Source organism: Rhinichthys klamathensis, unplaced genomic scaffold, assembly GCF_029890125.1.
Source record: "Rhinichthys klamathensis goyatoka isolate OS25496 unplaced genomic scaffold, OSU_Roscu_1.1 h1tg000160l_1, whole genome shotgun sequence".
Lineage (NCBI taxonomy): Eukaryota > Metazoa > Chordata > Actinopteri > Cypriniformes > Leuciscidae > Rhinichthys > Rhinichthys klamathensis.
The window spans coordinates 62,755-132,441 of NW_026606694.1; the positions used below are offsets into that span (position 1 = coordinate 62,755).

Consider the following 69,687-nt stretch of genomic DNA (forward strand, 5'->3'; position numbering starts at 1 on the left):
ACTAAGGATTCTTTTTTTCTAATTAGACATAAGCCTAACCTTTGACAATAAACATAGATGTTTAAACATGTTAAGCTTAGCAGAAAAGGGATGATAACAGTCTCATAGAACTGGGGGACTATTTCAAAATGCTTAAAAAGAACAGCCCTGATTTCAAAATCACAATACAGAAGCCATGCAGGACCACTGACAAGCCCAGGTATCTCCTGGAGCACATTACCAACAGTAAATGTGGATACAGTGGTTACTAAATATTTAAAGGGTGCAGAGACGAAGCAGTAAATGACAAAGATGGCAAACAGCGGCATTAATGTCATTGAGTGCAATGTGACTAATAGGCTCCATGTAATGAAAGTGTCATTGCAAATCAGAACTTGTCCATGGTTATCATTTATAAATATTTGATGTCCCTGCTATAAGAAGCTGTCATATCCAGCAGCTCTTAAAGTGAAAGAAATGCTAATGATTATAAGAGTTGAGGGACTCAAGTATAGGGCCAGTGATTGTAAAGAGAGCAACAACCACAATTCAGAATTGAATTATTGACAACCTTGCAAATGCTCTCTAACCTAAATTCAAATGACATCTATAGGACCAGGTAGGTTTATGCTATCTGTTAGATCTTAGATGAACAGGCAACATAAAAGGTTTGATGGGACCAAGAAATAATAAACTACAAGCAAATTGCTTTCCATTTTTATAAAGTTATATTGTCTAAACTAACTTTCTTTTATGTAAAATTGTTCGGTTACCAATGAAACAAACATAAGCAATGCTACAATAAGGTGAGCATATTTATTTATTAAATTTTGAATTGTTTAAAATTGTCATTTGTAAATGAAAATAGCTTGTTATGGGATAGCTATATTGATCACAAAAGTGCTTTTATAATTGGAGATACATTTCGCATTTCAAAAAGTTAAGGAAAAAAACTTAAGACTAACAGAAATTATTCAGTATCTTATTGACAACATATTAAATTCTAATAATTCAGTGCTTGCCAAACACAAGTTACTTCCTTTTTTTACTTTTAACAAAAAAATGATTTCTTATATTGTTTGTCAACTCTGTTACTGTCAATTCTGTTACGCTACTTTGGTAACAGAGTTTGACGGTAACAGAATTGAGCCTTTTAAACTTTTTAGCCAAAAACTCCACCTGTAAATGCTAAGAGCATAAGGCACTAATGACATCGTGATTAAAAGACTTTTAAACAACCCACTGTGTGATCAGTGATAAATTCTGTTTTCATTTTGATATTGTGGTAACAATTTTGACGTTTAACAAAATAACTCTGGGTGTAAGAACTTTTTAGATTAAAATATTTTCTCAGAGAGAGCACACAGTGCTTCAGATCTTATCAGTGAGGGAAAGTGACATTTCCTGTATCTTACATTCCTGTATCCTGTATTAGTATTTTCCTAATTGTACAACATTACATTTAAATGTTACATGTAGAATTAGGGAAATACTGACTAGCCTACTTCGGACAACAAGAAATCATGATTTTCAGCTATAATTCTTTTACAGAAAATATTATATTTTTATGGCCTGTAACATCTTGTGATATATGACAATGCGTAACAAATTATTAAAATAATTAAAAAAATAAAATCATTTGAAAAAAGCAGGAAAAAATTATGACTTTGGACACCAAATGAAGCCTACCTGCAATTAGCCTATAGAATCACCCACATAATGCCCTACATAATGCCCTGTTAGCCTATCTCTCGCCCAGTATTGATATAGGCATGTTTTTGATAGTTTAACATAAACACAAAAGTTTTCTGTTTCAATTTCTTCATAATCTGATTCAAAGTGTTCATAATTAGGTAAAAGGCCGTTCTTTCAGCGTCTTTACCTGATGATGTTCCATACGTCCATTTGATAACCGTCTATTTATGCTATTTATTCAGGATATCTAGGCAACATCTTTACTTACAACCTACTGTATTTGAGACAGAATGGGGTATTACTAACAACATTTTCAGGTTTTGATCAGTCCATGGTTAATATTTGTAAACCAGACCGGATGCAGACCTGTTCAATTCAATTCAACCCACTGTATGATGATGTCATCACGAGGCGCCAATCCGCTGACGTAATGTTTCAGGAAGTGAATCTCAGGCGATTCCGCTCTGCAGGAAAGCATGAGCGATGTTATGATTTATGATTTTTAAATCAACCGTCCCAAAGGCTACCAGACATGGAGAACTGGAGCCTTATTTCACTGTGCGTGTTGCTCGGTTTAACGACAAGATGGGCGGTGTCTTTTCACTCATACTCAGGTTGGTTTTCAATGAACCACCGTTTTGTTTTAGGATTGACACGTCAAAGTCAGTGGTAGCAGGTGGTCGGAACAGCTCATTCATCTGTAAATGAGCAAGAAAATCAGCTCATCTAAAATAAAAATCTAGTGGGATAAACTTTATTCGTGAAGTAAATGTTATATATGATGCTTATTATACCGAATTTACGTTTTAATTAATAAACCATGCTATTCTGCATTTAAATGAATGGAATAGGTGCAGGGAAACCGCCAATGTTCGGGGACTATGAAGCACAGAGACACTGGCAAGAAGTGACTTACAATCTGCCTGTTCATGAATGGTTAGTCTTTCATTCCTCCTCCATGGCCAAGTGCACCAACATTGGTGAAGCTCTCTCTCTCTTTGTGTATTTTTTTGTAAAGGTTGAATGTTAGATTATTTAATTTATAAGGCCAGTGCCTTACATAAATGTGTTGAGTGGATTCTGAGAGAAACCTAATAGTTTTTTTTTCTTTTCCAAACAAGGTACTTCAATACTACAAATAATGATTTGAACTACTGGGGACTTGATTACCCTCCTTTGACAGCCTATCACAGTCTGATGTGTGCATATGTGTAAGTGTTGTTTTACATGGTACATCATCCATATTTTTTTAACTTACCAGTTCAGTTGAACATGGCTTGATGGTGGTTATTTTGATTTTTCTGTGTGTATTTTTGATAGAGCAAAGCTGCTCAATCCTGAATGGGTGGAGTTGCATGCATCTAGAGGCTATGAAAGCCACACTCATAAGTTGTTCATGAGAGCCACAGGTAGGTATTCATGACATCAGACATTTATTTCAAATATGTTAAATGGCAGCGTAATTTCTATGTCTTAACTGAATTGAATTTAGAGCATAAAACATAAACAATATTTAAATATAATATTTAGAATTAATACAGTGCTGCTCAAAAGTTTACACACGCCTTGCAGAATCTGTGAAAATGTGAATAATTTTAACAAAATAAGAGGGATCATACAAAATGCATGTTATTTTTTATTTAGTACTGTCCTGAATAAGATATTTTACATAAAAGATGGTTACATATAGTCCACAAGATGACAAAAAAGCTGAATTTATAAAAATGACTCCGTTTAAAAGTTTATGTACCCTTGATTCTTAATACTGTGTGTCGTAACCTGGATGATCAATGACTGTTTTTTTGTTTTGTGATGGTTGTTCTTGAGTCCCTTGTTTGTCCTGAGCAGTTAAACTGCCCAATCAATATCACGAAAATTCTTCAGTTTTCCAGCATCTTTTGCATATTTTTTCCAGCAGTGACTGTATGATTTTGAGATCAATCTTTTCACACTGAGGACAATTGAGGGACTTAAACACAACTATTAAAAAAAGGTTTGAACATTCACTGATGCTCCAGAAGGAAACACGATGCATTAAAAACTTTGCATTAAAAGCCGGGGTAAAATCTTTTTGAATTTGACGATCAAGGTAAATTAAACTTAATTTGTCTTCCGGCCAGGAAACATGTAAGTATCTTCTGTTGTTTCCGAAAGGCAGTACCAATTGAACTTTTTTTATATTTAAACAAAATTAAATGTAAAAAAATTGGACATCTTCAGCCTGTTCGAAAGTTTTCACCCCCGAAAAGATAGTCCCTCCTGCAACCACACTAAACCCCATTTTCAATATGTCTATACACTTTGTAACCTTGAGTCACAAAAGCTCTTCGATTCCTTCAACACCACAATAATAATAATAACAATGCAAACCAAATAGCAATACAAATATTTTTGTCTGTAGCATATTGAAGTGTACCAAAGACTTTGAGTGTAGTGTCACCATTAAAATAGTTGAAGTCAGCAGGTCTCCAAGTGATAGTCATTTATAAATATAATTATGTTTCAAGTTCCATTTTGTGTAATAATGCGTTAAATAGGAATTTCCTGATCATAGGCGGAGGGTAAACCAACTCCAGGGTAAGGGGATGCGTTTCCCCAGTAAAAACACATTTAAATAAATTCCTTGAAATAGTTTCAAGTTTTGTGTGACCACACAACACATCCCAGCTTATTTGTTATATAAAGCATCTAGTTCACCACCACTGTTTATTTTAACAGAAAAGCAACAAAAAAAAACTGTATGCAGAATTTGGCATGGCAGAAAATCTGCAAAGAGTGCTCCCTTTATAATCACACAATGCTGTCACTCATCTTAGTTTATTGCAATCTCACAAAGTTCCGTTATAATCAATGAAGCTGACTGCACAATGAATCTCTTATTTACATAATTGTTATAATGAGAGGATTTGTGAGCGTGCAGATCTCAGAATCCACTCACCGCTCAAAACGCAGAAGTTCTTGTTCAGTGCTAACTTAAACACCTTTGATTGGCCATTGCATTCAAGAAATCAACAGATATTGTTGTGATTGGCTAAATTGCTAAAGGCTGCAAAAACACTGTAAATAGAAAATCTTTGGTGTTCTCCATGATGCGCACTGGATCATTTGCCAAATATGTTTTGTCAATACACTATTACGAAAAAAAAAGAAGATCCTAGACCAGCAGTTATGGGCTGCTTTTCCCTCTAAAAGCAATCAGAACCAGCAGCTTGAGTTTGGCAGATGCTAGGAGAACGTTACCTGCCTGACTTCATTGTGCTGACTCTAAAGTTTGATGGAGACGGGATATTGGTATGGGGCTATTGTTCAGGGGTTGGGCTAGGCCCCTTACAGTCATGGGAAATCTTAATGCTTCAGCATACTTAGACATCTACAAGTGGAAGCTGTTACAGCTGCAATTCCATATTATGGGTTGTTTCCACAGTACAGGGCCGCGTTTCTCAAAAGCATCGTAAGCCTAAGTTGAACGTAGAACGATTGCCACCAATGGTCTCTACGACCAACTTAGGCTTATGATGCTTTTGGGAAACGCAGCCCAGTACAGTACGATTCGGGACGGTAAACCCTGATCTGGCTTGCGTTTCGACCGCAAACAGTACAACAATGGAGGACATACAGCAGCTTGTTCTTGCTTCTCGGGATGTGGCTGTTTGTCACAAGAAGAGGACAAGCTTTGTTTGAGCAAAGGCTGCAGGCTGCAAGGAAAAATATTGCCAAAAAAATAGCGCATCTTGTGCTGTCATTCCCCTTGTAGCGTGTGCAAGTGACGATTCTCTGTCAACCAATCAACGTTCTCGTTCTGCAGTGAGTCTAGTTCCACCCTTTAGGTACTGGACTACTATGCTAGGTACCCCAATGGAAGGGTCCCAAAAAAAGGGTACAGTACGGTTCGGTATTTTGGTACCATTCACAACTTCTGTACCATACTGTACTGTACTGTACCGTACCGCTCGGTGGAAAGAACCCATTAATGTCTATTTAAAATGCAATGTCATTACAGTCCATGTTGGTGTAATTGTCAGGTGTCCCAATACTTTTGTCCATGTAATTATTTTAAGAGGGTGGGGTTATTGTCACCTGTAACCTGCATTGCTTTGAATACTCTTGGATGTTATAAAGCATGTTAATGTTTACAGGGCTTTGATCATTCCTTATATGTATGTAGTGTAACCATATGACTCTTTGCAGTCTTCAAAGTCAGTAAATTGTGTAGGATTGATTAAGTAATTCCTCTTGACACAGGAGAAATATTTATACGTTGTATATTAATCTTCTTCATCTCCATTAGTTCTTTTTGCAGATATTTTGATCTACATTCCAGCAGTTTTGGTTTATTGCTTCTACTTTTGTGATGGTTCCTCTAAACAAAAGGTATAGCTAAAGGAATTCCCTTGAATTTGTATATTGTTAAAAAAAAAAAAAATAATTGAGATTACATTATTGCTTTGATCAAACTGTATCTTTTTGTTCTCATAGGTTGCCACAGCTCTCTGCATCCTTCTGTATCCAGGACTTGTACTGATTGACTATGGCCATTTTCAATATCCTTTACCATTTACCCTAATTCTGCTATATCATTTAATATTTATCTAATTTAATTTAATATATTCACAAATACGTTAATAACTTAAGATCCAGCAAAAACAGCATGCGCATTGTCTTTAACTGCATATTCAGATATAACAGTGTGAGCCTGGGTCTGGCTCTATGGGGGATTCTGGGACTTGGTTTGGGCTGGGACCTGTTTGGTTCCTTGGCCTTCACTTTGGCTCTCAATTACAAGCAAATGGAATTGTACCACTCACTGCCTTTCTTCTGCTACCTCATGGGGAAGTGCATCAAACAGGGCTTGACTGGGCGAGGGTGAGTATCTTGGGTTGTTGCATAAATACTGCGGTTTGGTGGTTAAATGTTGATCCCAATTATGTGTTAAAATTGAGTAGACTATTTGTTTTTTAAGCAGACCTCAAAAGATTTCAGAACATACAAAAAGCCTCGGTGTAGTAAAAGTAGGACTGTTAAATGTATTTATTACAGTCAATGCATATGTTCAATAGACACACTCAATAAAAAAAAATTATATGCATGTATGTGTGTGTATATATAATTAATGAAATCAAAAATAGCTCCTATATTAAAAGTAACGTCATTGGTAGTTTTTTTGTAATTGCTGAACCTAAATCTTAGCAAGTATGATTTATTACTTACAAGTGAAAAGTTCCGTTAATGGAAAATTGCTCACCATTAATTAATGAATCTGTTGACATTCCTATAATTACAAGTTTAGCTGTACAATCCAGCCGAAAGTGCCAAAGTGCCTGATTTATGCTAGCTTATAACAAATGCTTAATGTTTGTCATCTGGCACTTTACCACTACAGGTGTAATTTTAAAATTTATTTTCTATTATTACATTTTTAAGTATGCAGGTAACATGCAGTTTTACATTAGTCCTGCAGCCAGTCTCAGTGCAAGTGCTCAATCTGCTCTTTGCTGTCTTGCATTTGTTGATTTAGTAACAATGTACCAAGGGCATTTGGAGGCAAATGCATTGGTGGATTAGTTTGCCTGGGAAGAGACATGTCCAGATGACTCTCTGGCCATGCCTGACCCTCCCTGCTATGTCTGTGCATGCAACTGTATATCTACAGCTGAGAGGTGTTAGCAGTTACAGTATACAGCATATTGAAAAACTGTGATGGTATGTTGTCTCTGCTCAAGTAGTTGAGAAACCTGATTAATGACACGTGAATTATGGAAAAGTTTTTTTTCTGTAATGAAGCTCAACTATTTTATTTTTTTTCTTACAAATATTAAATTAATTAGTATTCTGACAAATATGTATAAAATCATGCACACTCATCAGTGGCCTATAAAAAGTCATTGAAACAGACATTGTCATCCCTGGATGAAACAAAATGGCTTAATATTTTTTATTTCTTTATATATATATATATATATATATATATATATATATATATATATATATTTATAAGTATGGATTTATTTATTTATTTTTTAATGTGTCTTTGTTACATTTTTGAGTTTTTACAGTGCTTTTTGTGTGTACCCAGATTTTTTCTGTTGGCCAAGATCGCATTGACTGTATTGGTGACTTTTGCCCTCTGCTGGATGCCTTTTTTGTCTGACCCCAAACAATCTCTACAAGTTCTTCATCGCCTTTTTCCCGTTGGCCGGGGTCTGTTTGAGGTAATTCCCCTAATGTGTATGCATCATCACAAAGCATCATGGGCAATCTGTCAATTTCACCTAAATAGGTTCCTTTCATTGATTCTATTGAACTCATGCTTGCATAACTAAAATTACCTTGCTAATGGTGACATATATTGAGAAATGTTTACTATTTGCTTACAGTCACAGCAGTATTTATACAACTTGGTATCAGGCTTTGAGCTTTACTTTTGTAAAACTGTGGTAAAATGCATGTAAATCAGTCATATTTACTGCTTAAGGAATGGGTTTTCAACACATCATTACAGCATGATGCTTATTCGGTTGTGTGCTAGCCTGTTATAAAATGTCCAATGCAGGGTCGGCTTGGAAATGCCCTTGAAATCCTTATCCACATGCATACACTTTTCTCTGTATGCATGCATGAATGCATAAATACACTATTGCCAGAATCCTATGTAGATACATACAGTAAACAGTGTTCAATTCTGGTTCTGTGATACTAATGCAAATAGAAGACTGACTTAATGCACATCTTGCCAGTCAGATCTTTCTATATTCATGATTACCCCTGTAAGGGGTATACAGTCAAAGACCCAGAACCAGATATGAAGAATGAAGACCCGGAGTCAGAATTCTAAAAAATTAAAGAAAAGTTTTACTGAAGATAGTTTGCATTTTCATCAGCAGAAGTCAGCTTCAAGACTCACACAGGAGTTCGTAGGCCGCCTCACTTACAGTTACAAAGATCACAGCAGTTATACCATTTCCAAGGTCTAAGCTACGTCATTGCTTACAGGTTGAATGATTCTCATTGGCTAAGAAACATTAAGAGCCTAAACAATTTAACACATGTGAGGAGATAGGGGTGCCTATCGCCATTAGTCAAGATAGTTGTCGTCCACTCATTGGATTTAGGTCTGTGGTGGCCTCGCAGGTTAGAGAAGGGCGCCGGGGTGTCTGGTCCGAACGTCCAGAACCTACATAGAATGTCATACGCACACACACACAAATAACAGACACTAGCAAATAACAGCTCCCATCAAGGCTGAAGAGAGTCTGAGCTCCTTATTATCAGTTAAGTATACCAAAACATACTGCTAAAACATTCACTCGTTTGGGAGAAAAACAGATCACTGGCATTTACTCCCAAGGAAGGAAATATACTGGAAAGAATACATTTTAATACAACAATTCAAGTTTGATAGTAACGCTCAATATAGCTTGACCATATGTCCAGCGAAGAATCATATGTGCCCACGCTGCCTTTAGGACCCTCTAACCTTTCTACTGATCCCAGAGAAAGAGACAAACGGCCTTGTGGGTTACGTGGCCTTCGTGTCCTGCGTGTACTACGTGCAATCTCAAAGTAAGATTGGAATGCACCTAAAAGAAACTGGTTACTTGCATCCATGCATTTAAGAAAATATAATTTCACAAGCACAAGAATATAAAAATTATTATGTGATAATGAATATATTTGATTATTGATTTTTATAAAGGAAGTATATAACCATTCAAAATGATATATGATTATATATGTATTTGAAGAGGCAAGGGATTTTGACCAACCCTTCAGTCCCCCGTTTTAGACCAATGTGGGGTCCAATACCGCCACGTCTGGTCTAACCAGTGAGGTCACTACGGAAGGGAGGAGTGGTGACGCATGCTCCCCTGCCGGGTCACACTTGTCTCTTCACCTCGTCATGGACATGCTGGATACTAAAAATTCCAGTCCCCATTAAGAGGCTCTCCCACCTTCCACTCACAACAGGACATCAATGTCATTCTTCCTCAGTTTATCAGTCAGGTTAAAATTTTTATAAAACACATAACTGATTACGAAACAAGTACATATTTTTTCTTTGGAAGCCAGGCTAAATAAGCAAGCACTATTGCTGTATTCCTACTAGCATGGGCTAGATCCACAGTCACTACTCAGATCCTAAATAAAGACATTGTCTATAATCATGAATACCAGAATATATGCACTAGTTTTTTTTTTTAAATAATATTATGATTTCCAAATCCTTTTATTATAAACAAAGTTGGATGGTTAATCCATTATTTTCACTACCCCTTTTATAGACCCTTTAGGTTTAAAACACAATGGTTGTCTAACTAAAAATAAACAACAAACAATAGAATATTAATAATTAAGGCCCATAATAATCGATGTAAACACTTTAAGTCTTTACTGAAATCATCCTTCAGTTTACGGTCACATAGCATGTACCATTTTAATTGTATAACATCTTATACCCTTTTTTGTTTGTTTCAAAAATAGAAATAAAATAAAACAAATTCACATCATCATTTCAGTCATTATTTTACCACTAAAATATAGGATCGTTCCCCATTCTGCTTAATAAAGCTTTTGTTCATTCCTTATCCTTATATCACTTGAATCCCTGTCAATCATACAATGTCTAACCCTAACCTTTTTCATACCATTTAAACTTAATTTGACTTCCATAAATCCTATCAGAAATTGTATTTTCATTACATACATTTTTTTTTCTACTATATTTCTTCCATCTTGCCCTAAATGCCAGTTCCTTCTGCATCCGAGTCTCTCACCACTGTCAGCCTAGTGACACTTAAAGTTCCCTCGTTAGGGGAATCATGGTATTTTATTAATTCTTCAATACTCTTGTTTTCTTATCATTAACTTCAACTTTATTTTTCATTATAACTACTTCTCACAGTATTTGTCTCAGTTCCACTTATCTTTACAGTTTTACAGAAACCAAAATATTATGTTACTCAGATCCCAGCCAGCCATATAGCTGCTTTCTCTTTTTACCTTTATTAAATTGTAGTCTTCTTAGACATCTAATGTCATACATACATTTAATGGATTGAGAAATAAAACCTTTTCTTTTTAGAAGTTATATTCACTCCTTCTTTGTTCGCCCTCCGGCCTTTCAATAAAAATGAGGGAGCTCACTCTGGATAATTTGGATAGTGACTTAGCCAATGTGTCACTTTGTCTCTCTGCCGTCAAGTCTATATGTATATATCTTTTTTTTTTTTTCCTACGTTTATCCTTATGATCCCACCTAGTTGTCTATTTAAATTTAGACCCTCAGTTGAATTTAGACAAGAGTTTTACCCCAGAATGGACGGCAATCTTCTTTACAATTCCAATTTATATAAAATACTAATCCAGAGAGTAATTCAGTTCAATATCATAAATGACAAAAGCATTCATAATTACCAATAGCAGACAGAGCTGGAAAACCACTTCAATTAAAGCTCGTCCCATGTTCTGCATTGTCTTTTCATCAGATTGACTTAGAATTATCAACTTTTTTAAAGTTGGTCATTTCACTTAACCCATCTGTAATGATAAAACACTAATTCCAGAGGTTAATGACACAATATCCTCAAAATCAGGAAATAATAGTACCCCAAACTAACACATACAAGACATAAAGTGCTGTCACCATCATACGCACTCATACTAGACACACATATGTTAACTGTTCATTTTCAATGTTCATTTTTCTTTAGAATTTAACAAGGTCAGCTGGGTTGTTTTGTTTCATTATCATTATTTTGCTTCAGCTTGCTCTAGCAGGCCGATAATGGAAAGACAGACACAGTTACCATCCCTTCCTCTGCTCAAGCAGTCTCTCTCACTATAAATAAATAATCTTTTTCAACAGCCTTCTAAGGCTGTAACTTAGACAAAATGTAATATTAAATTAATTACAATAACCTTTGACCATTCACCTTTGTTATCCAGACTTTTCTCAAATCTACAAAAGCTGTCTTCATCTTTAGCCACCACCATGTCTAACGACCTTCAGGAGTTAAAACTATGTCATAGACCTATTAGTTCAAAATCAACACTATGATTTTCCTTGCCCATAAGGCAAACCAGTACATAAAAAGTTTTGCTACTGTCTCCACAACAACTAATGGGAATCACTTCATGGCCTCAGCTGGCTCTTGAAAGCCCACTCCTGTTAGCCCTTTATCTATAATCTCCATCAGGGTGTTTTCCCCTGGCATATTTGCAGACGCTTGTCACAATAAAAAAAACAAGCCATACAACTAATGCGGTTTCTTGTGATTGGTATTAGAGGAACACTCACGTTTCGGGGTCAGACTGTCTGTAACTCCTCACAGCTCAGCCGCCCTAACGATAAAGGATGCTGCTGGCCTCACAGTCATCCGCTCCACTCTCATACCTGTCTCACATAACACACCTCCATCTTGAGATGCCAGTGACTTTACGTGATCCACTCTGGCTTAGGTTGCCCCCTGTCTGGCCAATAGAAGGTCTTACCCGTCATTGAGTAGCCACTCGTGCCCACTGGTGACCGCTCTTTCCCATCACAGGCTGTTTGCTTCAACAGAACTCAGCTGTTTTCTAGAGCTTAGGAAAGGCACGTTCAAGAGTCACCAGAGCCATTCGGATTGCCTAATAGTGTTCACATAGGGAGACAGGTCAAAAACAACAGTATTTAATCACTTAAATCCATTAACTATCTTAAAAGCAGCAACCTAGCTACTTGGATTATACTCAGTGAATTTAGATCACAACTGTACATTCAGTGTACATTTCCGTCGGCCCCTCCCCCGTTTCATGGTGGGGACTAAGATCAGACAAAGAAGTTACTGGTCCTAAAATAACCTAATCAAAGATGTCACTACAAATAGCTTATTATCACTTATGACACCGACTCAGGTAACAGCTTTTAGCTGACATTGACTGAGAGAGAGACATTGAATGAGGGAGGGACTGGTACACTGCACTCTGAACGTCTAACTTTATCTACCATCTTTTAACTCTATCCCAGCTTAAGGCATCTTTGCCAGATATTACATACGGTTTCAAATAAACATATTATTTATATTTGTCTTTTGCCCACACATCAGGAAATTTAGGCATTACAAATTTCCACTCAGATTGAGTCTGTTGCACTGGCAGTTTCAGCCACAGCACACATCAGATTTTAGATAAGCGAACTGTTTCATTACAGCCAATAACAAACTTATCTTTTGAAAGCAAAACATCAGCTCTGTTCTTTTCATGGTCAACACTAGCAGGCCTTTTTTTGTTTAATCAAATGCCTTTCAACACATTTTACATTTAGCAACTGTTAATTCAGTAGCCTACTGCGTCTGCTTATTTGTTCTTACATAATGGTAATTATTCTAGTTCTCAATAACATTTCACATTTCTCAATCTCAATTTTAGTTGTCAAGTTCTCAATTACCATAACTTAATATTTGACTTCAGTTTTCTCTTGGAGTTTATCAATCTCCAATTAGGATTCACACTAAGTTTGACGAGGCAAGCACTCTCTGCTTGTGATACTTTTGCAGTTATTGTAAATCATCTGTGAGATTAGTCTCTCTATATCATCTAAAACCTTTTTAAAATGTTTAATTACAACACAATCATCCTTTAAGTTACTTTGATATATTTTGCAACTCACATTTGTTGGAGTCATTAATTTTACATCAACCTGTATTCATCAATTCACAAAAAATTAGTATTATAGATCTTTTCTTCAAAAGGATTCACTTTAAGACTTCAATCTTTTGACCTTGTTTTATCTCTTGTTCTTTCTCAGACGACAACTTTAATATCGTCATTTAAACACTGATCTACTTTCAAACTCACATTATTACCAGAAATGTGTTGTCATTTTATCACATTTTTAAACACCTCCTCGGTGGGAATTTAGAGTTACGTATTAAATGGTCCTGATGACCACCATTAAAACACTCTCTGTCATCTGGTGGGTTCATGTGTCAGCCTCAACGGCTCCAACTTACTGCACGCCCTTGAAGCAGTGTGTCCCATTCAGGAATGCAAACAGAGCTACTGATTAAGCAGTTCTCTGTATTCTTTTACAGTCCACCAGTGGCTGATTTAATCATAATAACCCAATCATAATCTTCATCATTATTATTGGCAGAACATTAATTTTCATAAGCTGCAAAATATTCTAAGTTGTTTTCACAAAGTGCCTGTTTAACTTTAGTCGCTTGTCCAGGGAAATTATCCCAGACCCAGAATTTCTTTCACTTGCTTCTTGTAATCACCGTAAGCAATACGAGGCTAAACATTTTAATTTTTCAGTTTCTTTGTTTGTTTGTAGCCAGTCAAGTTGTTTAAATTTCCAATCAGAATCAAAATCCTGACTACCATTTACTTTCTTCATTTCATTACTCAACTTCATTTCTGCAAATTTATTTAAAGTGAGGGCTTTAGAGCACAGCTGCTTACAGCGTTTGCTTCTCCTGTCTCACTATTTGTTTCAGGACTCTTCAGGTTACTGATTAAGTTATTACATTTTTCTGCCATATCTTAATCATGGTTCATACTCACCTGAAGTTATTGCAGAAATGGAGGCGGCGATCTTTGAACAACACAGCTTGGCTTCTGCGTGATGAAACTGCAAAGTATACTCCAAAATCACAGTTACATATACTGGTCCATGCCAATTTGGGTCACAACTTTTTAAATTTTTCTCTCGGAATTGTTCCTGATGCATCCCTGGCAAACAACCCTATTATTGTTAGTATCCCTAACTGCCTGATTCACTTCACTAAGTTCGGGGATCCCCTATCTGAGATGGAAGAGATTGAGCAGGTTTACGGTGCCACTGGACCTCTAGCCCAGGGACGTGCTCTGCTGGGGTGGTGCTACACCAGTAATGCCCAGCGGGGCCCCCACAGAGCACGCTTCGCTTGCGCTGTCTGCTGCCGTTACCCTTAACGACGCTCTCAGCGACTTCTTATACTGTCAGTAGTATAATTAACTTACTCCTTCACTCGCCTCATCGGAGTGAAGCTTCACTCGCCTCATCGGAGTGAAGCTCTCCCGCTCTCCTTCAAAATCTCCTCCAGTCAGACAGCCCTAACAATTAATAAAAGCTTACTACCTTGTTTGTTGATTTGCCAGGGGTGTCACCGAGAATAATTGCCCGCATCCTCCACCATAACTGTAAGGGGTATACAGTCAAAGACCCAGAACCAGATATGAAGAATGAAGACCCGGAGTCAGAATTATAAAAAATTAAAGAAAAGTTTTACTGAAGATAGTTTGCATTTTCATCAGCAGAAGTCAGCTTCAAGACTCACACAGGAGTTCGTAGGCCGCCTCACTTACAGTTACAAAGATCACAGCAGTTATACCATTTCCAAGGTCTAAGCTACGTCATTGCTTACAGGTTGAATGATTCTCATTGGCTAAGAAACATTAAGAGCCTAAACAATTTAACACATGTGAGGAGATAGGGGTGCCTATCGCCATTAGTCAAGATAGTTGTCGTCCACTCATTGGATTTAGGTCTGTGGTGGCCTCGCAGGTTAGAGAAGGGCGCCGGGGTGTCTGGTCCGAACGTCCAGAACCTACATAGAATGTCATACGCACACACACACAAATAACAGACACTAGCAAATAACAGCTCCCATCAAGGCTGAAGAGAGTCTGAGCTCCTTATTATCAGTTAAGTATACCAAAACATACTGCTAAAACATTCACTCGTTTGGGAGAAAAACAGATCACTGGCATTTACTCCCAAGGAAGGAAATATACTGGAAAGAATACATTTTAATACAACAATTCAAGTTTGATAGTAACGCTCAATATAGCTTGACCATATGTCCAGCGAAGAATCATATGTGCCCACGCTGCCTTTAGGACCCTCTAACCTTTCTACTGATCCCAGAGAAAGAGACAAACGGCCTTGTGGGTTACGTGGCCTTCGTGTCCTGCGTGTACTACGTGCAATCTCAAAGTAAGATTGGAATGCACCTAAAATAAACTGGTTACTTGCATCCATGCATTTAAGAAAATATAATTTCACAAGCACAAGAATATAAAAATTATTATGTGATAATGAATATATTTGATTATTGATTTTTATAAAGGAAGTATATAACCATTCAAAATGATATATGATTATATATGTATTTGAAGAGGCAAGGGATTTTGACCAACCCTTCACCCCAATAAGACCCTTTGTGTCTAGAGCAGGATTTATCTTTTAGATCTGATTAGTAAACAAGGGTCTCACATTGAGTTTATTGGAAAACCAGAGCTGTCTCCTGTTCGTTGTCTAAAGCCAGGTCTGATTCCTTTTTGTAAGTCAATAATGAAACACACGATGTACAAGTACTGCGGCTTGCTTTTGAAATGTACCCAAAAACCCTGTTGTCAAAGTAGCTGTGTTGTGAGAAGTAATTGAAAATTCTACAGGGCTCAGGGCCCAGAATATATCATGCATTTGCCTGACATGAGGCTAACATAATACACAAGGTGTGAGTAATTCTAACCTAGAGCCTTGAGCGTCTTTGACGGAAGAAGCGCTAAGCGAGTCTTGGCTGCTGCTATCATGTACTGTATACATCAGAGGACGGTAAAGCTAGGTGATGTTTAGTCAATAGCTAAATCCGTGCTGTTTGTTCTGTAAGAAATTAAATTAATTTTTTTAATTGACCTAACCTTATGTTGTTCCAAAACTGCATCACTTTCTTTCTTCTGTGAAACATAAAAGAAGATATTTTGTAAAATGTCCATAAAATGAAAGCCATGACAAAATAATTTCCCAACCCTTTCACTTGGGAAATGATTTTGTCCATACAATGAAAGTCAATGGGGTCCAAAACCAAATTGACTTTCATTGTATAAAAATAAAAAAAATAAAAAAAGCCCTTTTCAAAATGTGTCTCATTGGTGGGTCTCATCTTCTGCTGTAGTGTCCACTCGTCTCCACACAGCTGTGAAAGACAGCAGCTGTGTTTTTGAGGACTGAGCAGTATGGAGAGTTTCTCAGAGGCAGGGCTGCAACTTTCATAACATTTACTAATTCTGTTTTTGCACAACTGCTAAAGGCCACCAGTCTTTGAGGAATCACATGTCGGTACCCCAGCAGAAAGGTCAATGGGCACTCGTAACGGATCGGTTTCCTAAAGGGTACAATTTGGTCTTCTGTATGTGGCAAAACCGCAATCTTTGCTGGCTTGGGGATGTTATTAATGTCCATGGTATACATCAGCCCTGTGTCTATAAGTTTACAAATAAGTGCATAGCTTTTTTTTGACATCACGATTACTTGACGGGAAAATTAATGGGAGTGTAATACTTCACCCTTGCCCTTTGTACCAATGCTCCCCAAGAATGCCCACAGGAATTTTTATTGCGCTTTCAGTTGGGAAATGATTACGCTGAGTAATGCCACTTATGTGCTTTCTTTTCAAAAGCCACATGCCATTTAAAGACACTTACCTTATATGTCAGTGCTAATTTTGTAAGCATGATCATAAATTTGTAGTTATTTAAGAAAAGTCTATTGAGCTGCAACAATATAGAAAATGACCAAGAACAAAATTCTACCCTTGAACCACTGATTTTATTACCCGAGTAATTTCATACACTGTCTTTATGAAATCTCAGGACTGTCAAAGAAACGGCTTGCAGGCTTAATAGTGTCGTTATTGTTTAATATAACTAAAATTAAAAACCATTACAAATTATTTTCTGTAATTAAATATTCCAAAGATAAAAAAAAAAAACATTACTAAAACTTAAACAATTTTTTATATATTTAAAAGTATTTTCTACTAAATAATATAAAAGCATATTAATAATACTAAACACTGAGGCCTAATATAGTTTGAGATAGTGCCCATTGTTACTTACAGTAAGTTCATAATATATATATATATATTGTTATTTAGATTTTAGGTGGCATTTTTAAATTTCAAAAGCAGTGCATTCTGTTTCTTTATATTGTCAGTATTGTTGTGTGATTAATATTCCCTTAATTTTAACCCAATAGTTTACCCCAATATTAGTTATTAAAGCATAAAGTTAAATGTGAAGTTTTGTTCAGTCTGGCCTTTAACTTAAATTGAGCTGGCACCCCTGAATTTACACCAGTTTAAACAACTGTTCATAAAGAACTTGAAAACTGACCTAGCAGTCAGTGTATCATTCGTTCTCATTGTGTCATTCTGTCCGGAGCGCATTAGTTTAGTGACTTTGACAGCATGTGTTTGTTGACAGGATAAAGTGGCTAACACATGGTGCAGCTTGAATGTGCTGATAAAGATCAAGACCCTGCTGTCCAGTGAGACTCAGCTGTTCCTCAGGTAATCCTTCACCATCTATTTACCCACAACCCTTTCTCCTTTTCCTTTGTCTCTTTATGTATCCTACTAAAAATCTCTCTCAGGATATTCCCTCTTACCAAGTTTGCGAAACACATCTCATTATAATGGAGGGCACAGAAGGATTATGGGTAGTTAATGATATCGGGGAGATTTTGTGACATTGATATGTGGACACTAATCTGCAGGTGCAAGGGCTTGGTTAAGATTATTTCTTTGACTATTTGCTTCAGAATCTTTAATGAATTGTTTGTCTCTTTGTTCAGTCTATATTTGCAGGCCAGGGCCGGTAATTAATTTTCTCATGGGTCTGTTTTAAAGGGATAGTTCACCCAAAAATGAAAATTCTGTCATCATTTACTCACCCTCAAGTTGTTCCAAACCTGTATGAATTACTTTCTTCCGCTGAACACAAAAGAGGATGTTTTGTAGAATGCCTGTAACTTAACAGTTGATGGGACCCCGTTGACTTCCATTGGTTTATTTTTTCCATACTATGGAAGTCAATGGGGCCCCATCAACTGTTTGGTTACCCATATTCCCCAAAATATATTTTATGTTTAGCAGAAGAAATCAATTTATACAGGTTTGGAACAAATTGTGAGTAAATGATGACATTTTTGGGTGAACTGTCCCTTTAAAACAGACCCATGAGAAAATGAATTACTGGCCCTGCAAATATAGACTGATCAAAGACATTGAATTATGGGGTGTAACTTACGTTAAACTGTAGACAGTCAGCGAAAGGTTCGCTCTATGAACGCAATAATTAATATTTTCAAAAACTGGGTACAATGAGATTACATTATTCTACTTACCCTTCAACCATCGAACATTAAAAAGTGTAAAAGCATTAACAAATGATCACAACAGACCATGAATAATGTCCGCAGCATATATTAAATAGCATACGTTATACGTACGTTGCATTAATCAAAAATGCCACATTGAGTGATTGATATTTCAAAGTTTCGTAATTTTGACGTGCTTTAGAAAGTAAACTGCTAATAGGGATTACAAGTGAAAAAAGGAGACAATTAGCTTACATTTTAAAGCATCCGTGTGAAAACCAAAAACTTGGAAAGAGACGTGAGGATTTGCGGAGAAATTTTGTTGTTATACCATGTAACGTTAAAATACCAAGCGTTACGTTATTCTCTTGAAGGCTGAAAATCGAGCATGAAGGAAATTTGACTGCTCATTCAGTCAAACTGATGGATAAGGGATTATCTGTAGTGCAACCTTATAATTTGAAATTGTAGTCTTTTTGAGCGGAACTTCCCCAAACTGGAAGTGCTACCCATAATCTAAAACGTAGTAAGCTCGTTAGGAAAAAGGTGGATAAGATTTTAGAAAAATATGTTTAAAATCATGTACATTCATGTAAGATGAAGAAACCAGTTTTATTTTACACTGAGCTGGTCTCCTCATGGGGGCAGCCATTTTGAAATGACAGAACCAGCTAAATACTGCACGCTTTTTATTGTACACTTTCATTGGCAAAATAAATGAATCATTACTGACTGTGATTAATGCTTTTCTAGCAGGTGTAAATGTTTGCAAGATGCTACATCCACACCTCTAGGTGTCAGTAAATTTAGCAAAAAAAGACGATTGCTACATCGTCAGCTCCGAGTTCACATTTTACCAAGGGGGTAATCCACCTGCCGGAAACTGAAGCTTCGCTATTGTAGCAGACCATCACCTGCTGTTACCATTCCATTGACTCCCATTCATTTTTGCGTCACTTTGACAGCAAATAACTTTACATCTGAGGCGTCCAAAGACTCCATTTTGTCCATTATTTATTTCTAAAGAAACACGACAATGTATAAAAGGCTCCATTTTTTGGTATCTTACGCTATGGCCCCAAGGAAGCCATTTTTGTAAAAATAGGCTAACGATTGCGTCATAACCACGGGACTCTCTGTCGCACAGTAGAGAAATTACCGTGTAGACAGAAGGAGAAGCTCGTAGGCAATCTTTTACTGTCTATGAGGCCATCGGGTGGACATGGAGGCATAAAGTCAAGGGAGAAGCCCATAGATAGAGAGTCCATAAAAGCAACGGGACAAAATATTTCAACAACAGATTTGTTTCAGATTTCAATTCAGATTAGTCTCGGCACAGCTACTAGAAGGTCAGAACGGTTGCTTACGTCACATCTCCGTCGTCAAGCTCAGTTTGAGCCTGCGCAGTACGCTCAGCCATCAGGAAGTGAGCGCTTCTAATGGGCTTCAACTTTCTCTGTTGAAATCTATGGGGTCGCTGTGTCCATTTCTTTTACTCTCTATGCATTTTACAGGGCTGTGACATTCAAATAGTTTTATAAGCAATTTTATGTTACTTTTAAAAACATGTCATAAGGAAAAAAATGCTTATGTTCAGTGTGAAAATTTATAATTTTTACATGAAAAAAATAATAGGCATGTTCTGTATAGCAATAATAGCCGGTATGAAAATTTTGGAAGAGACCGATAATTCTTTATATTTGAAAGCCGATAACCGATACATTGGCCGGAAAATCTAAATCCAAATTTTTATATATTTTTTTGAGAGCCTGGTTACTAAAGCAAAAGTCTCCATTAAAAGCCATGTCCCAAGCACACCATTATAATTATGTTCTCATTATAATTTTATGTAGCATATATGACGGACGCTGCACATGTTGCACTTAACTGTGTATTCCTTGCACTTAAAAGTGATTCCAATCATATTGACTCATAAACTACTTATATGTCTCAGCTGAAGGAAATAATCCATTATTTATCGGCTTTAATATATCGGACAAATTTTCTTATCGGGCCGATAACGATAACATTAAAAATATTGTGCATCCCTAAAAAATGACGGTCGCATCAGAGACACAAGCGTTCCCTGTAAAGTGTATCTCACCTGTTACATTTGCATCAGTGTGATGGACCAGATTCTTATCCCATAAGGGTCATTCACCTCTAATAGGGTCATTTTCCTCCAAGAGAGTGATGATTGAGGGGTTAAAGTAATTCTGTGAGTGCTCGGCAGGCCATCTCTGAATCTCATGCATTTCCTGCATGCTGGGATCTTTCTTGTTGACTGTGAGGATGTATAAAAAGATCAGGCAGCCGCGTTCTCTAGTTCCATGGGATAGATTACGGGCTTTGGCAACAGGAGCTCTTGATCGTATTTCTCCACTCTGTTTGTGTTTATAGTAAATCTGTCATTAATGCATGGATATATTCAATGAAAAAAAAATTGTACTTATTTTTTTTCTTCTTACAGTTTTGCTCTTACTCTGTTGTTCATCCTGCCTTCATCATTAAAAGTGTTGTCCAAACCCACTCTATGGCACTTCAAACTTGCCTTGGTAAGTGGTGTCATCATTATGTGTTTGACTTTGACAGTTCAACAACTTGTATTTTTGACCACTGACTCTCCCGGTCTACTTATATTATAGGTGAACTCCTCCCTGGCTTTTTTCCTCTTCTCCTTCCAAGTCCATGAGAAGTCCATCCTTCTAGCAGCCTTGTAAGCAGCGGGATATAATTCATACTACTTGATCCAATTGCTGTGTGTGAACAGTACTTTTGCTCAACCCACTGTCATTAATAGACACTAATGTTATGACACAAAGCGAACACACAACACAGTATCTAAAGCTAACAGTATCATGTTTAAAGGTAATGTTTGCCATTTCATAACACACATTTTTTGTGTGTGTTTTGGCCTCAACAAATAGCGTAAGTTACTGTAGGGGCCGGACTACTGTTTTTGTCAGATCAGCAGAAGAAGGGGTGATACAAGGGATACGGAAACGTTTAAAAACAATGACTATTCCAATAATTTTTTTAGTGCTTACTAGAAACTACCTGAGATACACTTTTACACTTTAATGTTGAGCCTACCTGATAAATGCCACCATTTGGTTGGCACATAAAGGACATAAAGAAATGTGTAGATTAATAAAATGGACATCCCAAAATAAAAATACATTTGCAATCATTTAGAAAAAAACGTTGTAATGGGCATAGCCCCCAAAAAAGAAAACAACTGCATTAATATAACGACATCATAATAATTCATACAGCAATTCAATGCTGTCCAATGATGTAGTCAAAATACAGAAATAGAACAATAATGCATATTGGTTATCGGACAACTAATCATAGATATAAAAAGGCAATATCAGTAAAAGGCTATATCGGCCAATTGCTAGAAATGATAAACTTCGCCTTCAGTGAAATTAGTGATTGTTTAGTATAGTGTAGTATTCTGCAGGTTGATTCGTCTATGTCATAAATCTAAAATATTATGATACACATACACAGAAAGAGCCAGCTGCAAGCAACATATTGTGTTATATCTTGCATGTATTAGTCAATCATTAAGGCATGTTTCTGGATTAAGGGTCTCTATTGGGAGTATTAGGAGTTTGCTGACAGAGGAAGTGTAGTGGCTGGATCAGTGGGGAGAGATGATATTGATACCTGGTCCTTGCCCTCTCAACTACATAATTATAGCATCGGTATCATATAAACATATCTGTAATGTAGTAAATATAGTCAAATATGTCTTTTACAGGCCAGTTTGCCTTGTCATCAACGAAATACCTCTGATTGCCATTTGGTTTCTGCTAACGTCAACTTTCAGGTAAGATACCAAGCAATATGTTACTAAATTCAAATCATTGTACTATAAATAAATTAATCCTCAGTTAAGATAGAAACAAAATCCACAAATGACTGTATAGTGAGAGGAAGAGTAGCTGAGAGGGGAGTCCCAGCTGTCCACACTTATTGTTGTGTGCATGGTTTAGTGTAAGGATATCACTGGATTACATGACATAGCCCACATACCATTAAACTAAGACCCCTTTGTGTAAACACAACCCACCATTCTCTGGAATCACACTGCCTGCTTCCACAAAACTGTTTTAATGCTGCATATTTCTGTTTTTTAGCTGAAGACATGATGCTCTTTGTTATGGAAGATAATTAGATTATATTCTATGATAGAGTAATTGTTGCATTAAGGGAAATATCCACAAGAGCATACAGAGACAACACATTGCCACAGTTTTCTATACCGCAAACACACACCATTAATTTGCACACTTTCTACTCATTATGGCGAAATGTTGAGGCATCAAAAATCACAGCTTGTATTGTTTTTTTTCTGCATCATGACCTGTTCTGCTAACACAAAGATTGTTTTATTTTGTCAACACTTTCTCAATGGCAGTATTATTCATGATAAGATCGGTGCACAAGTTATTGTTTTTCAGCCAAATGCCTATGGAAACAGCTAAGAAACTGTGTGTTGTGTGTGTGTGTGTGTGTGTTCAGCGTTAAAGGGGTGGTTCGGTATTTTGGACATCGGGCCTCATTTTCAAACGTGGCCATAATCATGTCTTGTTGCTTTATTCTTGAAATAAACTCTGTTTCTGTAGTGATTCCGAGTGTCAGCGGCAGGTAAATACACTTGCGTGATTGTCATGTGGACCGGCTCTCTCGGTTGCCTAGGTAACTTAATATCACTCCGCCGCTGCTGTAGACTATGCTGATAAATACAGGGAACAAAGTATAACTATTGCAATGCGATGAAAGGGTAGTTTGATTTCTAACATTATTCTCTCAACAGACATTTACATCGATAGTCTGGCGTTATAATTGATGTGCTTTTGGTAAACTGTGGAGTGGGTAAAACTGTTTTAATGGTAGGCTAACCGATACCATTGACTCGCGCTAGCCTAGCACCGGCGAACTATGTAACTAGAAGGACTGGGTGAACATTTTCGAAAACTGACTCCACTGGTAAACAACACACAGGCTAACTTGTAAACAGTGTTGTGTGTAACGCGTTACAGTAACGTAACTACTTTTTCGGGTAAAAAGTAGTGTAACGCGTTACTACTGAAAATTTGGTAAGGAAACGTAGTTCCTTTTTCAATTCTGCACGTTACTTTTCCCATGGACAGATTTGACAGCAACACTGTCTCCTCAGCTGCGCGCTTGCAATAGTCACAAGCTCCATGGTAGGTGACAGAGGCTGTAGCAGAGCAATCAGTTCTGTGAATTACACTGTGCAAACCAAAAGTAATACTACCCACCGGATGAAGAAGGGTTGGCTCTCCACAGAACATAAAATATAAATTTTATTGAATTTTTCGTGTTCGCATTTATAAGGAAAGAAACAATGTTATGGACGTAACAGTTCTTCGGACTTGACCGCTCTGAAAGCGGCACTAAAAGACTGCTTTAAAATTTCCACAGAGACCTCAAACAGGCATTTAAAACACCAAATATTACGGATTGGCATATCAAGTAAAATAAAATTCGATGATTGCTCGAAAATCGTACCTCTACCCCCACATGCTTACCGTAAGACGGCGTTCGCTCAAATCCCGCTCCGATATTAAATTTCTCTGTATAGACCTACGTGTTGTAGCCTAGTCATTAAAGAAAACGATTTAGTTTCATATTTATGTTTAAATAAAATAATTTATTTTTTTAATTTCATCTATGTTGATTAGGCCCTATATGAAAAGTGAAAAGCATGAGTAAGAGCATAAGTTGCGCAATCGGGAGACAAATGGAGTGGGCAGACATGATTTTGACCACTTCTTTAAGTTTGTTTTTGTAGAAAGCCTTTAAAGTGAATTTCGTTTTGTATTAATTGTATCTTCATTTTAATCAATGTTTCATCAACCAATTGTCTTTAATAAATAAGAAGTAAATATAGCAGGCAATATAATCAGGACTTCGGAGCTCCGTGCCGGTGCGTGAACTGAGCTCGTCTCATAAATGAACCGAAACTCAGCGCAAGCTATACTTGCCTCAAAGATCTGAGAAATATATAGAAAGCTTGAAATGTGTACTTTAAAACAAAAGTATTCAAAACGAGAGAAAACAGACTCTCTGCTTATGTAATCCGTATGAAATGTGCATTTCTCTCTGGCGCGTTCACTACTGCGAAGATCGCGAGTCAGTATCTTTAACTTTGCAGCCGACACTGACTGACAAAGAAAACACTTGTTAATTAATAAACAATTGAAATGTCTCCTTGCTATATTTGACATATTCATAAACATTACTTTTGCCGGTTCTTAGTGACATTTTTCATGAACGCTTCCCCGCTCAATAGTTAATATTGTTTTTTGGTGTTCAGTTTATACAGGTTTTTCAAATGTTATTTAATTTTTCAATAAGCAGAGTTCATAGTAGAATTTTATGTAGGCCTACACATTTAGGAACAGATATTGGGTTCTGCCCAAAGTCAAGCAACGAATAACGTAAAAAGTTACTTTCCAAAGGGGGTAACTAAGTAAAGTAACGGATTACTTTTTTAAGAAGTAACGAGCAAACACTACTTTTTAAAAGTAACTTCCCCAACACTGCTTGTAAATGAGGCCCGATGTCCAAAATTCCGAACCACCCCTTTAACGAAGACCTGCTGGAAAATGTGCATGATTCCATAATTAAACCATTTTTATTAAAGCAACACTAAGTAAGATTTTTTACCTTAAAATAATGTTTCCAAAATCGTTTCAGTGGTTCATCAAGTCGTAACAGGGTGAAAGGCACTTATGCCTCCGCTTTGCGGTCCTATATCTGCTATAACCACGCTATGTAAGATTGCCAGATCGGGTCGAGTTTCTGTAGTTCTAATGAGACATAAGAAAACTACAAATTTGACTTGCTTTACGTCAAGCGTTACAATAGTCATTATTTTGTTTTTCTTCGTTTCTGATGTCGCAATACATCATACTTTCATGAAATCATGCAACATACTCTACCTTGTCTGTGGACATTGTTCATTCCAAAGCCGGTGTCGATTTTGCACAATTTCATTAACTTAGATATTATCTTCAAAAAGTATGCAAGTAATTTTAGTAAGGGAAAATTCACTAAAATGAATGAATAAATATGAAATAACTAAATATTTAAAGGATTGTTTTTTTCTTTACATGGAGTGGGCACACATTCAATCTTACCCCCGCTATTTTTGGACACTTTTGTGGAATAAATTAATCTTGGCTGTCTGTGAATAATGCATTTCTACCAGGGGTGTCCAACCCTGTTCCTGGAGGGCTACTGTCCTGTAGAGCAGTGTTTCCCAACCCTGCTCCTGGAGGCACACCAAGAGCAAATTCCAAACAGCATTTTTGTGCCCTTGAAGGGGACGCCATTTGTAGGGGTGTTCCAAACGAAAGTGAACAACTGGGTTCCTTCACGAAGGGCCCTTCCACATGGCTGTTACCGAAGGGAACATGCGATGGTCACTTCAAGGATGTAATGTTATCATTTATGGTCATGTGACCCAGTAAATACTCGCGATTCATTTTAAAGCTAGATGGCGGGAGAGTTCGAGTTAACTTGCATACAGAGCAATTCAAGTTGTTTTGTTTGTGATATATTTTGCACATTTTTGTCATGTTATGTTTAAATAATTTTCATAGGTAAGAAATGTGTTCAGTAATGCTGGGTCCAAAGATGAGAAGACAAGTTTTAAAGTTGAGAGCAGCGAAATACACTCACAAACAGATATATAACGCATATTTTAAAAACTTTTTTGTATAAAATTTATATTTATTTCCAACAGTTATGTTAACAGCAATAATAAGACATTTCTGTCGTAAGAACAGCTATTCAGCTGATGGACACCTTGCTGCGTTGTAATGGATGGGGACATCCCAGATGAAAATAATGAGGAAATTACATTGTCTTTGGTTGCTCCCATCGCCAAGTGCGTTCCAAACAGTTGCATAATGGCACACAAGTGCCCTGCTCACTCCAAAGTCCCCACTTCAAGGGTTCTGTCCTTCAAAGGGAGTAGGGCATAGGGAATTTGCCTAAACACTACACTTTTTCCAACTCTGCTTAATCAATCACACTAGATTCAGCTCGTTAGTAGAGACTCCAAGACCAGAAATATATGGGTCAGATAAGGGAGACATCCAAAATGTGCACTGTTGGTGCGCCTCCAGGAGCAGGGTTGGGAAACACTGCTGAGTTTAGCTCCAAACCTAATTAAACACACCTGACATTGGCCCTCCAGGAGCACGATTGGACACCCCTGCAACCCGACACCTTTACGTGATTCTACATCCACACCACTAGGTGTCAGTATACATATGTACAAGACGATTGCTTCGTCGGTCAGCTCAGTTCACCTCTAAAAAAAAAAAAAAAAACTGTAAAATGCCATTTTAGTCTGAGTAAAATTGACTAAAATGAATGAATATGACATGACAAAACATTGACCAAATTTAAAGTTTTTACACAGCGGGTCTCATCATGGGGGCTGCCATTTTGAAATGATAGGACCAGCCGAATACTGCACACTTATCTTGATCAAAATGAAAATTAACACCACCTGTATCAAAAATACAGAGGGATACATAATCAGTTATTGTGCACATTCTGAATTCTGTACGTTTTTTAACATTGTCGTTTTCTCTCTAGCATGCTCCCCCTGCTTGTGAAGGACGGTTTGCTGTTGCCTTATGCGGTGACCTCATCTGCGTTCCTCTTTCTGAGTTTGTATCTGCTCTCTGCTTTAGAGAGAACTACAGATGAAGAGCTCAGGCTGGGCCTCAATCACAAACTCACTCAGCACTGTCTGCCTAAACTCAACCTCATCATTAAATGGAAAGTAAGTTAACGCTGACGTCACGGCCCGTTACCCCACTGACGTTAATGAATTCGACGCTTATGAAGAAGTCAGTTAAGCGCACTAGGCCACTTGAACGGGCCATAACTTTCACATTAGCTTGACCCCATGCTCTTCTTAGTGCCTTTGAAGACTGAACGTTTCAACAGCTCCTTGCGTGAATGTTCGAGATCAGAAGGTGTGCTATTTGTGTAGCGTGAGTCATTAACACAGGTTTGCCTAGATATATTTATTTACACAAGAGACATAAATAAGGGGGCCCTACGATGGAGGTAGAGTTTCATTGGGGGGTCGTGTTGCTCACACCAGCACTTCCACTGATCCTTCACTCCATCTGTCGTAAATAGACATGTTAATGTTTATACCTCGCCGTCCCAAAACAGGGTGGAAAATAAACATCAAGTTACAAGGATCTGTGTACTGCCGTTGTTGTAGAACTTGACTAGGACTAATTAATGTTTGTCATGATATTTCCTCTCATAGGAAAGGAAATACTGTGTAAGTGTTGTTCACTTTGTCTTTTACAGTTCTGGTTTTCACTGGTGGCCATGGCTGCATTGAGCTTTACGAGCGTGTGGTTGGAGCCTCCGGCAAAGTTGCCCGATCTGTTTCCGGTTCTGGTCTCCGTCCTCTCCTTTCTGCACTTTCTGGGCTTCATCATATATTTCAACCTAGTCCAGTTGATAGAGCCACCGAGGAAAAAGAGCCAGAAGAAAACAAACTGAAACATGTCTTCAAAGACATTAGTTGTCAAAAGAAGAAATACAGCCAGGATGTTGGTGAAAAGAGAGGACAATCCCTGTGGTTAGAATAGAACAGGATGGGAATAGTTTGTAAAAATTCAATTTCCTTCTAATGAAGTTTGGGGGTATTGCTTGGGAAGAGTGAATCAAATGAAAGGAGATACAGTTCTGCCAGACTTTCTCTCACTTGTATAATTTAGAGACAAATTCAGTCAGCGGGATATTGGTATTGTGTAAATGACCTGGCCATAAGAGATCGCTTGTGCTGACATTATTTTTATTAACATTTTTGATACATCATTAAATGTTTTTGTACCAAATGAAATTGTCTCCAGGATTTTCAAATGACCTAACAATTTTTTTATTTATTTTTAGAGCTGCAGGTTTGTTGTCCTTGTTTGTGGGGCTACACAATTTGTCCAACATATTTGTGATTATATAGCAATTTAACAAAAAATATAAATAAATATTTTTTAATTTATTTAAAATAATAAAAATATAACTTTCACTAAAATAAAGAGTATTTAAGAAAAATAATAATTTATTATTGTTATACAATACTAATTTAAAATTACAATATTTATGAATTAGCGCATACATTTAATCAAATCGCAGCCTTTCCGATTTTATAAATCACACTAAAGTCATATTGCGATTTCTGATTTATTTGAACAAACATGACAGGAAAAAAAGTTTATGTATCTTTGTTTCAATGAGTAATGTGATTACAAATAAAATAATGATTATTATAATAATAATTAAATAAAAAATATTAAAATAAGAAATACTATATATCACTAAAATAAAAAAGTATTTAAATGAATATTTAATATTAATAGTAATTTTATAGAAAAGTACAATACTAATATTGAAGAAACAACCCCTTATATATTTTTCATTAAATCACAGCTTCTGATTAGATAATCACACTAAGCCATTTCATATTAAAAAATCATTTATTCTGATTAATCATGCAGCCCTAAACAATTCTCATCAAATAAACAAACTTAAGAAAAAAAAGTATGAATTTAATTGACTTTTCCAAGTAGTAAATGAAGAGAAATATTCATTAACACAGTGGAATCATCTTGGCCGTGACTAAAGACGTGAGGCTAGTACTAAAGCTACGCATTAAAATGCTTCAACTTCATGAGCTGTAAAACAAAAATGATGGAAGCAGACATATCAGAACATAATGCTGTAAAGCTGAAATACCAAGGGGAAAAAAGTACAAGCAATCTTTCTCACCCCTCTTTGTTCGAGTTAATGACGGCCATTAAAAAAATCCATTACAACTATAAATGTTATCAGGTCACAAAGGGGCTAGTGTGTTACAGCCTGAGCGAGTTCTGGAGCCGCCACATAGGATCAGGAAAGAATGAATCGGTTTTTGTTTGACTGTCTTACACAATATCCTGTAAAACAAACAGCAAGCCACAATAAGCAGGATGCGTGATACAATTTTAATGGATGGTGCTAATATTAAATAACCATATCTTGCATGCCGTGCTTGGTTAAAGATATTGAACTCAGTGAGTTTAACAGCCCACGGCAAACAGACCAAATTGCTGAATTCTGAGATGCTGTTCTTGTTCATCTCAACAGACCGTAGCAATGCAAAGTGTGTGACAAGTGTGTGTTTTGTTAGGTCAGCCTAAGCTTTTGTCCTTCAGACAGCCTCTAGAAGTGATAAAGAGAGAGTTACGTGATCCACCTTGAGCGGGGCACCAGCTGCCGCCCATGTCCTACATCGAGAAATTATCCCTCAGCGGCTGCCAAAATAAAGAGACAGATCAACAATGAATACTCTTACCTCCAGTATATCTGTGCGTGTGTAGTTTTCTACACATTTGTTGCTTTCTCAAATATGTGTATGCATACATTTCTCTCTGCATCAGCCCTAATGGGACTGTATGCCAGCGGTAAGAACACTATTTTCGCAGAGACGCAGCACACCGTGTATTGTAGAATCAACATTTTGTCAGATTCCTGGTGAAGGGGGGGGGACCTTTCAGAGAATGAATTGAATGTAAATGTGTCTGAGATGGGATGGCAAGATGTCGGTGGCGCTGTCTCATTTTGACTACGCCGGAAAGACTGACAGCCTCCTCAGACGTCTCGACGCTTTCAGACTGACAGGACGTTCGGTGTACATCAAACACGCTGACAGAGAGCTGCAGCTCTGCCAAAATAAGAACCGTTCCATTTGCAACTGCTCACAGCATTACATGAAACAAAAGCATATTGCGTGTAAAAGTCTTTGTAAATCTCTGGCATATTACATTAATATTTAAGCCTGAGATTAAATGGATTGATAGAATTACACTACCGGTCAAAAGTTGTATGATAGATTTTTTTTTTTTTTTGGTTTTGAAAGAAGTCTCTTATGCTCACTGAGGGTGCATTTATTTGATCGAAAATACTGTAAAAACAGTAATAATAAGAAATATTACTGTTTTCTATTTTAATATATTTGACATTTCAGTAGCCTTTACAATCATTATAATATGCTGATTTGGTGCTCAAGAAACATTAATTTTGATGATTAGAAATGTTTCAAAGAACATCATTTATTTGATATAGATAAACATGTTGAATTCATTGTAAATTAAAGGTGAAAAATATAACAAAAATAGAAGAATAAATGTATTGTTAGTGCAGTCAAATCGATTAATCGCATCTAACATAAAAGTTTGTAAATGTGTGTATACATACACTCACCGGCCACTTTATTAGGTACCCCATGCTAGTAACGGGTTGGACCCCCTTTTGCCTTCAGAACTGCCTCAATTCTTCGTGGCATAGATTCAACAAGGTGCTGGAAGCATTCCTCAGGGAGTTTGGTCCATATTGACATGATGGCATCACACAGTTGCCGCAGATTTGTCGGCTGCACATCCATGATGCGAATCTCCCGTTCCACCACATCCCAAAGATGCTCTATTGGGTTGAGATCTGGTGACTGTGGAGGCCATTTTAGTACAGTGAACTCATTGTCATGTTCAAGAAACCAATTTGAAATGATTAGAGCTTTGTGACATGGTGGAAGTAGCCATCAGAGGTAGGGGTGGGAATCTCTAGGCACCTCACGATTCGATTCGATTACGATTCAGAGGGCTGCGATTCGATGCTAAATCGATTATCAGAATCTTTTTTTTGTGTGTGTGTGACTATAAATACTTTGCTTTAAAAGTACAAAGTAATGACCCATAAAGAATTAACGTACAATATATTTTATTAACATTGCAAAGAACCAACAGGAAAATACATGTGTGTCTGAACTAGCAGCAGCATATTTGTAGTAAATTAATAATATAACAACGACCGGTAACGTTACAGCCGAGTGTTTTTCCTCCTCTGGCTGGAAACGTGTCATTTGGCTTCATGTGTCTTGTTTCCGAAATATTTTAGTTTTACTCTACAAAGCTTACAACTAGTGTGGCTCTTGTCCAGCTCCTTTCCCCCTTCAACTTCAGAAGCCAAAATATTTCCACACGTCAGCTTTTAACGAGGAGGGTGTTTGGATTTGGCGCTCAGCCATCGCGTCCGCGTCTGTTATGTGCACGCCACAGACGGTCCGGCCACTGCACTTCCGCGCTTCAGAGTTCCGTCTTTCGCGTTCCGTCAATATTACGTTATTATAAATATATATCTAAAAATTTTTTTTTTTTTTTGAAAATCGATTTTTGACAATTGTGAATCGATTCAGAATCGTCCACGTCCGCATCGCGATGCATCTAAGAATCGATTTTTTCCCCCACCCCTAATCAGAGGATGGGTACATGGTGGCCATAAAGGGATGGACATGGTCAGAAACAATGCTCAGGTAGGCCGTGGCATTTAAACGATGCCCAATTGGCACTAAGGGGCCTAAAGTGTGCCAGGAAAACATCCCCCACACCATTACACCACCACCACCAGCCTGCACAGTGGTAACAAGGCATGATGGTTCCATGTTCTCATTCTGTTTACGCCAAATTCTGACTCTAACATCTGAATGTCTCAACAGAAATCGAGACTCATCAGACCAGGCAACATTTTTCCAGTCTTCAACTGTTCAATTTTGGTGAGCTCTTGCAAATTGTAGCCTCTTTTTCCTATTTGTAGTGGAGATGAGTGGTACCCGGTGGAGTCTTCTGCTGTTGTAGCCCATCCGCCTCAAGGTTGTGCGTGTTGTGGCTTCACAAATGCTTTGCTGCATACCTCGGTTGTAACGAGTGGTTATTTCAGTCACTGTTGCCCTTCTATCAGCTCGAACCAGTCTGGCCATTCTCCTCTGACCTCTGGCATTAACAAGGCATTTCCGCCCACAGAACTGCCGCTCACTGGATGTTTTTTCTTTTTCGGACCATTCTCTGTAAACCCTAGAGATGGTTGTGCGTGAAAATCCCAGTAGATTAGCAGTTTCTGAAATACTCAGACCAGCCCTTCTGGCACCAACAATCATGCCACGTTCAAAGTCACTCAAATCAACTTTCTTCCCCATACTGATGCTCGGTTTGAACTGCAGGAGATTGTCTTGACCATGTCTACATGCCTAAATGCACTGAGTTGCCGCCATGTGATTGGCTGCTTAGAAATTAAGTGTTAACGAGCAGTTGGACAGGTGTACCTAATAAAGTGGCCGGTGAGTGTATATTATAATATAATATAATATATATATGTATGTGTGTACTTTTATGTAACTGACAGCACTATTTTTTATCAATAAAGAAACATACAACACTTACCGGTAAATGCATTAAATTATCCTATTTAGTAGTTTTGTAAAATTACTCTAAAATGATCAAATTTGTAAAAAAAAATCTATAATAATTTGTTTACGTTTAAGCATTATTCAAGTAGAAATAACTCTCTTGTCCTATGATATCACATGAAGAAGATTCGAGAGATGTCACAAAATCTCAGCCGGTTGCAAGCATGTTGCTATGCGTTTGCTAATGTGTTCTGAGTGATTGTGAGCATGTTGCTAGGGGGCTCTGTGTGGTTGCTAGGTTAGGCCAAGTCAAAACAGCCCACCCTACTCTATAAAAACACCACTAATTACTGTAAAATTGTAGGATTGCTTGGAAGCTGTGTAATGTGACAAGCTTTAAAAGTTTCAGTGAGTACAATGATAACCCAGGTAAGGTTGGTAGAAAAAAAAAGAAAACATACCTTAAGATTGCCTTAAGAAATTCAAAAGAGCTGCCAGTCTGTTTCAACCCTGTAAAAGACACATGGATAGATTAACACACACTTTATCTAGTTTAAGAGCGTGAGAGTGAATTCATGAATGAGACATGTGCACATGTAACTTATCAGGTAAATCATAGCATCAGTCATAGGTTTTGTAGACTGCTGCCGCTGTCACTGCTAGATGATCTAAATGCAAATGATCTGAAATGCCTCTGAATGCATTTCACACTGCTTCAGGACGTGTGTGGACATATTAGAGACCAAAACACATGCTGAGAGTTGCTTAACTTCACCCTCCCCACCCAAAGTCCTCTAATATACAGCAGTCCTTTAATTGTGATGGAGTTTTCCATCAAAAAGGCTCAAATGTTCCCCAAACAGACGCCATTTATCCTTCAGCAGCCCAGGATTGATGTGGTATTAGCAGGGTCTGTGACCCCGTCCCAGCCAAGAACCAAAAACCTATTTGTTTTATTACATTTTAAGGAATTTTTAATACAGTCTATTAAGGCTGTCTTACAAATCTCCCACAGCTCGACCCCATCTGCGGCCTGATCAATTTTTATACTGCTGATCCGTCCCCTTCCTTCTCGTTTTGTCATCGCAAAATTCATATTATATAGGATTTTCTTATGGAAAACTTGCCATAAAAATCCGTTACTACATCTGCTGATGTGTACGGGAGGCCGCCGCGTGAAGACGGAGAGGGCTTTGGTGAAGATAAAATTTGTTTCAGCGGTAAGCAGAACTGTTTAAATGTTATTTATTTTCATGCTCCAAAGAAAATATATTGTGAAGTGCAACATTGATTTAGAACATAACAATGTCTCCGTATAGGCGTAGAAGAGGTGGAGGCAGGGGCCGATTTATGAATCCTTTGCTCAGCTCCTTTAATTGAATTTTCCAAATCTCTCGCCACACAGAAATAATCAATACCCTCGGTCCAGGCGACAAACTTGCCTCAGAATTATTGCGCTCTCTCTTTTTCCATTTTGCGCTCATCAGCAACATGTAACGTGAACGCTCGGGACTTGGTAATACCTGAATAAGCCAGAAAATTTATAGTCGGTCTGATTGTTTAGGAGGGGTTGCCTCTCTAGAATGCTTGGGAAAAACTTTTGTCAGTTTTGCCATAAACATCTTGCTGGTTGAGTTGCCCTTTCGCCCAAGGTTATGTTTTGGGAAGCCATTAGATGATTGCCGGGGGTTGGAAGGGGCTTCCGTTAGGGACATGGATTCAGCCGTTTGCCTGTCAAAGTTAAAATATCCTTGTGGATTTTCTCAGCTGTCTTGGCGGTATCATGCTGCCTGGTGCTCAGCTTGCTTTTACACGAGTAGTGTCATATCCTCGCCCTCATATGTCATCCGCACCAGCTCCTGTATGGCTCAAGTGACACTGGGTGTTTGAGAACTCTAATAGCAATGATGTGTCTCTATGAAATCCAGGGCCAGGATCTAATGGTGTCCCAAGAGAGTTTCAACATCTTCAACTACTTACAGCATTGCAGTATAATGCATTTATTTACTGTGATTATCACTTGTCTTTAAGTATCATTTATTTAAAGCTTAATAATGTTGCTGCCAAAAATAGTTCTTCTGGGCTAGATATAAATATTCAAACACTATTTAGGGAACTTCAATGAGGTCATTTCAAACTTATACAAATCCTACTAAAATGCAATGAGAACGAAACGCATTATTTGTACAGGACAATGTAGACATACTCGGATGTTCAGTTTGATAACTGAAACTGCATCCTGAAACAGTCCATATTTATCTGTGTTTCAGTGAAAATATTTGTTTTCATGGACATTTCATGGACAGTAATTTGAGTTTACAATTCCAACACAGAAAAAGGCCTTTCATAACACAAATGACAGAAAAAATCTTTGCCAAATTAAAATGTTTACAATAATATATCTATTTGAATATATTTAAAAATGTAATTTATTCCTGATGCAATGTTGAATTTTCAACAGCCATTAGTCTTCAGTGTCAGATGATCCTTCAGAAATCATTCTAATATGCTGATTTAGTGATTTATTATCAATTTTGAAAACATTTGTGCTGCTTAATAGTCAAAACAACAGCATTTATTTGAAAGAGGAATCTCTTTTTCAAAATATAAATGTCTTTAATGTCACATTTGATCAGTTTAATGCATACTTGCTGAATTAAAGTACTAATTTAAAAAGAATTTACTGACCCCAAACTTTTGGTAAATAATATAATATAATATAATATTGGTTCATTGTGTCCTAATTTCACATTATGACACACAATCAAACATTACACTCCTAAGTGGCCTTAAATCATTTGTGTATTGTCAGTGTATGTCTAGGGACGTAAATGTGAAAACACTCTTGTACTGTTGTTGTTGTTTTCTACATTGATAAATTTCATGCTCCACCATGTGATCAAGATTGTGACATTCCTTTGGTGTCGAGCTACAAGCAACATATACGCAAAGGTCCTCGAGTGTGACTAATTAAAACAATTTCAGCCGACCTTATCTTAAAAACATGCTGAACTTCATCACAATCCAGCCATTGTGTTGCATCAAATCACTATTGTGCGATTGAATCACAAGTGCAGCTTTGCTGGGGGCTGAATGTGTGCTTGAAATAATCTAATTAATTCTGTCCCATGAAGAGGAGTTCTGGCTTGTTTGTGTTAGGAAAATGAAATATTTTTCTTAGAAAAAGAGAACCTTTTATCTGTGCAGAGATCGGGCAAAATAATGTCAATGAGCACGACGCATTGAAAAACCAAATCCCGTAAATGGCTATTCAAAGGTCCCATGTGACCAAGATCCAGAACTTCAGTGCTTGAAATCAATCATGACTCACATATAAGTGGAACACAAAATGTTTTCTTTCTCTTGCTCTTTCAGACAAAATCACAATCATCATACAGTAATATGAATCAATTCAATACGGGACGTAACTTATCCTTGTGTCAGAGTCTAACAAAGAGTGTGTTGTGGTGGGGAAACATTCAAGATTTGAAACATAACTAATTGTGTGCTGGCTGCTATCTGATCTGACAGAATTACTAGGTTTGGATATCCACTTAAGATAAGTGTTATCGTTCATGGTTCTCAATGATAAATCAACTTTTGAATTCAATTCTAAACATTCAGTTGATTCCCAAATTCACTCACCTTGGAAATGAGCCTTGTTTGTGTCTGCTCTATGTGCGCAAGATGCAACTTTAGCAGCTGAAAAAAAGTATTAAAAATCGGTTTTATGTTTCACACGCAGCAAGAATTTGTCATGTGAACTCTTAAAAGCAAATAAAGTGTTTAAACAATGTATATAAAGTGACCTTGAGACGCGAGGCATTTGCATTATGCAGTTTATGCATATACAGCAGAAAAGTCAAAGAAAGGACTCACACAGATTTTCATGTCTCTTGAGTTCAGTTTGTAGATCAGCAGGACTCATCAGAAAGAGACTCCTCAGCTCACTACTGCCCTCTACTGGCTACAGACAAACACATTTGTGTTTAAAAGATGGTGTGCAACCTCAATAAGATGCATTAAATGTAGCTAGCTACACATATCAAAATAAGCTTAATCTAGTACCACAGTTAAGTAACTCTAGTAACTCAGTAGTACCACATATTCATGATTGAGGGACCAAACGCAATCATTTAGATAAAAACCATAAAAATGCACATCAGTTGACCACTCATTTAAATATTGGCAGGTATGAAGCTCCTCAATGTTTATGGTGGTTCAGACTTCAGACCCTGATTTAATCTTAGTTTAGAAGTCTAATTGGCCAGTCAATAAACAATCCTTCAGTAAATAGTTACACATGATACACTGTGGTCTTCTACTAGTCGATCCACGTACCAATAATGTTTCCAGCTGTTGCCTGCATTTCCTGAGATCCTTGAGAGACTTTTTCACCTTAGACCTGAGGAACAGAAGTCTGAGGGGGGAAAGGTATATATAAAAAAAAAAAAACTATTAAAAAAATAGACAACAATTTAGTAACATTTTACAATAAGGTTCAATGTGTTAACATTAGTTAGATACAATAGTTGATACTAACAATAAAAAACACTAATTTAAAAGAATCTATTATTTCTCAGTTAATGCTAATTTCAACATTTACTAATACATTATTAAAATCAAAAGTTGTATATTATTTAATGGACCTGAGCTAACTAATGTTAACAAAGATTAAGGAATACTTTAACAAATGTATTGCTCATTGTTAGTTAACGCCAGTTAATGTATTAACTAACATTAACTAATGAGACCTTATTGTAAAGTGTTACCACCATTAATTTTTAATACGATATTTATTAATCTGATTTTTTTTATTTTTTTATTCTTGAATTGCTAGGCATGTGCTAGCTAGAATTTAAAATTAAATATATTGCATTACATTATTAGATTCTTGCTGAATATTTGCTTGATAAGGACATAGGATCATATTCATATTCCTTACTAAATCTTTGCGGGGAGGACAAGCTGACTAAGAATAAGATATTCATTTATTTTTAATACACATTTAAACATATTGGGGGACATATTAAAGAGTCTGCAAAATCTTTTACAAGGTCCTTCGTCCAATCACGCTCGAGATCTCTTCTACATTTTGCACAAGAAGTTCTCTTAGCTTTGACTCGCCAAATGAATACATTCTTAAATGAATCATAAGCCCGCTCTCTTTATTGATGTTTTTATATATATTTAACTAGCTTCCTCTTAAATGACTGCACTATAAAATTCAAAACTAATGCTTGTCTTGATGGATCACACGGAGCTCTGTGTTAGTATGCGTTGGAGAGGAAATAGGTCTTTTCTTAAACTCTCCTTATCCAACTATTTTTAGTGCTATGTAAATCAACGAGGCTTTTCGCTGGTGATGAAACTCCCTCCATGTCCTGTCATTAAATTCTGATCAGTCATAATGGCTATCAGCCAACTGGGACAAAGGAAATATCCAGTAATGAGGAGAAATTTCCACTGCTTCAGTTATACCAATGTTAGTAGCTTCATAAAAATAGACTTTGATGGCACTCTGGTTTTTGTAAAATATAACCAAGTAAAAAGTTGAATAAAGTAACTCAACAACAGCATTCTAACTTTCAAAAATTAAAGCATGGGCCATTAATTAAACATAATAAAGTGTGTTTTTATTTTTACATTTTCTTTAAAAAAAAATCTTAAACAGTATTACTAAAATGACAGAAATCATCAACATTTCTTTATCCTTACCTCTCAGCATCTGTCATGGGCTCTTTTGTTTGAGAGGGATTCATTTTCTTCCCACCTGCTCTGGAATTACCTGCTGATGAAGCACTAAATGTCAGCCAATTTATCAAATCGGCATGAGCAAAGATATTATTAATGGCTACACAGACAGCTAATCTAAATGCATTATCACTGGATTACAAGAGACCCCTACTGTACAAGATTTTGGAAACAACATGACATGAGCAGGGGATCGTTTATGGTGATGATTATCAAAAGCGAAAAGAACACACATACGTCTTACTCTCTTGACAATAAAAAATAAAAATGAAAACTCCTGGGGGGCAAAATGTGATTTTTTAGGACTAAGAGGACACAGTAGCTGGACTGTGGTTTCTAGTACCTGCAGGTTTTGTTAATCGAGTTCCAGTCATAGGCGAATAGTTCCTGTTTGGTGCATGCCTCTTAGCGGGGCTCTAAAATAGATGAAAATTAAGCATTTACATCCTTCAAAACGTCTGTGTATAGATTTGTTGTTGTACTTTAAAGAAGCAAAAAATCGTATTCCTTTACTTTCATAACATATGATTAAGTCAAACAATGGGTTAAAATAATAAACATTTAAAGAATATGAAAAGGCCGTTTTTGATCTGAAATCTGTAGTAGAGAAGTATGCAAACTCACGTTTTCTTTGTCTTGTAAATGAAGGCCTCTCTTCACACTGTAACGTTATGGGAAATTAGACAGCAGACTTTAGTCTTGATTTTTTGTTCTTGCATTTTCAACGTAATGCCTTAGCAGTTTAGTTTAGGGTTTGGTCATTTATGTGGATGATCCCTATACAAGAATATATCATATGTGCATGTATACCAGTTTTTCCTGCACATTGCTCTTTACTGAACTACAGGTATTTTGAATGAATCATGATTTATCCTAAAATACTGTACAAAAAAAAAAACATCAAAACTCAAATCTATTAAAAATGCAATTAAGTCTGATACATTCAACGTTAACCACATGATTGGTTCCAAAAAGTATCATGGTACTACCATTGTTTCTTGGACTGGTAAAATGTTAGCTATATAGTAGTCTTAAAAGTATTGGTAATCGTTAGTATTTTGGCAAGCATCCATGATAGCAAAGTTACCATCTTATGTTAGCATGATCACAATTATATGCCACTTAAGTTGTTATATGTGAGCCAAATGAATGTATACACTTACGGCATTTTAAATAGTTACTTCTTGAAGTCGATATCTCTTTCTTGAAGTTATAAGACAGACTGGCGCTTTTATTTGTAGTTTGGCGCGGTGCGGCAGCAATTTAGTTCCCCGGAAACACTCATTTGTGCTTCTATAGTGTCTAACTCTATTTTACCCGACAATTCACACATAATGAGTTATAATATTGTTAGAGTAACGATGGGTTTACCTGCTAAGTTTATATCACAAATACTGCACAGCATATCTAATTAATAAATATTGTATGAGAAGCATTGAAAGCATGTGTTTCCTTTATCTCTTTTAAAGTGCGCACCGTTGAAGAGGTTTTTGTTTACACACAGCAGCCATGGCAATCAGACTCGATAGTGAACAACATCACCAACCATAAAATAGCCTACAGACTCACCTCTCTTGCTCACAGCTATTATTACAATATGCTTTGATATTTCGGTTGCATGTTGGCAATATTTTCATAATGCAGCGCTCAGAGGAAGAGAGGTTTTATATGGCGTGCAGGGCTGCTTATCTCTCTGTGTTCAGGTCCAGCCTGGTTAATATGACTTCAAAAGATCAGCTGTGCACCGGTGAGCATAATGCATCTCAACACCTTTATTCTGCACGTTGATCTTTAATACAAAGGGTAAATATTATTGATAAGACCAATAAATCGGTAAAACTTTATAATTCATTCCTAATTCATTACTTCATTTATAATTCAAGAACAAACATTCTATAATGTTGTAGATAATGTAAATTCAAATCATATATAATATAATATGTAATGCAAACACCAATACACTTGTCAACATTTAAATATTTTTTAAAATATAAATATTTTATAATGACTTTCTAGTGATATCTAATGTCAGTACAAAATATTAGTTAGGTTAGGTTAACCATCTCTGCTGTTTTGTCTCAGTTCTTCAGCAAGCAGGTAGAAATCCATCACAGAAAGCTTTAGACAAATATTGGCCCCCAGGAACCAAGAAGCTGAATTTTGATGACTTTTTTGAGATCCTTAAGAAGGAAAAACCAGCAGAACCAGACGAGCTAATGAGAATTTTCAAGAAATTTGATGTAAATTGTGATGGATATATCTCACACGATGAGCTCAGCAGAATCCTTACTTCGGTAAGTGTTAAATCAATTCTCTCTTCACAAACATAAGCTGTGTCCCAATTCAGAGATGGCTGCATCCTTCCAAGGATGAATTGGGACACAGCTTTGTTGTGTGTCTATTGTAATCATTTCAGGTTTGTATTTTGATTTGTTTGTTTTAGTCTGGTGAAAAAATGTCACCCGAGGAAGTGGATGAAATCTTTTCCTTAGCAGATGTCAACAAAGATGGAAAGTTAGACTACGCAGAGGTACGATCTCCAAGCATTGCACAGCAGTACACTTTTTGTAAATAGACTAATTATAGTATAGTTGAGTTGAATTAGCCAGGCTGATCCCACTTTATATTAAATATCTTTAACTACTATGTTCTAACATTTGAATTAAACATTTGATACAATGCACTTGTTGTGCACATACTTTTTAACCTTGTAGCTACTTATATTTAAAGAATATATATCTGCATGTAATTCATATCTGTAACCCTACTCGGTAACACTTTATTTTAGTGTTATTATTACTGTTACATGTAGGCTAGTTACTGTAGTAATAATAACTAAAAAATTATGCATAATTACATATGCAATTAACCCTAAACCAAACTCTCATCCTAACCCATACCCTATAATAAGTACATTTACTTAATTATTATTACTAGTCTGTACTTAAATGTATAATTACACTGTAAAACTAAGACCTTAATATAAACTGTAACCCCCTACTCCTACCGACCGTTAATATAAACTGTAACCCCCTACTCCTACCGACCGTTAATATAAAGTGTAACCCCCTACTCCTACCGACCGTTAAACCTACCCAAACCACCAAACCTGTCCCCTAAACTTACCCAATAAGCACAATGTACCTAACAGTGATTTCTAATGTAAGCACATAGTAGTTAAAGACACCTACTGTAAAGTGTGACTGTCAGGCTGCTGTTTAGTTTTGCAGGCTTCTCGGGTCTACAGCAGAACAGTGTCAGACCGCGGCACTGGAGAAGCTTGAGGCTGATGCCAAACTGAAGAGGCAGAACTTTGGCAACCAGTTGGAAAACCCTCCACAGAGCTCAGAGTCCCAACCTGAGCTTTCAGCTGCACAGACACAGTCCAGAACAGAGCTGGAAACAACAAAGAGGAAAGGTATGATACAGGGTCTGCACAAAAAATAAAAATACACTAACCCCTGGTTTCACAGACAGGGTTTAGATTAAGCCAGGATTAGGCCTTAGCTCAATTAGGACATTTTAGTAGCTTTTCTAAATATGCCTTTGACAAAAACATGACTGGTGTTCATCTTTAGACAAAATAATGGCACTGATATAGTTTAAGATATGTCAGTGCAAGTGGCTTTCAGTTAAAACAGCTCAAACATACATTTTAGTCTGGGACTATCTTAAGCCTTGTCTGTGAAACCAGGCGTTTGTATATTGAGAATGAGCGTGTTCAGGTTAGGTTTGTTCAGTTCTTATTTACTGGCCAGATTGCACATGTGCATGCACACAAAAGCAAACAACAATTCTGTTTTCATTCTTCTCAGTGCAGTCTATTGTATAGTAACTAATGGTCTAGCTATTGATTTCCCCTCATGTGTGATGAGAAATGGACTCATTTGGATTCGTGCCATACATCATAATGTGAACTCAATAGAGGGTTTGTGTGGGGGAGGAACTTTTAAAGCCTTTTGATTAAGGCAATAATTTGTCATTATTATGAGTAAGTGCAGGACTAGTCAAGATTTAGCTGAGGATTTGCTTTTGCTTTGTGGTGTTCAACTTTAAAGTCACCATGAAATCTAAATGGACAATTCTTGTTTTTATGATAGAATATTGCAGTTTATTATAAATTATTTATCTGTGCCCTTATTATTATATAATTCATGTGCCCTTTTAATCTTTAGTCAAAATAACTTCCCCTCCCTCTCTCAGTGACATCTCTTCTCCGATGATGTGTTTTTCGGGGGCGGGACAACCTGTCAATCACATGACATCACAACAATAGAAAACCTCAATCATCCAATCAATTTACATTACGCCCTACATGTTCTTCTTATTTGAGGAGCCGTTTCAATTGGATACATCACAATAAGGATGAAAAGACTATCGCAACTTCCGTTTCATGTCGACTTTAATGTGATTCAAATCATTGTTTTGAAATGCGCAATTATTTCTTTATTATCTGCATTGTGCGTTTATTTTTTTGGACTGCTTTGTGATGCAGCTGTTGTAATAAAGATCCACATTTAATTATAATGGATTCAGCATATTGTTTCTATGTTTGCATATGACAGACAGTCGCTCCTCATCCAGACCATCATCAGCTCGCAGTCGTCGGTCATCTTTATCCACGGCCATCACCATGGGCACTGGCAGCACTAAGAGTGGCAGACTGGCAGAGCCCAAATCTCTACAGGTACCAACTGCATTGTAGGAATGTCAGTTTCTTTTGGACTTTGCTTGAAATCTCTCACAGAACTCTTAAGAAGAGATGTAAAGTTTGGGATAAGATTACGCAATCAAAATATCATTTACATTTTTTTTATTATTAAACAACTGCTATAAAGATCACAACAAATGTTTAGTGAATTTCTCAAACAATTACAGAGAACCAGACAATAACACACTGAAATTAAAGTGAAATTTTGAAGTAGAACGACTGAAATAGCTTTTTTTTTTTTTGTAAATGAAAGTTTTTATTATTTACAATTTAAAAAAACAAAATTTACAGTGTATTTTGAACTGCTGAATAAATGTTAAAATAAAAATAACCTTTTTATTAATAAAATTAATTAAAAACTTTAAAATTGTTCTTAAATATACAACCTCACATTTGAATAAATCAAGTATATTATTTTAAAATAAAATAAACGTTTTAAAATAAAATCTAATATTTTAAAACAAAATACAAAAAAATAAAAGCTGAGTAATAATGGAATGAGCAATTTAGGAATAAATTGTTACAAACACGTGATCTGTTTTACTGTATCATCAGCTTCAATTTTGCCTACAGTACAATCTAAACTTTGTGTAAACTCAAGCACCTTACGGGCAGCTATACATTTGCTGTGTTTTTATTGTATCGAAGCTTTTTGGTTGCAAATTTTACCTGGTCGATATGAGTGCAGCTCTGCTATTGATCTCCTTCCCTTTGTTTGCACTCTTTTTGACTTTAACCTCAGCTGGTTTGCTTTACCACGGAAAAATAATGACCAAGCTCGTCAAAGCAAAGAGATTGGAAAAAAACAGATGCTCTTGGGTGAAGAAAGTTCTATCGCCTCAGTTCCAGCCTGTTGTATTACCTGAGCCAGGAGCTTGATAATTGGGTGTAGGGATTGGAAAGGGTCAGGTTGTGTGTTTTTATGGTGGCTCGCGGTCTGTGCGCGAGACTTTAAATTACGGAGGTTTCTGGAAGGTGACAGGGCAGTGTATTAGTCCAGCCGAGTGACCCATCTCCTTGGGACACTACATCAGGGCCTTTTAAAGTAGACACATGCCTCGGGCGCTTTTCTTCATTTTGATTCGGGGTGGACAAACCACCCAAGTGTTATGATTTGATCCTTAACACGTTTCACAACCCAGCATAAATTCTGGGAGGAAATTGCTTTTGTTGAAGAAGTGTCATTTCAGAACCATGTTTTTAGCACTTGGAAAAGAAGCATAAACCAATTCTAAACATTAAAAGGCCTCTGTGGCACCTGAGGACAAGGTTTATTTCCAAAAACTACTCTCTGATGGGTCAGAAAGGAGGCTGTTTGACTCCGATTTTTTGATTACTTGATGATTTAGAGTATATTTGCTGTAACATTTTAGCTGGACCTAAACAACAGCAGTTAAAAGAGCAAAAAGACTTGCTTTAGACAAGGATTTATGGGTTTCCTCAGGCCCTTTTTCTTTTAATTACATTATTATTGCGTATAGTATGAATTTTGATGGTCTGCATTGAAATGTATCTTTCTGCACTATTGTAAAAAATCGTGGACTTTGTTTTGTTCCACTCAGGTCTTTGAATGCCTACGTTTTAGCAAAGATGTTACAATAGCGTCACCCTGTGGTTGTACCTTCAACTTCATCATCCCAGAACATTTCTTGTGAAATTATTATACTACAGTTGTTTAATGTTTGCTGTTTTTCTAATGATTTTTTTTTTTTTTACTGTGTTAACACTTATTCCACCAGGATTGGAATCATATTCTAATGAGAGGCTGTTTTTATCTGGAGGAAGATGGAACGATTGTTTCTCTCCAGTATCGCCTGCATATCCCAGAGACTACCGGTGTCTACCTGACAATACGGCCCCTCAATCTTAGCCCGATTCCTGGTAAATATATTGTACACAGTGTTAAAGACTAAAGTTAATGAAGGTACAGATTTTGAGTTATTCAAAATACCTACAGTAATAAATAAGCAGGTGTGTGTGTGTGTGTGTGTGTGTGTGTGTGTGTGTGTGTGTGTGTGTGTGTGTGTGTGTGTGTGTGTGTGTGTATGCCACAGAGAAGCCTTCCTCGTGGATGTGTGTGGACACAGCTCTCTATGGGGTGATGGGGAACAAGACTAAAGAAGATTCAACTTTGGTTTGCTTTACTGAATTAAGGGATAAGGAGGTCAGTAAATGCTTTACTTTCCTATCTACATATGATAGTGTTTGTTTTATCAAACTATAATATCTGCTTGTTTTTAAAGTATTTTGACATGTTTTCTTATCAGCTGTAATATAAGAATGTATTTCTATGACATGAGTGCCTTTTCAAGTTTGATATTGTGACTTTTAATAATTTAATATTTTAAACATTCTATATTATGAAACATTCTATTAGACAGATAATGTGTGTGTGTGTGTTATTACATTGTCCCATCTCAAGCTAAACTAATTAATATGAATGGATGTTCAGATATAATTATGCCTTCAGAAAAGAAAGGGTTGATTTTAATGCTGATATATTTTGTGCAAATATACACGTTTCAATGATCTGTCATTTAAAATCATGGTAACAATATTTATATTTTGATATTGTTCCTCTGAGAAACATAACAAAACAGAAAATTAAGTGATTTCAATTTGTAAATGCATGGTGATGGCATTATGAGTTAGGCCAAATATTACATTATCGGGGTTGATACATTACTTGGGTACACAAATTATAACTATAACTTTTTAATAATACATTATGTCAGCTGACATCGGAAAATAAACGCAACGCGAATAAACACAAAAGGCTATATTTTACTTTCATGTTATGTGAATATGTGTTAATACATTTATATTTAAATATTGTTAATACCTCCTCATGAAGAAAGAAAAAGAAAAAATATTATTACTAGCTTTTTGTTGATGTGTTTACAAAAAAATTCTATAAATGATCTATATTATATATATGAAGGACACAAATGTCATTTCATAGAATAACTCAAGTGATTTATGAAGGACCATTTTTTATCTAATTTACAAAGAAGTATATTAAAACATAAAAATATATAATAAAGTATATTCTTTATATACAGTACATGTATTAAATTAATTGAATCAAAATACTAAATGGAAAACTGCATCAATATAAAGATTAACATGAAATCCTGCCTCATTGGAATTGTAATTTACATTGTACAACAGTAAGTGATATGTATGTTCATGTTGTGTGTGATTGATGAACAGAAGTTTGTGTGGAGAGGAGAGCTCAATGCCGGCTCATATCTTCTCATGCCCTTCACCACTGGCTGCAGATTGATGAAAAGTACAAGGAAGACCACCACTAAACCTGCTCAGCTAGTCAACCGCACCCAGTCTGGAGAGCTGGAGCTCACCAAAGAGTTCAAGTTACTCAGTTCTAATATAGGGGGACCCAATAAAAGTCTATTAAGTTTATGTTTAATGCTATACTGTATGTTTGATTACTGAATTTAGGCTATTTTATGTACCGGTATCTATGAGAATAATGTACAGCATGTGTGCAAAGATGCTGTACTGTTTTGTTCCTCAGGGCGGCATTGTCTGACATCTTTGAAGTAATCGATTTGGACGGCAGCGGTCTGCTGAGCCTAGAGGAGTACAACTTCTTTGAACAGAGAACCAGTGGAGAGAAATGTGATGAGGATGCCTGGGCCATCTGCAAAGGTTTCTTATACAAACACTGTATATAAAGCGGACACATAATCGATCAGAGCTTTTAAAGTCACCATGAAATCAAAATTGACCATTCATGCCGTATTTATTATAAACGATTTATCCATGCACAATGCACATCAGCATTTTTTTTTAAATCATGTGCCTGTGTGATCTTTAATCAAACAACTCCCCCTTCCTCTTGCAACAACATCTCTTCCCTGCTGACATTTTTCAGCACAAGGGCGGGACAACCTGTCAATCACATGACATCACAGCAATAGCAATCCACAACGATCCAATCAATTCCTGATGGACAAAATCAAGTCCCGCCCTACATTTCTTCTTGTTTGAGAAGCTGTTTTACTCGAATATGTCACAATAGAGAAGAAAAGGCTATCACTAACTTCCGTTTCATGCTGATTGTAATGCTCTCAAAATCAGATGATGCAATTGAATCATTATTGCCTAGTACATTTTCTTGGCTCCTCTGATAAATTATTGATTGAGTCTTCAGAAATGTAATTTATTTTAAAATGACGCTTCCAGATCTTGAAGTACTGTCCAATCCAATCCAATCATATGCATTATTTCTATAACAGTATGTGCTCTCCTGTAGAGAACTTTGACACAAGGAAAAATGAGTTAACTAGACAAGGCTTCCTAAAGCTCAACCTGATGGAAGCGAATGATCGGGAGGGTGACCCCAGGGATTTGTGGCTCACCTTGGAGGCCATGGGCTACAACCAAAGCTTGGAAATGGTGGAGGTACATAGGTCTATGAGCTTTACTCACGAGCAGTGTTGGGGAAAGTTACTTTTAAAAGTAATGTGTTACAATTTTGCATTAGTCCCTAAAAAAGTAACTAATTGTGTTACTTGGTTACTTTTAATGGAAAGTAATGCGTAGTATGTTTAATCTTTTGCGTAACCTGGGCTGGGCTTGCTTGTCCAAAAAAGTCCAAAAGTGAAATAAATAAGTATGCATTTCACTGTTTTTATTGATTTTGAGGAATACTGAATCTGTTTTTGTGCCGGTGAGATGAGTAAATGCCTGCTCACATTTAGTCCATGATGTTTACACAGCGCACACAACTCTGCATTACTCCCGATTTCTCTCAACATGGGGACAGGAGAGGTGTCAGTCAATAAACGGCAAAACAAAGTAACTTGTAGTGTTATGTATTTGAAAAGTAACTCAGATATTTTGTTGGAAATTTAAAAGTAATGCGTTACTTTACCAGTTACCTGAAAAAAAGTAATCTGATTACGTAACTCGCGTTACCCCAACATTGCCCATGAGAGAGTCTTGTAATTTCAAATAGTAAAACCTGCAAGGGTTTAGAGAACATGTCCTTTATTTCTAAAATAAAACACTTTTTGTGTAATTTACTTATAGCCACCTTACATTTTGAAGTTTTTCTTTATCCCATCAGGCCTGTCCATTTGTCATTGAAGTCTACTGTGAGGATGTCAAGGCTACTCTTCAGGCAGTTCATTTGGATTCTGGGATCAAGATGTTGAATTCTTCTGTACAGAGGTCTATCACATCAAAAGCAGAGGCTAGATCTCTGAAGGGTCAAGAGAATGTCTTGGTTTATACATACAAAGGAGAGAGCAGAATTTCATCAGTCATTGCCAATAAGGTTGGTTGGTTATTGTTTTATGTCACTTAGCTGTTTTTTTTTTTTTTTTACCCAAATAAGTCTTTGTATTATTGAAAATGACACATGACATCCATCTCTCATTTAAAAAAGCCCTTTAAAAATGTCTTTGTAGGCCTCACATTTGTATGTCTTGTACTTAACATTCACTGAGAATAGCACAAAGTAACTAAACCTCCAGTTGTTTGGAATGCTTTATAGAAAGGAACACTGGCCATGAGTAGAATTTCAATGTCCTGATCTGCCATTATATAGACAAAGTCAGCTGAAAGACACGTTTAACAGAGAGAAGGGAATTAGATCTGCAAAGAAAAATTGAGATTTTGCCATAGTTAGTGGAACTAACTATCTGAAATATACAGTATTATTATTAAGAACGTAATGTGTCTGTAAGATTTTGTAAGAAGTCTCTTATGCTCACCAAGACTGCATTTATTCAACTAAAAAATAAAAGCAGTACTTTTGTAAAATAATATTACAATTATTTAATGTACTTAAAATGTAATTTATTTATCTGATGCAAAGCTGAATTCTCGAATTTCAGCAGCCATTGCTCCAGTCTTTAGTGTCACATGATCAATTTAACGCAACCTTGCTGAATAAAAATTCTAATTTCTTTCAAACACTAAATATTTACTGACCATTGAACGGTACTCTATATAATTCACTGTTGTTCATTAATGATTATAAAATGATTACAGCTGTAATTTCTTTTCATCGATTTTCCCTGTTGTATTCTGGGTATCCATCACTCTTGCTGCTATAGTCCAATCAGAAGGTTACGGTGCACATCAACAATGAACAAAGCAAGAACTGTGTGAGCAGCAGAGGCATGAGTATGTTTGCTGTGGAGGTTCCTGCTAGGACTAAAATGGTGAGATACACCATTTTAACTCACAAACATAGGCCAGTTTCTTTTGTAGGGTCAGGGTGGGGTGCATTCCCCATAGAACTAATAATTATAGTTACATTTGACAGACACTCAGATGTACAATTTTGCAGAATATTTAACACTTGTGCTCTGTTTTGGTCTCTGTTCAGGTGTGTCAGCACGTCATGGCTTCAAATGATCAACAGGAGTGGACTTACAACTGCGTTGAGAGCATCATACCAAGTTTGTGAATGCTGCAGTAACGTTGGGAATTTATTATGATATAACAAATCATGTAGTGCTTGTAAAATAAATAACATCATTTTGTTTGCTTGTTACAATGACCATTACATACAAGTTTTACTATAGTTTCAAAAGTTATTATTATTCTTAACCATTAATTATGTAGTCGATGAGTTACATTCATGATGTTCATGTTTTTTTTGTAAATAAAGCAAATTTATTTTCAGTAAATATTTTTTATTTGTTTGTTTCTGTATTTATAATTTATTTATTGAAATCATAACAAATAATAATCAAGTTCATATATTATTTCGTGTGGATAGTTTGTTCGGATGGATTGATTTATGAAATGTATTTAATTATATTATTCTATTATTTTTATTATTATTATTTATTTAATTTTGTTTTGTGTTGTTGCACATTTACCCCAGGCCTCACTATGGAATGTAACATACCTCACCAATCACATTACATGTTATATCAGTTTGTGTTTCTTAAACAAAATGTGGCAATTTAACATAAAGCATTAAAGCAATATAAATACACTAATTCAGTTTTTAAGCATTATCCTGGCATTGAGCCAGTGACCATAGTCCAGTTTTAGCAGTCAAACATACAATCCAAATTCCAGAGTGTTGGTGTTACACACACAGACCTACATTTTATTCACCCTTGACCTTTAGCACCACGTGTAGATTTAAGCTTCTATTTATAACTTTCGGTCAATTATTTTGGCCTTTGACTTTCACTACTGTAACTGTAGAACAAGACACTAAAGGTCACATGACATGTGAGGAGTGTTTAAAATGCACCCCTTTTCTCTCCATCATCACCAATTAAGTACACTTCTCTTCAAACTGTGTATTCAGGGTGTGTAGGCTATATGTTATTTAGTATTGTTAGAGCTCATAGGTTTTTGTTTAAAAATATTGTATTCAAAAAGTGACAGCCACATCTGTTTCTGTGCATCCAAGACACTGTTCCATCTTGGCTTTTGACCGTTTTTTTTTTTTTTTTTTTTTTTTTTTTAAGAAACCTGCAATATCATGATATCTTGCAAACCTTGCATAATTGTAAACTTTGTTCTGCTTTGAATGAATTCTGGGTGAAACTTGATGCAATAGACAAACAAAACTCTGACCTAGAGCTCTAGTTTTCTCAACATGCATAGGGCCCCTGCATTTTCTCTCAATATTTAGTCCTAATAGACCAATTGTGCCTTCATTGCATAAACAAATGTGTCTGATGAATCACCTGACCTTTTCATATGATACAAGATTAATTTAGTTTAATTTAAGAATAAGATAATTTTTTTTATAATTGTATAATTAACTTGCTGTACATACTACAATTATAGACATTATAAATGGCCGAACTGTCTCTTTAAATGTGGGCGTATCCTTTAATCGGTGAAAGGCTGTATGAGAGAGGCTACGTGGTGAACACGCATCCCGCTGGGCACCCGGATAGTGAGTGAGTGACAGACACTGACCGCTGCTGCAACATGGTGAAAATTACGGTTATTAAGACCAAACCGTACCCCGACCAAAAACCCGGAACCAGCGGTTTAAGAAAGAGGGTGACTGTATTCCAGCAGAATCAGCATTATGCGGAGAATTTTATCCAGAGTATCATTTCCACCGTTGACCCTTCTCAGAGGCAGGAGGGCACCCTGGTAGTGGGAGGGGATGGACGATTCTTCATGAAAGAAGCTATTCAGCTGATCGTCCAGATTGCTGCAGCTAATGGGGTTAGTATTGGCCGAATTTGATTTGCAATTTTAATGTAAAAGAAACGTGTAACAAAAGCCACTTCCTTACATAGGAAGTCAAAATGACTTTGTCTAGGCATGACACAAGAACATTGCAAAAGAGACCACTTAACTTAGTTCAGTTGCAATTGTGCACTGCTACGCATGCTTTGAAAACTAGTTTACTGCATGGAATAAACGGTAAACTCAAATTTCTGGCATTTTATTTATTCATACTTCATCATAGTGTTTCCAAGTAACATTGCATGCACATTTATAACGGTTACATATTATTTGAGGGAAATAACGCTAATCTTAATTATCCACCCTGTGAATGTGACGTAAAATTCGTTCTAAAAGAACGATTCGTTCATATGACTCGGATATTTTCAATGTATCGGTACCGTAGAACCGGTTCACAAAGTCTTTCTGAACCATTCATTGACAAATCGAACTGGACTGCATTTCTAAAGCATCGTAGATCGTAAAACCAATGCACCAATGGTCTTGAGCTTTTGAGAAATTTGTAAACGAATCGAACTAAATCTTATGCCAGGGGGACTACTGGAGTACGTAACTGCGTCTGACGTAAAATATGCGCTGAATCTTTTTTCCGTTTCTTTGAAACGAGCTGTTCAAAAGAACCGATTCGGACCTAATACGAACGAACTCGATGCTCTCTCAAGCTGAGGCTGTTTTGGGACACCTTTGACATTTCACGCTCTGCCAAAAGCAGAGCCGCTGCGTGGTGACTTCAACATATCCCCTCTCATCATGTTGCAGAGCTTAGAAAGTAAAACGTGCAGCAGTGTTTTGTAAGGGTGTGAGGATTTCTTTAACATCAGGAGTCTTGCAGCAACAACCATGATGTGGAGGAGATGTGCCTGCAGTCACGTCCCGAGCAGTGGTGCTGTATTGAGTAAAATCTGTTCTGTATTACAGAACACACTTGCATCTCTTTTTTTAAGTAGTAGATAGCACTAAGTAGTAGTAGCACTAGCCACGTTCTATTGATTGCTATGCACTAGTGTTGTGTTGTGTAACCGTCCATGCTATAAATCACAAGGACACATCAATAGTGTTGTTTTGATGTAAACATTGTACTGGATGGCAAAGTCAAAGTGGTCCTCTCTTATGGTTCAGGGTTCATGAAGTGCATTTCTAAGCATAATCTTGAACAGGAGTTTATCGGTCACTTCTCTCGTTCATGATCCCACAGATTGGCAAACTGGTCATTGGTCAGGATGGGATTATGTCAACACCTGCTGTTTCCTGTGTGATTCGTAAAATCAAAGCCATTGGTGGGATCATCCTGACAGCCAGTCACAACCCAGGCGGCCCCAATGGAGACTTCGGCATCAAGTTCAACATATCTAGCGGAGGTTAGACATATTTTTATGGCCAATGCCGATACCTTAGAGAACAGGGTGGTGACCGATGGCCGATATACAGTAAAGGTGTATCACAATATGATATTACACTATTTAATTTAAAGATATTAAAACACATCCATAACAATTGCTGAAATTAAATTTATATTCATTTTACATAATATTTACTAAATTATAAATCATTTGAAAATGAAAAAATAAATAATAATTTGAACTTGATACAAAAAAGAAATCCGTAAAATGAACAGATTTATACTTTAGATAGCAACTACTTTCTATCTTGAACTCCAAAACAAATTTAGAAACGTTTAACCCTTAAATGCATGAATGTTTTGCCAATCTATCATCTTTAGCAACCCGAATCTATAACTAACACAGACGATCTTTACCTGTCGCGATAATATAAAACTCTCTTTATATTAGAGTAACAATTAAAGAAGGATAAAATAAAACTTATTTAGTTACTTTTGTTGAGCTTGGAAGGGCTCAGTTTGAGCAGATGTTTTATACCATCATCACTGTCCTCGTCAGAGCTCATTTCCCAGTACATTCAGCATCTGACTCATATTTGCCATCTCAAACATATTCTTAAAACTATCATTTTCAACATCTTCAAAATCAATATTTTGATTCTTGAGAGCTTCTTCACCAGATCCACTATCAGTGACTGACACTAATATTTGATTGCGTTCAGTACTTGCTCTGCAGTAAATCGCTGAGCCATTTCAAGTTTTGCTGATGATACTTCCTATTCTTTTGTTTTCTGCCTGCTGTAACTATGAGTGAAACGTCACTTCATCATTGACTACGTTTACATGCAGCCAATAACCCGTTCAAAACCGGGATATTAGCAATAACCCGGTCGCGAACGGCCATGTAAACACCGGCAAAAACCCGAATATGCTCATATCCCGGATTTTAAAAACCGGGATATTATACCTGGGGTACCCCTTTTCTAACCCGAATTTTTGGTCATGTAAACGCGCATCGGCATATCCCCATAGTGATGTGTGTTCTGCGCATGTTCTATTCGCAAGGAATCTTGCGTAAAAGGAATTTGGAGCGAGGTCAGTAACGTTACCAGCACCAAAGCGCAAACAAAGGCGATCGCTATCTGCCCCGAACTATTCATTATCCGCGTGCTGCTGTTGTTGTTGTCTTTGGATACAGGAAGAAGAATCGGAAATGACGCATATTGCGTCTTAAGGTTGTCCGTACGTCCACACGCTAACCGCGCGTCGCGTTTACATCGGGATATTGCAATTCCATGTATACAGGAGTAACTCTCTCTGCTCACGCATGTAAACGGGTTATCCCTAATGTTTCAGAAACCCGAATAGTGACCTTAACCCGACCATAACCCGAAATTTGGCTGCATGTAAACGTAGTCATTGTGTATCAGACATTGCCACCTTGTAGAATAAAGTTTAATTGCACTTATTCAGTCATCAAAGATTCAATTATTGTTGTGCAGAAAAAAATATATACTTACACTGTTACACACCTCGGGTCGTTAGCGACCCTTTACAGTTTTTACAAAAATGAATTGGAAAACAGGCCTTTTATAAAATAAATGTTATTTCATTGTTTATAATGAATTGATTGAGGAATACTTAGAAGGTTGATGTCTAACTTTAAAAAATGAATGAGGAGGAGGGTAGTGAATGACATCCCGCATCACTAAAGACCTGAGGTATGCGTTTAAAATAGCATAATAGGGGCACTTTAAAAAATGCCAAATTATATACAAATATATATCGGGCTTGGTGACACATTAGTCAACCACAATTAAAGACTGCATTAAATCACTTAAGCTTGCATTCAATTGGTCTGGTTTTTCTTTCCCAGGTCCTGCGCCAGAGGGCGTCACAGACAAAATCTTTCAGATCAGCAAGACCCTCCAGGAATATCACATCTGCCCCGAACTCAAGGTGGACCTCTCCACAATTGGGAAGCAAACCTTCGAGGTTGACACGTTCAAGCCCTTTACTGGTACCATTTTGGAGTCTAACCATTTGTTAGTTATGTAAAATAATTGTTCAGTTCATTCATATTTGTTAATAATTGTGTATCGTTTGCAGTGGAAATTGTGGACTCAGTGGAATCCTATGCAGAGATGCTGAGAGATATCTTTGATTTTGCTGCTCTGAAGGAATTACTCTCAGGACCCAACCACATCAACGTACGGCTCGATGCAATGCATGGAGGTAAGAATTATATTTCCCAAACAAAAATAAGGTCATTTTGGTGTTGTAGTGAGCCATAAGTCCTCTGAAACTACAAAAATGATATAATATATTAGCATTAGTGGTAAACTAGTTTTCATACGGGTATCTGAGGCGATGCTTCTTTCATATCTCTTTCGTATCACGGCGTTGTTGCGCTCTCTCATTTCATTTAAACGCAGCTGGTGCCATCTTGCACCTCACTTATTGACTGTGGCTACGTCCACATTAATCCGGATACATTTGAAAACGGCGTTTTCGTTTAAAAACGCTCTCCGTCCACACTAGCGTTTTCAGGCTTTTTCTGACGTCTCAGTGTGGATGAGAAACTTCTAAATTCACCTTACTGCGCATGCGTGAAACCTCACAAAAGCTCACTGAGATGATGCAGATGGAAAAATAAATAATAAAGTTATCGCGCAATTCTTCTAACAGGATAATTTTATTTAGCAAAATATCTCACCATCACTGATGCGTCCAGGTCGCACTCAGTCACCATATGTTTGGTCTAAAACGCAACTGCTCTCCTGTATTGCCGCAGGACAGTACGGGTAAACATGAATATCTATTGGTACAACATGGATCACATGACTAAACTTAGCCTACGTCATCGTTTTCAAATACCTCCGGCTTCACAGTCCACACTACAACGCGAAAACGGCGTTTTCAAATTTATCCGCTTTGGAGAGCGTATTCCAAAAGCTACGTTTTCATTGACTTAAAACGCTGTCTCAGTGTGGACGGAAGGCCAAACCGGAGAGAAAAATATACGTTTTCAAACGAAAACGTATTAGTGTAATGAAATCAGAGGACTTTAGTATTAATAGTAGGCCTATGATAATATTACTGTAGTGTTCGTCATTGGCAAAACAATTGTTTTGTATGATTTGTTTTTTTAATGCCACTGAAAACCAAAGTGCACATTCCAGAGAAAAAATTATAAAAATAAAAAGGTGGAGGGAATCATGAATGGCCAATTACCAGTCAATTTTACCACAGAACCTTCTGGCATGTGCTATAAAGATGAAAATTAAGATGACTTTCACATTTCAGCATAACAGTGATCTAAAGCACCAATTAAAATAATGAGAAATGTTTTGGAACACCAAACCTGAATCGTATAGAAAATGTGTGGGAGATGCACAGGAGATACCCTTTCAATTTAACAGATCTACAACGTTTTTGCAAATATTCCCATGTCAGGATGTGCCAAGCTGATAGACTCCTATCCAAACATACTGAGCGCTTTAATAAAGTCAAAGGTTGCTTCAATTGAGTATTATTTTTAGGGGTGTACACACTTATGCAGTTAGTTATTCTGTTACACTTTCTATGAAGACCATGCTTATAATTAATTATAGCTCCATTTATTCTTAAGTATTACTATTACATACTAGCAAAACCCTGCAACAATATTTTTAAGGTATAATTCCAAACTGCTATAAGTAATAACATGCAAATGGCTTAGGAGATATTGATTTTAAGAAATCAAAATTACCATTCATGACCTATAATGCCTAATTGATAACCGAAGACTGCCTCTTCATGTATTTTTTACACTAGTGTTGGGTCCTTATGTAAAGAAGATAGTGTGTGAAGAGCTTGGTTCCCCAGCAAACTCTGCTGTTAACTGTGTCCCCTCTGAGGACTTTGGGGGACACCATCCTGACCCTAATTTAACATATGCTGCTGAACTGGTCAATACTATGAAGGGAGGTGAATATGACTTCGGAGCAGCGTTTGATGGTGATGGTGTAAGTTTGTAACTGACATACCATATACACTACCGTTCAAAAGTTTCAAATGTAACATTCAAAGTGTCTGTCAATTTTGATCAATTACGGTAAATGCATCCTTGCTTATTTAAAAAAAAAAAAAATTGAACAGTGATGTACATTTAGTTACACAATTGAAATCAGCTAGTAACTATTCTCAGGTAAAACCTCGTCAAATTTGCCCTCTTGTTCTGTTTGCAGGATCGTAACATGGTTCTGGGTAAGCATGGATTCTTTGTGAACCCCTCAGACTCTGTGGCAGTCATTGGTGCCAACATTACATACATCCCTTATTTCCGGAAGACAGGCGTGAAGGGTCTGGCTCGCAGTATGCCCACCAGTGGGGCTTTGGACAAGTATAATCATCTAAGAACATTTACATTTTGTGATCTAGCCCTATATTTCACGTCTCAGTCGGTGTGTAGCTTTTGACCCTTTAATCCTGCACACAATTTATAGCATTTCATAAACTTTATCATACAGTGTGGCCAAAGCTTTGAAGATGCCACTTTATGAGGCACCCACAGGCTGGAAATTCTTTGGAAACTTGATGGATGCTGGCAAGTTATCCCTCTGTGGTGAAGAAAGCTTTGGTACTGGTGAGTAGCTATGAAGCCGTGTGGTTCTCCAGTATAATAGAAGATTTTAACTAGCTAAGCTGCTTAAAAGGTTTTAGGCTGACAAGCTTTTTTAAATTATTTAAGATAGTGGTTAAATAAGTGAATGAATGTGTATTTCTGTTTAAAATTCATGTGTATATAAACATATATATATATAAAAAAGTGTGTTCGCTAGTGATATTCTTTTTAAGTTGTTAAAAATTATAAAAAAATAATTAATTTTATTTAAAAATGTTCTTGTTTTTTTTACCCACCTAGGTCCACTTATAATGTATTAATATCATATTATTTTAATTGGTCGTAATCATAAACACACTCGTTTGTAGCGAAAATAGTTTTACCATTTACTGCACTTGTTATTCTTCTAGTTTTTAACGTATAATGAATCATATGTTTTGCACATTCACCAAAAATAACTTACTGCCACGTCGCAAAATAAGGTTAAGTCAGAATATGACCACTTACAGTGTGTTTTCATTGTAAATTGAGATCCTTTCTCTCAAAATATGAAAGAAAGCTTTATTTCTAAGTCTTGTTTTTGTGGTAGGTTCTGATCACATCCGGGAGAAAGATGGTCTGTGGGCAGTGCTCGCATGGCTCTCAATCCTGGCCACTCGCAAACAGAGTGTAGAGGATATCATGAAAGACCACTGGCAGAGGTTTGGACGGAACTTCTTCACAAGGTAACTGCAAAAATGATAAAGTGACACTTTGGTATGGACAATAGTTGAAATATTGATCTCTGTTGCTTGACTGCCCTCTGCTGGTAGATTTGTTGTTTGATTTGTCCCAAATCTCTGTGTCAGGTATGACTATGAAGAGGTGGACTCTGATGCTGCGAATAAGATGATTGATCACTTGCAGACAACAATGTCCGATAAAGCCTTTGTAGGGCAGAATTTCTCCTCTGGGGATAAAACATATCAAGTGGAGAAGGCTGATAACTTTGAGTACACAGACCCTGTTGATGGCAGTGTTTCAAAAGGACAGGTGAGTCCGAAACACAAAAATACTCCAAAAATAATAATAAGAGCTGAAATGATTCATCTTCTGGGATGTGACTACTGCTACAGAAGACATAAATGATTAAGTGATCACATGGTCAGTCCATTACACAATTAGTTTTCTAATTAGCTTTAGGGTGGCTTGATGTTCTGATTTCCATTTGGTCCATATTTATAAATAGTACTAGAATTATGTTTTTCCAACAGTCAGCCATAAAGCTCAGTGTCATTATTTAGAAATAATAAAATAGCCATTACTCCAGTGTTCAGTGATCCTTCAGAAATCATTCTAGTATGCAATTCTTATTACGATCAGCATTTGTTATTAGAGATGCATGCGAGGACTGCTCACAGACCATCTTTCTCCCAGATATGATCAGAACCTACCAAAAAACAAACAAGACTTTAAAGGGCTCATATGAGAAATCAAGCTTTCTTTCATATTTTCAGATAAAATAGCTTGATTTACTATGAAAACGTACTGTAAGCCTTCTAACATTTCTTATTATAATAATCAAATATTTTTTTAAAGGATTCTTTGATGAATAGAATCTTCAAAAGAATTTATCTGAAAAGAAAAATCTTCAAGGTTTTTGAATAACCAAGTCATAAATTTCACTACCCTTATTTGGAAAACAGCTGCATTTCTACTTGCATATTAAAATATTTAATATCATATTTATATAATGAAAGTTTATTTACCCATTGTTTGCAGTTATGACTGCCTTATTGTACATTATAAACGTCAAATGGCATATTGAAATTCGTTGATTTCTCTGATGAAAGTACTGATGTCGACATAATAGCCTCATCATGACCTTCATTGTGTTTGAAATATCTCATAAATAAACCGTTCAAAAGAACAGTCTTGGAAACGTTTCATCTAAACACCTTTCTCGATTTCATGGAATTTTTGTATACTTTCCAAAACACTGTATGTTGGCCATCATCCCTGTTTTTCTGTCTTCATGCTTTTTAGGGTTTGAGGATCATCTTCACTGATGGTTCGCGTATCATCTTCCGTCTCAGCGGGACAGGCAGTGCCGGGGCAACCATCAGGCTTTACATTGACAGCTATGAGAATGACTCCCAGAAAATCTATGCAGACCCACAGGTAAACTGAATGGTCAAAATCAGTAAAATAAAAAAAAGTTGTCTTTTTTTTTTGCCACAAAATATTTGCTCTCCCACCATATATTACTTTTACAAAAAGTTTTTATTTTTTTTTATTTATATATATACATTTTTATATATATATATATATATATATATATACTTTTTTTTTCCAGATTATGTATTAATTTTTTTATTTATTCTTTTTTTTTTTTTTTTTTTTGACTTAAATCCATTGTAGCTTTAGCGGTAATCAAGTTTGACATGCTTATCCCGGCACATATGGTTGAAGATCCGATTCACTCAATTGTATCTGATCAAACTGGATCACAAGAGTATCAGTCTGTCTTAAAGTATCAACGAGTTTTGAGGTTTGAGTTACTGTAGAAGAAAAGGATGTTCAATTTTAATACAAACAAGTAAACGCTACATTCGCACCATCCGTTTTCATTTATGGTGAATCCAAGTCCCTATTGTATCTCTCATTTTGTGGGTTCCTAATAGTGCACTTGTAACATTTCCATCCCTCTCGACTGTTGTGAACAGGTCATGCTGGCTCCTCTGGTGGACATTGCCTTGAGGATCTCTCAGCTTCAGGAAAAGACGGACCGCACTGCTCCCACTGTGATCACATAATTACTCTAAAGCCCATATTCACCTGATCCAGCCCAAACTAGCCCTCACTGTATTCAGCAATGCCTTACTTTATAGTTATTGCCATCAGTTTCATACCACAGTCATTATGTGCTCTGTGTGTCCTCTAGAAAGTGTCACATTTTTGCTGTTCCACATGTACAATCGAAGATCTATATCCACTATAAATAGAGAAAATATCAAATACAGTCTATGAAATGAATGGCTTGTTGTGATTTTGTTCTTAAGGAAGTAATGCTTCTTTATACACTTTCATTTGTCATGGGGAGTACAGCGCTTAACTTGGTTCTGTGTCTGCTAGGTCGATCATATTTAAATTCTAAAAACATCAGCTACATTTTATTCATATACACAGTTTGTCTTTCATTTGAGGCCGAAAGTAGTAACTGTTACACCCTAGTGTGTTATTAGTGGATAAAGACAGGAAGGCGGGGAACCTGGCTGCATCAAATATATTCCATCTCCCTTTAAGTTAGCACCAGAAATAACACAAGTATCTTTCATAAGGGTTTGACAATTAAAATCTCAGATTAGTACCATGATTATCTTTGTAGTGTCCACTGTAATCTTTTGGGTTAATGGGATCTTTCCAAACTAGACTTTAATAGGGAATTATTAGCACAGTGCTGCTGCAAAAATCCACCTCACCGATTGAAAAGTTAAATTTATTCATAATATTTTTGGACAGATGCCACCACCTACACAGAAACTTATTGGAGACTTGATGTGTTGGCTCATGGAATTTGTTTTATACGATTTGTACACAATTACACTGATTTTATAAACTTGTTGTGTTCATTTGTAGTTGCATACATGCTAAATATGACACTGTAAGAATTTGTTCACAGTGGTCTACCAACTCACGATGTATGCCTACCAAAATGTTATGAATAAATCTGAGACTTTCATTCATTTACACTTAAAATTATGACAAATTCCAAGGAAAGATTAAGACAGAATGACTCAGAAGTCTTTAAGATTGTGCTCGGTATTAAACTAATCCAATTTGTGACTTGTTAAATAAATTAAAGTGGTCAGAATAATTAAAGGTTACGTTTTCTTGCTTCCATTGAAGCACACGAGTGAGTTTCTTTAGAACATGGAAATCATATGCATTTTATCTGAATATTACGGAGCCTCTAAAGGGACAAGCAGATAAAATAAAATAAAACAAGATCGGAGAAAAAATGATATGTTAATGCTTTTGGGTTCTCTCGAAAATGTTTTGTTTTGAAAATGTTTCACCCGAGAATCATTGTTTTCGCTTCGGTAAGCTCCTTGCGAGCGAACGCAACGTTTCTCGGGAGAATGCACAAGTTTTGCAAAAGGAAAGGAACGCAAAAGCATTTTTTTTCTCCCATCCCGTTGTTCCACCACCATGTCCCTTTAGGGGCTCCGTAGTAGGCCTATATCATTTATTAAATTATAAATTTTGTGTTTTGTTGAAAAAAGTAAAAGAAAAAATGTTTATATGTGTGTGTGTGTGTGTGTGTGTGTGTGTGTGTGTGTGTGTGTGTGTGTGTGTGTGTGTGAAAAAGGAAGAAAACATTAGCATTTTCATCATTAGTGGTCTCAAATGTATGAACCCACTGTACATGTAGAGCCTTCATGAACTGATATGTTGTCATCATAAACTCCCAGTCAGTCTATTTGCTGAAATTTCCTTTAATTTAGGTAATATGGGATATGGAAAATCAGGTGCACATACCTGAGAACAGAAACCTCTTTATTTTGAAAATATATATATAGTATATTTTAAAAAAAAACAAATGTTGCAGCCTATTTGAAACCTCAAACCTGCATACACACACACACACACATATGATCAAAACATTTCTTCAGTCTTTGTCAGAAATGACCTCAACTTTATTACAACCCATTTATTGGTAGCTGTCAGGACGCCCATCAAACACCTGCTCTCAAATAGTTTCCCTCTTGTGCTCTGGATGAATAAATGGGTGGGACATTTTTTTTAAAAAAATTTCAGAACAGGTTTCCACATTGTAGAAGCCCCCCTATGTTGACATAGCAAGATACAAAGAACATCCTGCCCGGAAAGTAATGGTTTGCAGGTTTTATTTTCATTGGATGTCATTACATGAGGTAATGGCTGTAACAGTGTGTATTCAGCTGTCAGGTTATTATATTTTTAAGTTCTCTTTTAATGTCTTTATTTCTACCACAGCATCTTTATTTAATCTAGAGGTTTAAAAAGATCTAAAGCCCTTAGAGAAGATCACTCACAAAAATAATGTTAACCATACATTACAAAAAGATTACTAAAGAGATCCTGTCAAATAAAAATTGCCGCCAGTGCTTATACCTATAAACTCTTATGTTAAATTATTAAGGTATTCTGGAAATCTTAAGTTATTTTTACCCCATTAACATCTGTTTTGCTTTTATCTTTTCTATGGTTAATTATATAATATTTAATACTTTAAAGCTTGGACTTCATATTTTTAGAGATATGGAACTAATAAACTACTGTTCAAAGGTTTGGCGTTGGTAACATTTTTATGTTTTTTTTATACAAAGTTTCTTAGGCTCAGCAAGGCTGAATTTAGTTGATCAAAAATAGAGTAAAGCAGCAATATGCTGAAATATTACTACAATTTCTATTTTAATATATTTTAAAATGTAATTTATTCCTGTGATGGCAAAGAGTTTTCAGCGTCATTCCTCCAGTCCTCAGTCACATGATCCTTCAGAATCATAATCATATGCTGATTTGGTGCTCAAGAAACATTTCTTGTTATCAATGTTGAAAACAGTTGTGCTGCTTAATATTTTTATGGAAAATGTGATACTTCCTTTTTAGGATTCTTTGTGAATAAAACATTAAAAAGAGCATTTATTTTAAATAAAAATCATCAGTAACATCCTAAATGGCTTTACTGCACTTTCGATCAATTTAATGCATCTTTGCTGAATACAGGTATTTAAAAAAAATTTTAATTAAATTCTTACTGACCCCAACATTTTCAGTTTCAGTGAATATGTCCAGAAGCTGCATTTATTTTCTGTGTAGGTTTCTCGAAACCATTTATTTATTTATTTATATAATCTTTTGCTTGCTGCAAGTGTGGAGTAGCATATTTCTGTTGCTTTTTTTTTTCAACACCGGGGTCAGAAACAGCGAAACGGCAAACTGCAGAGAAAGTTTGTTTTCCAAAGTTCACACAGTTCCCCATGCACAGTTTACTCAATGAAAATAAACCTACATCAAGTTTTGATTCCAGTTATTTACTGAACGATGCATGCCAGATTAACCCAAAGAAACTGAATTATTCCAAAATATTAGTTCATACATATTATCTCAGTGGCATGTCTGTCTTTCCTGCATTCTTTTCCTCTCTGTCATCCAGTGGGTGCTTCTATGGTATGATATCAATTACCATGTAGATCTAATAACACAGAAGACAGAGAGCGAGAGATGACCTCTTGACATAACAACAACAGTGTATTGCCCCGTATTGTTTATTATATTGGGCTCAGGATAAAGCCTTATGGAATGTGCTGAGATGCAATGATTGTCAGCAGGTCATGTGGGCAAAGATCAGCATGATCGAGTCTAAGTAATCATTCCGAAAGCCAGGCAAAATAAACACAGCAACACGGTCATGCTGGCACTCTCTTCGCATCTTTCATTTTCCTTTTTGAACCCCCACACCCCACCTCTTCCCGAAACACCTACACACACACTCACACGCATGTGTTTGAATAACATATATGTCACTTGCTGTCTAATTCTTGCTGACCCTACTTCCATATGATCAAACATGACCCCTTGCACAAAATACATAATAAGAGACCACTCACCCCAAAGACTATGTGCCCTATATTGCTGTCATAAACAAGTTTTGTGACTATCACATTGCCTTGCTTTTTTTGCTAGTCGCACAAATCTAGTTGACGTCACTGGATGCTGTTATGCACATTGATTCTGTCATTCTTGGACTCTGACCCAGGATCTGTTTCAAAGGGTCTATTTTGATCTACATGTAAATTATCTAATAGACGTCATTCACAGACCTACATGAGAATGAGGTCACCATCACAGCACATCTTGAAATACACTCAAAAATGTCTCACCAGACAAACATCATCTCCAGAAATGAAGTCACCAACAATGTGCTAATTTGGGTGGAACAAATGCATTATCTCTTTAAAAGTCTTTTAAGTCTAAAGACATTTTTTTTTTTAGGTGGATTAATGTCCAGAAAAAGACAATGAAAAATCTTGTTAAAACAAGTGATAGTTTTGAAAAACTTTATGACTTTGTCATTTGAACCATCTAGTTAAAAGCCTTACAACATATTTTCCTTGAAATCATGTGTACACTTGGTCATTATTTTAAAAGAAAGTAAAAAAAAAAAATTAAGGTCAAAGTATGCTTTACTTTAAAATGAAGAAAAGTACGCTTAAAGTGCGTTTGCTTAATTTGCTGATTTTTTTTTTTTTTCTATTTACAAGTGTTGTCTTCAGTCGCAGCGCGTTGAGCTTCCTCGGCCACCGTATTAAAAGGGTAAAAAAATTATTCATTCATAAATTAAGTTTTGGCGAGTCTCAATGCATGACAACTTGCCTTGTCATAAAAAGGTAAAATTATCACAGAAACTTATGGACACTGATAGTCATGAGGGACTACTTTTCTCTATATATTATTTCCTGTTTTTTTATTTTTCTATTTGTTTCTACACCACAGACAAAAGTTTCGCAGATATTAATAAGCAGTGAAGCAGTGTTTTTTAATCTTTTTTTGTATTTTTCAAAAAATGTATAATTAAAGATTACTACACTCTTAAAAAATAAAGGTTCCAAAGGGGGCTTTCACAGCTGTGCAAAAAATAACCATTTTTGGTTTCCCAAATAACCATATTTTTTTGTGTAGGAAATTTAATAAAGAATGCTTTTCCAGAAAAAAAGGTGCAATGGATGTTAAAGATTCTTCATGGAACCATCGATGGCAGTTTATTTTTTAAGAGTGAACTAATTATTTCCAAGAATTCCATTCTTTTTATGATGATTTTTCCACATTATGATATCAGGGTCACCCTGATTTTTTTGGCTTTATCCCCTCAGATAATATCAAAATAAATTTTAATTCATAAATGAAAAACATTCTCATCATAAAAGAGCTGTGTTCTTTGACGTGAATGAATGAATGGATAGGACAAACATATGAGTATCATTTGAACCAGGTGAATATCTCAGGGGGGAAAGAATATTACATAAAAAGGAAGAACACAAGCAACTTTAATTCCGTTTTTTGGGGGGTAGTTCAGTAGGAAGCTCAGTAGCTTCTCATTTGTAATTCAAGTGGTTTTATTCCTATTAGCTACAAACCCTAATAACTCCAGAGATTACTCCATTTAAGGTTCAGAACAGAAGGTCCATTCTGAAGAGATCCGCTGTGTGTGTGGAGAGCGGCCAAAAGGAGATGGACCTTCAAAGTAACCCTCAATCCCCCTGCTCATTACAATTAGATGAGTTTCGCTGTGCATGGTTGCAATTTTAATAATCTTATTTTACTTTGGGAAAATAAAACAGATAGACATCGGAAAGAAAAACAGCCCCATGTCAAAAATGTTTCAGCTGCTTTGCTGCTCGGCAGATAATGGTTTCCAAATGTTTAATATTAGATGCAATCACACCGAAGAAAAGGTACCGCTTTTCTTTTCTTTGAAAACTGAGCTCAGAGCTGAGGCCCTTGAAATTGTCATGTTGCTTTACGAATCTCCACAACTTTTCTTTTCTTTTCACATGCTCATAGTAATGTGTTCGATTCTTAACATTTGGGTCCATTCCTTCATAATTCATTCCAACAAAAACCTCTCATGAAAGCAGCGCGACTCCCCTCCCACCAATCAGCATCTCCTCCTCCCAGCATGTGAGCTCATATTAGAGTCTGCAGGAGTGTGTCTTTGATCGCAGCCTGCCGCTTGTGTGTGTCAGAGAGCTGACGTCACCGGAGGAAATGAGGGATGAACTCTGGGTCTGGAGAGTCAACCTAGCCCATCACTTCAAAAGGGGAAGGTCTTTCTCTTCTTGTCATCCACTGATACAACATAAATGAACAGAAACGGCTCAGGATGCAAGACCCTTGGCTTGTAAAATTGCTACCATTCTCTGTCTAGTCTCCACAGACCTCAAACAGCAGCACGTTGAGTCTGAATATTAGAGAGACAGACTCTTAATCAAAGGTGATCAACTGTTACGGACCTTTAAAAGTAAAAGGATATGCCTTCTGTAAACTTACATGAGCAAACTACACAAATACAGGTTCTTTACTGACATTGATCATTCCATGAAGAACCTTTAATATTATGTACACATTTCACAAAAGGTTCTTTATAGTGGAAAAATGTTCTTTTTATTAAGAAAAAATGGTTGTTTTAAAAGAATTGTTAACATGAAAGGTTCTTTGGAGAACCAACAATGGTTCTACTGGCACTACTGTTAAAACCCTCTTTTTGGAACCTTTATTTTTAACAGTGTACCATGCTGGTCTGACCGTTAAAAATGACCTTTGTTAAAGGCACACTATGCAAGAATTGTACCTTGATATAACAGCTTCAAAGTCATTTCGGTGGTAAACAAACTCATATTAGGGGGAATCATCGTGGTAATAAAGCTTGGCGGGGTCGCCGCTGGAAAAACCAGGAATGCAAGTTTGAGAGGAGCGCCCCCGACAAATCTCGCGAGAATCACGACTTGCTTTACGGCAACGACGTCACACACATCAACAACCACATATGAAGCACGAAGACACTTGCGCGCATTTCAGACGTGATACTTGACGATGGAAAAAGCAAAGAAAACGCGGTCGGAAGAGACTTGGAAAAGGAAAAGAGAATCTGTCCGCGTGAGGAACCGGAAAAGAGTCCCTGATTCGCCCTCGCTATGTGTGTGCGTGTTGTGTGAGTGAGCGCGAGGGCGGGCGCGGCTGATGAGCTGATCAGCGCCAGCTGTTTTGAATGAGGATGTCCGATATATTGTTTGTTACCTCGTCCTGTCTTTGTCAGTTGGTTGTTGAGGCTACCAGGGTTCTACTCGCCGTGTTCTCCTGCATTCCACTCCTGTACCATGCTGTGGTTTCCTGAGATTTTCCCGGAGGAATTTCTAGCATCTGTGTCTGCCCACTGCGTCCCTGCGTTGCCGAGCCTGAGTCTTCTTCTGTCTGCTTCCATTTTGACCCACACGGATATCTACTATTGTGCTCAATAAATTACTGTTTACTCGCAACTGAATCCTTTGACTATTTCCTTGTGACAGTCCCACTCGGTCGGGCTTTCACTAGTTGGCGCGAGCTAAAAAGCAGCACTGGATTCAACCGCGATGCTGACCTGGCGATCTTGTTGATGGATTAAGTAGCCTAAATCTCTTATTTCTAAACTTGATTGCGTTCTATGTTGTTGCGCTTGCTTGTAGTATGCCATTTTTTTTACAATGCTGTTCATTCATCCATTGTTGATAATTAGACCAGTCCAAAAATGTCCACTCCACATATGTCTAGATAGCTATTTACGACAGTGTAAGTGTTCCACAGCGACTATAGGGGTCACTGTTTGACTAAAACACAATTTCTGCATAATGTGCCTTTAATATAAATTTGAAAATCCATTCAGATTTTCACCAAACGGAAATTCATCTTTAAAGCTGCAGTAGGGAGTTTTGAGAAAACGTTGACTTAGCCTGAAAATTTGAACAAGCACAGCTTACAGGTCCCACCCCCTTGCTCTCTGCTGCGCTACAGCCCTCCCTCCACAGCTCGTCCTCCACAGCGGAGCCTGTCGTGAACGCGCAGGCTAGTAAACAGGGCCAACGATAACAGCGGATAAAAGGTTATAATGGCACATTCACTAATAGGGACTAAACGTCAACAATATGCTTTACATTGACTTGACTTGACTTGACTTTACATTTGCCTGCCCATACTTTGACTACAAACCTCAAATCATTATGTATTTTGCAATACATGTAACTTTATAACGTTGCACTCTTTCTATAAGTTATAAATAGCTAGTAAGATAACGTTAATAACGGTAACTAATGTTACAGTATGTAAGTAATTATTCTAGCGATATATAATGCTAGATAAGGTGTGCTAGTACATTATTTCAGCAACATGACAAGCCAGTGAATTAGCAGGTTTCAATTGTTGCTTAGCAGAGTCCGTGACATTTTATCTACATGTTATGCGGCTAAAGTTTTGACTCCGAGTCAATGGGCTCTGTGTAATTCTTTCTTTTTCGCTTGTTTATCGTCATCGTTCTTTTTCCTTTTACCTCTTTGTTTTATGAGCAGGTGTCACTCGAGAATTGGCAGTTTAGGTTGTTTCTCCGTCATAAGCACAGCTGCAGCACGCCGGCAATCTTGAGTTTGAACGACGGCTCGCGCTGTGCAAGAGAGGGGTGTGATCAGCGCGTACACGAGCGTGATTGACACTGCTAAGACATTCCTCCTGGCTCTGATTGGTTGTTTCTGACCGGGAGCGTGTATTTTTGCAAATGGCAATAGGACCACTGGGAGGAGCCAGAAGAGCTTGATTTTTTCACAGATTATCTGTCTCATATTCTACTGTCAGGACATAATGACAGTTTTAACAAATATTTAAAAAATATTTTTTACAAAAGTTACCTACAGCAGCTTTAACACTGTCATAAAAATACATACAACTTATTTGACAACTTTATACATACACAAACCCATTGTAAAAAGAATTTGGTTTAAACTCCCAAAGAAACAAATTATCTTTTATATTTGTTCATTTTTAGCTAAGGGTAAACGCAGTCTGTGAAGGGAGGGAATCAAAGCAGGAATGGAGGGGATGAGTCTGACTCTAAATACACTCCAATTGCCCTTATTGCCATGAAATGTGAAAACAAAGCCTGCAATTTATTCTGTTTCTGCTCGGTGATCTTGACTTCCTTAATTACACGTGTTAACTTAAAAAAAAAAAATGGATTGTCAAATTAAATCACAAAAAATACTATAGGTTAAAATGCTTTCAGTCATTGATCAATAAAACATGGTCAGGGTCCTTATTAAAATTCCTTAATTTCCAGAGTAGACCTATATTATATTAATATTCAATTATTAAAATGTTATATTATTATTACATTTATTAAAAAGTATAAATATAAAATACTAAT

At 36.6% G+C, this 69,687-nt stretch overlaps 4 protein-coding genes across 5 annotated transcripts; 3 read left to right on the forward strand and 1 right to left on the reverse strand.

Annotated features, from left to right (window-relative positions):
* The first annotated feature begins 2,125 nt into the window (after positions 1-2,125).
* Positions 2,126-28,762, forward strand: alg6 (ALG6 alpha-1,3-glucosyltransferase). Its single transcript, XM_056258814.1, has 14 exons — positions 2,126-2,288; positions 2,526-2,610; positions 2,796-2,885; positions 2,995-3,083; positions 5,963-6,045; positions 6,151-6,215; positions 6,352-6,537; positions 7,748-7,883; positions 17,902-17,987; positions 21,267-21,351; positions 21,442-21,512; positions 22,566-22,634; positions 27,449-27,638; positions 28,184-28,762. The coding sequence occupies exons 1-14, from the start codon at positions 2,207-2,209 to the stop codon at positions 28,379-28,381; spliced, it is 1,515 nt and encodes a 504-aa protein (XP_056114789.1). The 5' UTR covers positions 2,126-2,206; the 3' UTR covers positions 28,382-28,762.
* Positions 28,763-29,844: 1,082 nt separating this feature from the next.
* Positions 29,845-40,084, reverse strand: itgb3bp (integrin subunit beta 3 binding protein). 2 transcript variants are annotated; one of them, XM_056258816.1, is made up of 9 exons: positions 40,013-40,084; positions 39,474-39,510; positions 39,193-39,265; positions 38,814-38,886; positions 37,437-37,515; positions 36,975-37,062; positions 36,741-36,797; positions 33,557-33,605; positions 29,845-30,171 (listed from the first exon to the last, which is right to left on the reverse strand). In XM_056258816.1, exons 1-9 carry the CDS (start codon positions 40,015-40,017, stop codon positions 30,165-30,167), a joined length of 468 nt encoding a protein of 155 aa, XP_056114791.1. In that variant the 5' UTR covers positions 40,018-40,084; the 3' UTR covers positions 29,845-30,164. The 2 variants fall into 2 exon arrangements, with proteins under 2 accessions (XP_056114791.1, XP_056114790.1); XM_056258815.1 differs by lacking the exon at positions 29,845-30,171 and adding an exon at positions 30,192-30,581 and having other exon boundaries at positions 38,814-38,883.
* Positions 40,085-40,237: 153 nt separating this feature from the next.
* efcab7 (EF-hand calcium binding domain 7) lies at positions 40,238-50,058 on the forward strand. Its single transcript, XM_056258817.1, has 13 exons — positions 40,238-40,596; positions 40,932-41,143; positions 41,293-41,379; positions 42,072-42,267; positions 43,415-43,536; positions 45,300-45,441; positions 45,615-45,724; positions 46,774-46,934; positions 47,099-47,232; positions 47,840-47,988; positions 48,656-48,865; positions 49,650-49,757; positions 49,925-50,058. Exons 1-13 carry the CDS (start codon positions 40,488-40,490, stop codon positions 50,003-50,005), a joined length of 1,821 nt encoding a protein of 606 aa, XP_056114792.1. The 5' UTR covers positions 40,238-40,487; the 3' UTR covers positions 50,006-50,058.
* Positions 50,059-51,439: 1,381 nt separating this feature from the next.
* Positions 51,440-60,731, forward strand: pgm1 (phosphoglucomutase 1). Its single transcript, XM_056258818.1, has 11 exons — positions 51,440-51,747; positions 52,967-53,129; positions 54,987-55,130; positions 55,220-55,345; positions 56,927-57,117; positions 57,340-57,494; positions 57,622-57,737; positions 58,306-58,441; positions 58,565-58,748; positions 59,742-59,876; positions 60,422-60,731. The coding sequence occupies exons 1-11, from the start codon at positions 51,502-51,504 to the stop codon at positions 60,509-60,511; spliced, it is 1,686 nt and encodes a 561-aa protein (XP_056114793.1). The 5' UTR covers positions 51,440-51,501; the 3' UTR covers positions 60,512-60,731.
* Positions 60,732-69,687: the final 8,956 nt, after the last annotated feature.

Bases quoted from the DNA above. Each gene is read 5' to 3' on its own strand.
- efcab7 (XM_056258817.1), top strand. From the start codon at position 40,488: ATGCAGCGCTCAGAGGAAGAGAGGTTTTATATGGCGTGCAGGGCTGCT. The intron at 41,144-41,292 runs GTAAGTGTTAAA...TGTTTGTTTTAG, and splicing joins TCAGCAGAATCCTTACTTCG to TCTGGTGAAAAAATGTCACC. The intron at 41,380-42,071 runs GTACGATCTCCA...GCTGCTGTTTAG, and splicing joins GAAAGTTAGACTACGCAGAG to TTTTGCAGGCTTCTCGGGTC.
- pgm1 (XM_056258818.1), top strand. From the start codon at position 51,502: ATGGTGAAAATTACGGTTATTAAGACCAAACCGTACCCCGACCAAAAA. The intron at 53,130-54,986 runs GTTAGACATATT...TTTCTTTCCCAG, and splicing joins GTTCAACATATCTAGCGGAG to GTCCTGCGCCAGAGGGCGTC. The intron at 57,495-57,621 runs GTATAATCATCT...TTTATCATACAG, and splicing joins ACCAGTGGGGCTTTGGACAA to TGTGGCCAAAGCTTTGAAGA.
- itgb3bp (XM_056258815.1), bottom strand. The intron at 38,884-39,192 runs GTACTAGAAACC...CTTCATCAGCAG, and splicing joins TCGATTAACAAAACCTGCAG to GTAATTCCAGAGCAGGTGGG. The intron at 33,606-36,740 runs GTGAGTGAATTT...TGTCTTTTACAG, and splicing joins AAACAAGGCTCATTTCCAAG to GGTTGAAACAGACTGGCAGC.
- alg6 (XM_056258814.1), top strand. From the start codon at position 2,207: ATGGAGAACTGGAGCCTTATTTCACTGTGCGTGTTGCTCGGTTTAACG. The intron at 2,611-2,795 runs GTTAGTCTTTCA...TTTCCAAACAAG, and splicing joins AATCTGCCTGTTCATGAATG to GTACTTCAATACTACAAATA. The intron at 3,084-5,962 runs GTAGGTATTCAT...CATCTCCATTAG, and splicing joins GTTGTTCATGAGAGCCACAG to TTCTTTTTGCAGATATTTTG.